The 72,089-nt window shown below is 36.2% G+C and overlaps 6 protein-coding genes and 2 long non-coding RNA genes across 8 annotated transcripts; 6 read left to right on the forward strand and 2 right to left on the reverse strand.

The window, feature by feature from the left end:
• Nucleotides 1-6,173: 6,173 nt before the first annotated feature.
• Nucleotides 6,174-6,680, forward strand: LOC149659345 (uncharacterized). Its single transcript, XM_089844080.1, has one exon. The coding sequence runs from the start codon at nt 6,174-6,176 to the stop codon at nt 6,678-6,680; it is 507 nt and encodes a 168-aa protein (XP_089700206.1).
• Nucleotides 6,681-22,235: 15,555 nt separating this feature from the next.
• On the forward strand, nt 22,236-23,867 carry LOC149659346 (uncharacterized). The gene is made up of 5 exons (XR_016369837.1): nt 22,236-22,379; nt 22,966-23,023; nt 23,114-23,186; nt 23,277-23,366; nt 23,429-23,867. It is a non-coding gene; the product is annotated as an uncharacterized LOC149659346 (long non-coding RNA).
• A 7,922-nt stretch (nt 23,868-31,789) lies between these two features.
• On the forward strand, nt 31,790-32,398 carry LOC149659347 (uncharacterized). Its single transcript, XM_089844081.1, has one exon. The coding sequence runs from the start codon at nt 31,790-31,792 to the stop codon at nt 32,396-32,398; it is 609 nt and encodes a 202-aa protein (XP_089700207.1).
• Nucleotides 32,399-32,565: 167 nt separating this feature from the next.
• On the reverse strand, nt 32,566-33,663 carry LOC149659348 (uncharacterized). Its single transcript, XM_089844082.1, has 4 exons — nt 33,636-33,663; nt 33,481-33,567; nt 33,119-33,417; nt 32,566-33,051 (listed from the first exon to the last, which is right to left on the reverse strand). The coding sequence occupies exons 1-4, from the start codon at nt 33,661-33,663 to the stop codon at nt 32,566-32,568; spliced, it is 900 nt and encodes a 299-aa protein (XP_089700208.1).
• Nucleotides 33,664-35,156: 1,493 nt separating this feature from the next.
• LOC149659349 (uncharacterized) lies at nt 35,157-38,160 on the forward strand. The gene is made up of 4 exons (XM_089844083.1): nt 35,157-35,283; nt 35,364-35,440; nt 35,657-36,871; nt 36,913-38,160. Exons 1-4 carry the CDS (start codon nt 35,157-35,159, stop codon nt 38,158-38,160), a joined length of 2,667 nt encoding a protein of 888 aa, XP_089700209.1.
• A 12-nt stretch (nt 38,161-38,172) lies between these two features.
• On the forward strand, nt 38,173-38,874 carry LOC149659350 (uncharacterized). Its single transcript, XM_089844084.1, has one exon. It carries the CDS (start codon nt 38,173-38,175, stop codon nt 38,872-38,874), a length of 702 nt encoding a protein of 233 aa, XP_089700210.1.
• A 134-nt stretch (nt 38,875-39,008) lies between these two features.
• LOC149659351 (uncharacterized) lies at nt 39,009-41,430 on the forward strand. The gene is made up of 4 exons (XM_089844085.1): nt 39,009-39,051; nt 39,099-40,588; nt 41,115-41,233; nt 41,394-41,430. Exons 1-4 carry the CDS (start codon nt 39,009-39,011, stop codon nt 41,428-41,430), a joined length of 1,689 nt encoding a protein of 562 aa, XP_089700211.1.
• Nucleotides 41,431-45,176: 3,746 nt separating this feature from the next.
• LOC149659352 (uncharacterized) lies at nt 45,177-51,439 on the reverse strand. Its single transcript, XR_016369838.1, has 3 exons — nt 51,143-51,439; nt 45,479-45,623; nt 45,177-45,236 (listed from the first exon to the last, which is right to left on the reverse strand). It is a non-coding gene; the product is annotated as an uncharacterized LOC149659352 (long non-coding RNA).
• Nucleotides 51,440-72,089: the final 20,650 nt, after the last annotated feature.

Raw genomic sequence — 72,089 nt, forward strand, 5'->3', positions numbered from 1 at the left:
TTATGAACGACTGTAGAGAGAGTACAAGTCAAATAACTAATAGACACATCGTATACGATGGGGTGTGGCTAAAAGGGCTAGAAAACGACCATCTTTACATGTAGGGTATGGAAGAGTAATACTAGCCACATCCCACCGTACTTAACAGGCGTACAAAAAATTTATGTAAATAGACATTCGATGCGCAACTTTAAACTGTGCTAAAATTATTACCCGTAATGGCAGAAGTGGTATGAGACTAGAAGTGAAGGGCTCTAGCATTGGTAATAGATCCTGGCACTAGTGAACAAATTTGAGGATTTTATGCCGCTTCCCACGCGCTAAAACTAGAGAGAGAAAAATTGGTCGAGTTCCAAAAACATTTCCCACCCCCTTCCCCTCAACCTAAAGCCGCAGAACACGGACCCGGCTCCTTGAATCTAGTTCGGCCGTCTACCACCGCGAGCGTCTCACGTTTTGGAGGGAAAATTCTGAAACCGCCACTAGAGGGCCAACCGTTTGTGTTTTATCAAGTCTTTTCACTAATGCCGAGTGAAGAATTTGGTTAGCTCAATACTTCTAGTATCATACCACTTCTGGTAATGGTTATTTCAATAAATTTATTTATATTATAATTACAATAGTGCGACATAAAGAGAAAATTTGAGTGAGTAGCCCTTAACATTGCTAAAATGATTACCCGTAAGACCAGTCTAAAAACGAGGCGTTAACTTTAACAATGCTAAAATGATCACACACTAGTAACCTTTAATAGAAGAACTAAAAGTTTTAGTGATTACCCCCTCGATGATCGAGTTACCTTTAATAGTGCTAAAATGATTACGTACTTAACGCTCGATTAATACACGAGTTTAAGTTTTAGTTTACGACGCATAATTTTCGCATCTTATAAATTTCCAACATGAACTTATGGCCAGAAGCGTTTGAAAGAGAAAGAATTCATTAAAACACCAAATAATTTTAATATCCCGGTACCTTAAGACCATTCTATAAATAACGTCAGCTTTTGCTTTCAAAATTTCCTTCGATTTCTTTGAATGTTGAAATAGGGGATAGGGAGCGTGATTGAAATCGTAAAATCCGTATTGACGACGGGTGAGGGGAATTTTAAAGGGAGAGTATATAGCTTAACCTTACTTTCATAATTCCCTTCCTTTTAAGTAGACTAACGAAAAATATCACCTTCTCCACAATTCTCTCCCTTTCGCTTTCCCTTCAATCACGAACGAATAATTTCATACTGCAAAAGGCTCTACTCTTGACACTACTACTTCGAGAATGACAACAGGGCAGGTCAAACTAAGAGCCTCATCGTAGATGTACAGTCCCGGACATAAGTTTCTGGACATTTTCATTTGGCTGCCATTTTTTTTCTATTTGAGCTAGAGAAACAAAAAAGGACTTTCTAAATAGGTTGACTTCTCAAGATTATTTCAAAGTTAAAAATGACACTATGGCACTAATAGGGCGTTAGCCAAAGCGGAAATAGTAAAGCCCCCCGATAATGACGTTACGAAATAATGCTTCAAATGGATCATCAATGCTATCGTTGCACGCGTCTTGTCACGTAGAATCCGAAACTGTTTTCAAATTGTAAATCGGTTCAGACAATCAAAAATTATGACAAAAAACATGACGATCAAAACATTGGCAAATAAGCCTAACGATTATTTATTTGTTCTATATCAACTTAGCTCAGTAGTAAAACATTACGATCAGAAAAACAGGATCTTCAAGCCATAGCATAGTTTTACTCTGAAATTATAGAGATGTTTTAAGAATTACGTTCAGTAATGTGGCGATTTATTAGTTAATTTCCAATAGTGTCTCGATTTTAAAAGGACAATAGGGTTCCAACTTAGAAATAAAAGTTTTGGATGGCGCTTTGGAAAGTAGAAATTTTGGATTTGTGTGCAGGGTAGTGTTAAGTCTGTGAATGTGGAATAATAAGCAAGTTGTGATTGCTAAAGTGGAAGGATTAAAAATTTTGCAAATATTCTATAATGCGCGAAGTTTGCGTTTTGGGTTGAATTCTTCTGTGGCTTTTCTGTAGTAAATGTTTTAAGTTCTTAAAGAAAAAATATTTTGATTAGCTTACGGGTGGGTGGGTTTTCGACGATTAATGTTTTTGTGTCTTTTCGGTAAATAATGATTGGGTGTCTTTTCGGTATAAAAATGTTTGGTTTGGATTTTGTTAAGAAATGTTTTGAGTGCTTCGAGAATAAATATCGTGGCAGAACTCCAGTTTGCAGAATAGGTGACGTGTCTACCATGGAAATGTAGCGGAGAATCGGGAATGAAGATTCACGATGACATGAATTAGAGAAGAATGTAACAATGACAAATTCTTGAAGAAGGATGCGAATATTAATTCTCATTTTGAAATGGATGGTAATCTCCGTAGATAATGGTTCGAATTATTATATTATTTAAATTAAAAAGACTCACTTGTCCTAATGACATGAAAAAATAGATATTCGAATACTTCTCCTTTTGTCTGGAAGTTTAATTTTTCCACCTCTTTTGAAATTAGACAACTATCTCTTTAACTTTTAGAATGCCATATATTTTTTGTTAAATCTAAGGTTAATTAGAGAACGTTGTATTTAAAAAATTAGTCTTCAAACAATGAATGAAATGGATTTTTAATGTGTATATAAAAAACTATATAAGTAGTTCACTGGAAATTACACAGTCATCAACATAATAATAATAATAATAATAATAATAGGGGCTGGGCTCCATGAAACGAGAAATAAATACCTTTTGTATTTTATTTCCGAGTAGGTAGGCTGCCTTGTTTTTTAAGCTTGCAGCATGGCAATCACTTAATTCATCAGCCACGCCAAAGTGTATAATCACGGTAAACAAGTGCCTGCCTACGTTGGAGATGATGTTACGATTTACGTTTATTCACTAATGAAAATATCCAGGAATTTTATCATGAATGTTTGCAAAAATTTAATCATGAATATTTTTGAAAATTTGATCATGAACATTTTTAAGACTCTCATCATGAATATTTTCAAGAATTTAATCATGAAAAATTAGAAAAATTAATCATGGAAATTTAGAAAAATCAATCATGATAACTAAGAAAAAATCTATCATGATAACTAAGAAAAAATCTATCATGATAACTAAGAAAAAATCTATCATGATAACTAAGAAAAAATCTATCATGAATATTTAGAAAAATCCATCTAGAATATTTGAAAAAAAATTCTCCATGAATATATTGAGAAAAAATGCATCATGAATATATAGAGAAAAAATGTATCATGAATATTTTCAAATTATAACGAATGGTTTTATAGATGTTAAGCCTAAAAGTGTCTGACCTTTCCTAGACGTGGTTAAGATTTAAATTGACATTCCCAATGTAAAAAAACTCGATGTCTTAGATTAGTGGTGCCTTTGAAATTTGAGTAACAAATGGTATAGAGGGCATTGTAGAACATGGGTTTGATTTATTGGTCTTCCAGTACTAATTTCTGTATTAGTATACTTACGACGGTTTATTAACTTATGCAAAAAACGCGATACAGGATTGATTGACGTATAAACAGCAGGAGTGTGTTCAAACCCTGTTCAATATCTCGATTTACATATTAGAACTGAAAAATTGCTTTTAGGTTATATCGATTCACACGGGTATACGGACTAAACACTTCCAAGACAAAGAACCCCAGGCTTAGTCTCCCATTACTGAAATTGTACAAAATCCGCCATCCCCAGACAAAATCCTCGGTTGTTAACCCTATCCGAGAAAAGTGAAAAATCCCCCGATAATTATCCCCATCATAGAAAAAATACTATATCAATATAATCCGAAACACTTCAGCAATCCGGTAGTGCAATAGATCAGGCGTTGGACTATTTCTAATTAATTCGTTGACTTTCATTCATTTCAAGGGAAAAAATAAGTTCAACCACTGAAAGAACACTTGTGGGAGTTTTAGAATGACTCATACCATTCACGGGGTCTCAGGAAACTCTTTGCCAAATTTCAACCTTCTGTTTTGGATAAAGAATGCGCGCGAGGAAATTTGTTTTCACGCTATAGGGTAGGCAACTCCCCTATCTCCGACAGCAGCTTATTCTGTATATACTCTATTTTCAGCTTCGGTTGTTAGCACGCGCAAAGCTAGGTCTCTATGTTATGTAGCTTTGTGCGTGCTGACAAGAGACGAAGAAAAAAAGGATTATAAATGTCCGCGAGATTTTTATCTCAAATGCACGGACCTGTAGGCTTTAGTTTCAAATACGTGCATAGTCGTATGTAATCAATTGGTGGGTCCTTCAAACCTTATCAAGGAACGTTGTGCTATTAAAAATAGCGAAAATTATTTTTTGAGATTCCCGAAAGATTTAGAAACGTAGTAAATATTTATAATACTTACTCTAACATCCTTCTGTAATAGTCTAAATTAGTATTACTTGAAATTTTAAAAGTCACTGGCTCGACTATGAAGTCGACACTCGACAGTCGAGGCACTTCAACTTTTTTCGAAGCCTACTAGAATTTCCGCCCATACATTTGAGCTAAAACTCGCGGATATTTTAAATCCAGAGAATCATTATTTTCTTCGTCTCTTGTCATCACGAACAAAGCTACGTTACATAGAGACCCAACTTTGCGCGTGCTGACAACCCAAGCTGAATCAGATTATACAGAATAAGCTGTCGTCAGAAATAGGGGAGTTGCCTATCCTATAGCGTGAAAACAAATTTCCTCACGCGAATTCTTTATCCATGCTCCTATGACACCCGGAAGTAGGATAAAAACCCTTGGAAAGAAAAAGAGACTGAGATCCGCCTTTTTACATAAATAGAAATTGATTTTTAACATTTTTAGCGGTAGAACTTTTGGTAAACATTATATTTTACAATATTATTACAACATTTACATACGAAAAGGTTTCCTCTAAAATAGCAATAATAGCGCTTAATAAAAATTATAATATTTGAAAAATGCTAAAACCATTCATAATTTGATATCGTAGCTTTTTGAAGATCATTTCATCACCTAATAGAGAAATTATGAAAGGCAACATATAAATTCTATTATTTGAGTGTTAAAAAATGGCATTCTTTAACTTCCGTTTAAGACTTTTACCCTACTAAACCACATTAAGCCTTTCGAGTGCTCGAGTGGATGGGCATAAATTGGTGCACATCCATCCTCCAAAAAATTACCTGTCCATCGTGTCCGACGACGAAACGTTTATCATTCGTAAAGACTACACATTCTAACTGCTCGAGTGTCTAATTTGTGTGCTCTGTTCCAGGGTTGTTTGATTTAAATCAAGCGATTTTTTTAAAAAAATCATTTGATTAAAATCAAGAATATACATTTGTTTTTAAAAATGTTTTCTAAGATTCCAAGAAGTAGGTTAAGAAACTCGAGAAGAAATTTAACTAGAAAAGACCTATAATTAAAAACAATCATAGTGTTGTTATATTTCAGTTTAAGTTTTTCCCAGAACTTCAGTTTGTCTTGCTGGATAGGCTAAGAAATGAAATAGCGGTCAAGCTAGTCTTTATATACAAGCATTTGAATAGGAACAATATCCAATAGCTGCTTAAATGACATGATTATTTTGCATGGGGTTAATTTTGACTCAAGACTTTTCATGTTGGTAATTTACTATCTAGTAGTTATATAAAAATCAAATAAATCAATTAAAATAAAAAAAAATCCGATTTTAATCAACAAATCCGATCTAAATAAAAAAAATCCGATTTAAATAAAAAAATCGATTTTTTTTGATTTTTTTGAAAAAAATCAAAAAAATCAACAACCCTGCTCTGTTCCAAATTGAAGCCTCTTTAGACTTTTAGAGGAAAGAAACTTCACGTTTCTTAAGTGCCAGGCGAAGCGTTCAAAAAGACCCTGTCTCACCAAAGTTCATCTTACGGTTTTAAACTTATTTGAAGTTTCTCACGGTTAAAAAACTTGTCGGTAGGTCCAATCTTTGTTCGTCCTATTCTTTGCCTATCACCTCCATCGTTAAATTAAGTTTTTAAGAATGTCTATTTTCAACCAAAAACTAATTTTTACCTTCCACTCGACGAAAAAATATTTTCACCTATTCCAAGGTTACTATATAAAAGAGACCGCAAACCACTCTTTTTTATCACTTAATTTTCATATTCTCCGAACAATTAAAATGGCTGATAGAGTATTAATTCGTCGTCAAATTGTTGAACTTCATGAGCAAGGTTTTCGTAATCGCGAAATCGCTCGGCAGTTAAATGTTTCACCTACGACAGTGGCTACTTGGATTGACCGTGACAGAAATAACGAGTTTAACGGTGGAGCTGATAGGCAAAGAGGAGGACGACCAAGGGCTTTAACCAATAGAGAAGTTCGACTAATTGGAAGGTCAAGCAGGGCACAGCCATTTCTAACAGCGCGGCTTGTTAGAACGGAACTTGAGCTGCAGACAAGTGTGTGGACCGTACGAAGAGCCTTGGCAAGTCAAGGCCTTCATGGAAGGATCGCATGTCCTAAAGAAAAGTTGAGCGCCATGAACCGACGAGGGAGGCTGGAATTTTCTCGTTTACATTTAAATTGGACACTAGAGCAGTGGGAAAGAGTAGTTTTCACGGACGAGAAAAGTTTTGTCGTCGGAAATAATGGGCAGGTAATTTCGTTTATTGAGAGGAAGCAATGAGATGAATGACAGAATAAGATCAACAAAGTTTATTAATATAATTATCAGTGAACTTGAGTATTCAAATATTTAAATTTCTTTAATGTTATAAAAATATGGGTGAGGAGACCTGCCTGCACGGGCTACAATGAGCCTTACATCGCCGAGGTCCAACGCAGCGGCCGTTTCTCAATCAACGTATGGGGCTGGCTATCGGCAACGAATTCCGGGTGTTTGGTTATTATCGAAGGACGGAAAAATGCCCAACGATATGTCCAACTCCTGGAGAACGATTGCTTTCCTAGCATATTGGAAAGGTTCCCAGACGGGAACTTCATCTTTATGCACGACCGAGCTCCGATCCACACGGCAAGAGTGACCACTCAAGCTCTAATAGAACAAAACTAGAGTTGCATAGAATTTCGAAGGCTTCTTGCACCATTCTTGAGTGCGACGTGCAATATTGCATATCCTCTTATTTTTTGTAGCATTTAAATATTATGCAAAAGTTCAATGTACATTGAAAACTGAAATAGTTTAAAATGTGTCCGAGTCGGGACCACCTCTGATAGAACAAAACTAGAGTTGCATAGAATTTCGAAGGCTTCTTGCACCATTCTTGAGTGCGACGTGCAATATTGCATATCCTCTTATTTTTTTGTAACATTTAAATATTATGCAAAAGTTCAATGTACATTGAAAACTGAAATAGTTTAAAATGTGTCCGAGTCGGGACCACCTCTGATAGAACAAAACTAGAGTTGCATAGATTTTCGAAGGCTTCTTATACCATTCTTGAGTGCGACGTGTCAATTGCATACCCTCTTAATTATATATAACATTCAAATATTTTCCAAAAGTTCAATGTTTAACGAAAACTGAAAGAGTTGAGAATGTGTCCGAGTCGGGACCACGTCTGATAGAACAAAACCAAAGTTGCATAGATTTTCAAGGGCTTCTTGCGCCATTCTTGAGTGCGACGTGTCAATTGCATACCCTCTTAATGTTATATAACATTCAAATATTTTCCAAACGTTCAATGTTTATTGAAAACTGAAAGAGTTGAGAATGTGTCCGAGTCGGGACCGCCTCTGATGGAACAAAACTAGAGTTGCATAGAATTTCGAAGGCTTCTTGCACCATTCTTGAGTGCGACGTGCAATATTGCATATCCTCTTATTTTTTGTAACATTTAAATATTTTGCAAAAGTTCAATGTACATTGAAAACTGAAATAGTTTAAAATGTGTCCGAGTCGGGACCACCTCTGATAGAACAAAACTAGAGTTGCATAGAATTTCGAAGGCTTCTTGCACCATTCTTGAGTGCGACGTGCAATATTGCATATCCTCTTATTTTTTGTAACATTTAAATATTATGCAAAAGTTCAATGTACATTGAAAACTGAAATAGTTTAAAATGTGTCCGAGTCGGGACCACCTCTGATAGAACAAAACTAGAGTTGCATAGATTTTCGAAGGCTTCTTGTACCATTCTTGAGTGCGACGTGTCAATTGCATACCCTCTTAATTTTATATAACATTCAAATATTTTCCAAAAGTTCAATGTTTAACGAAAACTGAAAGAGTTGAGAATGTGTCCGAGTCGGGACCACGTCTGATAGAACAAAACCAAAGTTGCATAGATTTTCAAGGGCTTCTTGTACCATTCTTGAGTGCGACGTGTCAATTGCATACCCTCTTAATGTTATATAACATTCAAATATTTTCCAAACGTTCAATGTTTATTGAAAACTGAAAGAGTTGAGAATGTGTCCGAGTCGGGACCGCCTCTGATGGAACAAAACTAGAGTTGCATAGAATTTCGAAGGCTTCTTGCACCATTCTTGAGTGCGACGTGCAATATTGCATATCCTCTTATTTTTTGTAACATTTAAATATTTTGCAAAAGTTCAATGTACATTGAAAACTGAAATAGTTTAAAATGTGTCCGAGTCGGGACCACCTCTGATAGAACAAAACTAGAGTTGCATAGAATTTCGAAGGCTTCTTGCATCATTCTTGAGTGCGACGTGCAATATTGCATATCCTCTTATTTTTTGTAGCATTTAAATATTATGCAAAAGTTCAATGTACATTGAAAACTGAAATAGTTTAAAATGTGTCCGAGTCGGGACCACCTCTGATAGAACAAAACTAGAGTTGCATAGATTTTCGAAGGCTTCTTGTACCATTCTAGAGTGCGACGTGTCAATTGCATACCCTCTTAATTTTATATAACATTCAAATATTTTCCAAAAGTTCAATGTTTAACGAAAACTGAAAGAGTTGAGAATGTGTCCGAGTCGGGACCACGTCTGATAGAACAAAACCAAAGTTGCATAGATTTTCAAGGGCTTCTTGTATCATTCTTGAGTGCGACGTGTCAATTGCATACCCTCTTAAATATATATAACATTCAAATATTTTCCAAATGTTCAATGTTTATTGAAAACTGAAATAGTTGAGAATGTGTCCGAGTCGGGACCGCCTCTGATAGAACAGAACCAAAGTTGCATATATTTTCGAACGCATCTTAGACCATTCTTTAGCGCGACGTGCAATATATGTATCTGTGACTGTATATCCTCTTAATTTTATGTAACATTTAAATATTTTACAAAAGTTCAATGTACATTGAAAACTGAAATAGTTTAAAATGTGTCCGAGTCGGGACCATCTCTGATAGAAGTGGATAATTAAAATATTAGAATTTTAATGTGTGGAGTCTGGTTACCCTTGAACTTTCTTAGTAGTCTCGTGGACCACTGACCCCCCCTCCGATTTAATTTTTGAACTGGACCAGGCAATTTTTAAACTGGTCATTTGCCTGTTGTCACCGCCTTATTTCCCACGCTGGTGCGAGCTGCTTTGCGTTGTCGAGTGAATGATGGAGTTGGCTATGCCTGGAGTCCCAATCTTGAAGGAGAGAGGATTGGAGTGGAAACCCCCATACCTCTAGCGTTGCCTGTGTACCCCAACCTACGGCACCATAGTCCTCCCAGCATCCTCAGCGGTTAGGTAGGGTCGTACTGGACGAAATTGTAAAAGGCGCTCCCTCTATCTTCAAATTAGAAGCTAGTTCTCATACAAATAAAATGGCGCTACGCGGCAGCACTTAGCATTCACCTACCGAAGGGTAGGGGCGTGCGCGAGGTACATTGGGAGAGATACGGTGCCGCAGGTCGCCCATCATCCTTTCCAATCTATCTCTACTCCCTTATCCCTGTCCCAACCCACGCGACTTCCAACCACTAGCATAGCCCACTCGATCACGCTGTCTTTTCCCCGTCTACATATTTTCAAGATGGCACTTTTTAGGCGTATGATCAATCTTGGATCATCTTTGTGAACTTTTAGGGTAACCCTGACTATATTTTGTTTAAGGTTTTAAGCTTAATATCAAACAGACGTTAGTTTATGCTACAAAAAGTTTGAAATTGACAATCTCGGATCGTCTTTGTGAAGTTTTAAGGATATACGAATTTCATATTGGGCTTATGACAATTTTGAGCTAAATGTTAAACGGACATAAATCAGCATTTTTATAAATTTTGTATAAATGTCAATTTGGTCCTATTTCTGGAATTTTTAGGGGGGCACCTCGCGTTTCAATAAATGATTGTAAAAAATTGTATTATGTTAATTACAATAAGAAAACAAACTTTTATTGATTTACGTTTTTTAAGTATCATTATAAATTAATGTCTGATTGAGCTAAGGTTATGGTCCCCTTTATAATTGCTTCTGCTTAGTGCAGATTTTGAAAATGTAAAACAGTTTCTTAGCATTCTTAATTAAAATGAAGACTGAAGGAACAGATATTAATCAAAAATGTCTTGATTAGAATCAAGACCTAAAAAGTATCGATAAGACTGAGGTTATCACTTGTCTGAAGGATCAGATATTAATTTTTCTTTTTAATTGAAACTTAAATGCATGCTTAAAAAAACGTTCCATTACCGTTTTCCGTTGAAATAAATTATTTTACTGGTAATCAATTTCAAAAGTTTACTTATCTCGGCTTTTCGACCACTATTCCATTCCCCGAAAACATTTTATCATTACATTAATTACTTTTGGGAGATAACGTGTCAAAATAACCTATAAAACAATAAAAAACTGTAATAGCGGTCTGTTTAGCCATGACAACAACCTTTTAAAAGTAACATTGACTATATAACCCTATAGCTTAACGTGCTACTAGCACGACCAGGGAGAATTGATGTAAACTGGAGTTGAAATTTCATCATGTGCGACCAGCGGCCCTGAAACTCCCATAGTCCCAGTGTGTGTAGAACATAGTTTTTTCGCTGTTATCTGCCAAAATCAATCTTTCTAGGTAGTGCCGCTCCTCACTTGAATATTTCATGATATATTAAGGTTTGAACGAACAAAATTCTAGATATCTATTTTCACTACCATGTCCCTCTGCTAACTTGAAGCAAACTTTCCTCTCTTTTTGCTGCTCATTACCGGTGCCATTCCCTTGAATTTCTGTTCGTTATAACTACTATCATGAGTTTATTTATTTCAAACCAAAATATAAAAAATGGATTCATTTTCTTTTTGTGCTACTTAGAATTTACAAATGTATATAACCTTGTGCCGTGACATATCAAATATTCTCTAACCATTGTTAGAAACTCGAGAGAGAAATTGAACAGTAACACTGATCATGCCCTGAACTTTGAGAAAGAACAATACGACGGTTGACTAAAGTGCACTTGATATTACATCATTTTTCAAAACCGCGAGTAAAAATCTTACTGTCCCTATTGAATTTGGCGCCATCGGTTTTAGAATAATTAAAATGTTCCAGTGCGAAGCGTGCTGGTCACGAATGGGGATGTAACGTCTTTAGGAACCTTTTAAAACGCAAAACCATACACGTACCCTCCCAAAAGTAATTAATGTAATGATAAAATGTTTTCGGGGAATGGAATTGTGGTCGAAAAGCCGAGGTAAGTAAATTTTTGAAATTGATTACCAGTAAAATAATTTATTTCAACGGAAAACGGTAATGGAACGTTGTTTTTTCTTAAGCATGCATTTTAAGTTTCAATTAAAAAGAAAAATTAATATCTGATCCTTCAGACAAATGATAACCTCAGTCTTATCGACACTTTTTAGGTCTTGATTCTAATCAAGACATTTTTGATTAATATTATAGGGTTTGATCACACTGTACCCTCTTAATACATTCGTTATGCAACATCATGAAGTATTATATACTTCTGCTTATATATAACATTTTGCGTACATGTGTTGCACGAAACGTAACAGGGTAAACTTCAAATAACAATGTGCTTTTTGAATTATGTCATTGACTGGATTGCCAATTCGTTCGGTTCGAGACCCTTCTTTGAAAACGGTAGGCTGAAGAATTACCAAACACAAAATCACCCTTTATTGCGTAAGGTTCAACGTAGGAGCTACCCGTAAATTAGTTTTTCCGAAATACGAAACTTTTAATTACTTTCGTTTGTAAGCGGTCGTAGCTCATGTAGAGTAACGCTTTTTCTAAGGTTATGCAAGCCAAAAGTAAATATACAAGGAGTACGTAACTCTGCCAACAATCTCTATGCGTGATGGGGTTTTTCAAACGCGTAAAAACACAGACAGCTGCGTGGAATGTAGGCAGTAAATAGACCCTGTTGAAAAGTCGGGGGTAATATATTAATATTGTGTGTGCCCATATTGTTTTCATAAGACGAAACATCCCCTAGATGGATCCAAAGACTTTGGATCATGTGGCTTCGAAAAAAATAGCTTTGATGGACTGGTACTTTGAAGCTCCATCTAGCGTCTTATAATCCACATACTGGATGTTCCTCCCTAACCTTATAACAAGCATTCGATATTGGGGTCTCCCTTTTGAAAGGGTATATTTTAGATATGGAAACCCTTTCATTATTTTCTTTTTATAACTTATCACAATGCAAAAGGATTTGGCTACTGTTTATAGATTAGCCTCCCTAGGTTTGAAATACGTAAATTGCATGTGAAGAAAAGTTATTACAGTACATTGTGGATACGCATTATGATTCTCAAATTAAATACTTAGCTTTAATTGTACTTTTTCTTTAGTTTCGAAACAATTACTTACTTTCTCCATGCTCTAGTAAATATATCTATTAGGAGCAATTTATAGCCAAGCCGAAACCCTTTATTATACCAGGTAAGCATACAGCTAATAAAAATCATTGCGTACACGTTTTCTCAACGTCTCTTTGCAGATTTTGCGAGATGAGCTTGACTAATCATTCTGTATACGAATTTTACCTCGCGAATATTCTATCTCGTTGCACCAGGCACCTTGCACGCGCCTTGGAACTCGTCACACTCGTATTCCAAACCAACCAATTAAAAGCTTCAGAGTTAAGAGGGGTGATAGACCGTCCGCAAAATCCTCATAAAAATTAACTTGGGAGTTATGGGCCACAATGATACCTCTTATGCTTATATACTTAGAATAGAGTGGCACTGAGAGGGAGGAGCTACGGGGACGTGGCGTCAATATTGGTAGTCAAAAATCGCTAAAATCAGAAGTAGGATGAGACTAGAAGTAAAGAGCTCTAGCATTGGTAATAGATCCTGGCATTAGTGAACAAATTTGAGGATCTTACGCCGCTTCAATCGCGCTTACGCTAGAGAGAAAAAAATTGGTCTAGTTCCAAAAATTTCCTATCTCCTTCCCTTCATCCTAAAGCCGCGGAACACGGACGAGGGTGCTTGAATCTCAGACCACCTACCTGGGTAGGAGGTCTGAGCTTCAATCTAGTTCGGCTGTCTACGCCGCGAGCGTCTCACGTTTAGGAGGGAAAACTCAGAAACCGATACCAGAGGGCCAACCGTTGGCGTGTTATCAAGAATATTCACTTTCGCCAAGTGAAGAATTTGGTTAACTCAATACTTCTAGTCGCCTTATATTACTTCTGACCGTACTTATAATGGTAGAAATAATATTATAGAAAATTGATATTATGGCTATCAATGATTTAACACTGTGTATTGATTTGGTAAAATTGAACGTAATTTGTGAAGTATATACTTGAAAAAAAAATGCATAACACTATGAAACTTCAAATATCCAGTCCAGATAGCTAAGCTAAGTTTTCAAACAAATATTTTATAGTGTGCTTTCGTATTAAGAAAAATTATTGCAAACATTTCCTTTTAATGCACAAACCGGAATTGATGACGTAATTCCATGTGGGAGACGCGGATCAAAATTCATGCCACGTTAATAATCAAAGTATTTAATTTAACTTTAAACGTACCTACGTACCAACCGTCGTCTCACTTAGGAATCAGCCTGTTCCGACTTGCCCTTAAAAATATCGACGTGACAATGAGAACAATGGCAAAAACGTGTTCGTTTCTTGTTTACTGACGCTTGTGTCTGGAATTGTTTGTTTCGTCATTAAGTCGGTATTGACAATTCGGCCATAAGTATATAATTTATTCTATAAGTCTCCGAAAAGTGAAAGTTATAGATTCTATTTTTTGGCCTAATTGGAAATATATAATACCACAATAAGTTGGTTAGTATCAGTTAGTATTTACTCATAATCATGGTGTAATATATTGATAGCAAGCGGAGAATGAGGACATCCTTATAATTATTTTCATGATGTCATTTTTAGTATACTATGAGACCTTTCTTAGAGGACACTAGTACATTGTGAGTAAAGGTTTCGTCTATAGATTAATCGATTTCTTAATAAGACTCCAGCAATATTATACTTTCAAGAACAAGTGGAAAAATAGGAATATTATCTGCAACAGGTGCTTTCATATTATCTACGTACGTACCTGAGCTTACGTTTTAGAAAATTACACGGCGTCGAGGAGCTATTCACTAATAATAATTTTCGTTCAGTGGGGATTTTCATTGGTTATTTTTAAGGAATTTAGATAAAGGGTGAGATAGAGGTTACGTGTCGTCATCTTAGTACCGTTAAAGGTAGCACGTGGAGGGGCTACTCACTAATTAACACATTGGTGATTTTAAAACGGATTGAGATTGTTGGTTATTTAGAGGGCAGTCTAATCATTTTAGAGCGTAGAGGGGCTACTCACAATTGAAAACTTTCGTTCATTGTTGACTTTCTTGGACGTTTTTAGAATAGAAGGGCATTATGGGTAATCATCGAGGGGCTACTCACTAAAACCTTGTTGTAGATTTTATACGGAATTAAAAATAACGACGGAAGGTGTTCTTTATATTTTAACAGTGTTAGCAGACGAACTTTTACTCAATGTGTGCTAGGATGGTACCAGAGGCTTAAGCCATGTGCCCGTATACAAAATATCGTCAATGAATTCTTGCCAGTAGCCGCTGTAGTTTTAGTTATACTTTTACAATGTAACTCGGGAATGCTAATAATTATACGCTCAGTCAAATATTTCGGCATCGCCAAAAAATGTAATGAAATTGTAGTCTATAATAATATTCTATTAACTACTACTAATTTACTAATAATAATAATAATAATAATAGACTTTTATTATGGATCAATCTTTAAGTCGAAACTTGTTTACAAAGTTGTCTAGAGGGACTTAAGTTAAAAATAAAGTTGTGTAGTATAACGAGAATAAATAGTAAATATATGAATATATAAATGTATAAAAGTGGTATAAAATCACTAGGTGTTAGAGTTCGATCAACCTTGGTTCGATGATGTATGTAGTTAAGATGGTCATTGGTTAAGATAGAGTCTCGTTTATGTATCCTTTGATTCTGTTTTTAAAGAGAGTTATTGACGTTAGTGATTTCATATTATTATCGAGGGAGTTCCATTGCGAGACTCCATTAAATTTGGTACTTTTGGTTCGGAATCTCGTTGTGAAAGATTCCACGAAAAAGTTATTCGTATTTCTGGTTCGATGATTGTGTTCTGGTTCAGAGAACCAGTTTAGGACACTCGGTGGAGCTTGGTTATGTTTTATGCGGTACATGAAGGCTAATAAATTCTGTAGGTACGTCTGTCTTGGAGAGTCTATCTTCGAGTTTTCTACGGCACGTGTAGCGGAAGAGTATTTAGCAGTCTTCGTAATCAATTTTGCACTAGATATGAATGGGGAGTGTAATTTGTTGAGGTTTCTTTTGGTAGTATGCGAGTAGAAGATGTTACCGTAGTCGAATATTGGCCTAATACATGCATTATATATCAATCTTAGCGTGTCTGAGTCAAGGTATGTTTGAAGAGGTCTTATCAGCCATAGTCTTGTTCGTACTTTTTATTTTGTCGCCATCTATGATGAGACAAAATATTACGGACATCCATTTATGAGACATAAAACGGAAAATTAGCTCCGCCTTCGTCGTCGCATTTTTTCGTCGTCAGCTCCGCCTTCGTCGTCGTCTCGCCTTCGCTCTCTTTAAACTACTCCAGAGCAATGAGATAGAATATATATATGAAACCTAGAGTCACAACGTGAGATCTCGAGATCGACGTTTCGCAATACACCTTTTATCGAGCATGAATCTTTATCAAATACGGGTGGCGCCACCCTAAGAACTTTTTTATTAACGTCTGCTGCTATAATCTGTGTAACAAGCTGTCAAGATAGTTTTTAAACGTGTTAAATAAAATAAGCATACGCGAGTATTTGAATTGTAACTCTATCTCTCTCATAGAGATCTATCTCATTGCTCCAGAGTCGCCGTAACAGGCTGAGAAATAAGGATTTTTTTTGCTGAGCGCGTGATCGAGTTGGCTTCGTTTGATTTTTGCACATAACGACTTCTAAAGCCTTCCGTTAACGGTAATCAAACTTAATTTTCAGTGATTTAAACTATTTTTCGTGTTATCGCCGTCTTTTGGTTTTACCTACTGGCAGCGTTTTGCCATAGGTCTTGGAAAAGCTCTTATTGTTTGTTCCTCGGGACTCATGACGGGGCTTTTCTATAACTGTGTTTGAGACCTTACTTAAAATACCTCCACTCTCATGTTTTCGCTGTTATTCTTTGAATTTCGGTAATTAAACGTGCGGACTCGACATTTTTTGTTGCTCACTGCATTCCGCTAACGGTGTTTAATTTTTTAATTCGGTTTCATCGTTATTTTTAATTCGGTTTCATCGTTATTTGGCTCATTTTCGCCGAAAGTGACGCTGTAACGCCGACGGGGATATTGCCTAGTCCTTGTCTCAGACCGTCCTAAAAAGTTTAAAATTCATTATTCCGTCTGCTAAACACTATGATCTCATTTAAATTGTGCGGAAACGTGTTTTAAACTAATATGGGTCATTCCAAGGACACGTGTCTATTGTGTGACCTCTTTATGTTCGGCTCCCTGTCATTGTAGCCGTAACAGGCTGAGAAATAAGGATTTTTTGGGGTTTGTTGTATCTCGGATTTTGTTGAGGAGATATTCTTTATACGATTTCAATATTAATTAGCAATGTTACTGTATATAAGTAAGGCATTAATTATACAGTGCCTTAATATAGTTTTTGTAATAATTATCCTTTGCTATTATATCAATATGGAGTTCATTATACATTGCTAAAATACATTAGAAAGCGCGACAAAATTGTAAGGGTTTCCTTGGAACTCTTGTTTCATAACGTATGTGATTTGTTCGTCCCAATTCAGTTGGTCGTCTATCCAGAGTCCCAGATATTTATATTGTCTTGTTCTTGATATTTTCGTGTTGTACATGTCGGTGATGGGTTCTGTGCTAAGTCTCATGCTTCTTGTTGGAGCAAAAATCATGTATTTAGTTTTGTCAAAGTTAATGACAAGCCCTCTTGATATTAGTGAGGTGTTTAAGTTTGTGATGTCCTCTTCAGCCTTCTTTATGAGGTGGTCAACGTTTGCATCTGCTCCTAGGATTACGGTATCATCAGCGTACTCGAGTGCTGTAGTATGTTTTAAGGACTTGTGAATTTGTGAAGTATAGGCGTTGAAAAGTAATGGTCCGAGCACACTGCCCTGGGGAACTCCATTTTTAACTGTTAGTTCTGCCGATGTATGTCCATTGTGGTATACTATTTGTTTTCGTTCTTGTAGATATGAGTGTAGCCATGCCAGGACAGAGCCGCTTAGTCCTGATCGTTGAAGGTCGTATAATAATTACTTGTGTTGTACGGTATCAAATGCTTTAGAGAAATCGAGGAAGACACATACAACAAATAGCCCATTGTTAAGTTTTTGCAGTATTGTTTCTAGCATATTGAAGATACAATGAGTTGTTGAGTGCTTAGCTCTAAAGCCAAATTGGAGGTCATAGAGTATGGCTTGGCTTTCCAGGTGGTTGTAAATTTCCTTGTGGGCTAGTTTTTCTGTGATTAATGAGAGGGCAGGCAGTACGGAGATGGGTCGATAGTTCTTTGGTTCGAATTCGTTACCAGACTTAAAGATTGGGGATACTTTAGCCATTTTCCACTGCTCGGGGAATGAACCAAGTTCAAACAAGAGGTTGATTATATTTGTAAGGGGTGCGGATATTATCGCAGCTAATGCTTTTAGCAGGGCGGGGGCCAGACCATCTGTACCAGTTGCCTTGTCCGGTTGGATTTTTTTCAGAGCGGCGAAAACTGTTGTCTCAGTCACGCAGTGGAATTTGTCGAAAGTGTTAGCGTGGCTTGCGTTAGATGGTTCAGTATGGTTGTCTGCCCTGCGTATGTCCTCTATGTTGAGTAGATTGTCAATTACGTTTATATAATAGCTATTCATTGCGTTGACTATTTCTAATGGGTCATCCACGGATTCGTTCTGGTAGTCGAGTCGTAATATTGGTTTATTAGTATAAGTATCTCTTGGTTATCCCGTTGGTAAATGGAGTCAATACAATTCGAAAGATCCAAAAAGGTGTTCTGCGCACTACTTTGGGGCGGTATGTAGACTATCCCAACGCATAGGCTGGTCGAGTTCTTATAGTTTATTGTGATCCACATTGATTCCAATTCTGAGTCCACGGGGGTGGGGGTATTCGAGTTAGGTTGAAGTTAAGTTAGAGGTAAATTATCTTTATAATATATACAAATTCCACCCCCTTTTCTCCCGATTCGGTCCTGGCGCCACAGTCTGTAGCCGATAATCTGGCATAATAGGTCAGGGATGTCATCATGGAGCCATGTCTCAGTGAGTCCGAGGATGTCGATGTCATTGGTAATTAGCAGGTGTTCAATTTCTAGTATTTTGTATTTAAGGCTTCTGATATTGAGGTGTCCAATTTTAAGTCCTTTTTTTACTTTTTTATCAATCAATCATACTTCTCCGGGATCTATGGCGTCTATTGATGCCAGGTTCGGGGTTATTTTCCTAAGGTTTATTCCAGATGGCCAGTTTCTTCTATTTTTCAGGAGTCTTTCTGCCTTTCGGGAGCACTCGATTCTGAAGGTTGATAGAAATCGGTTCTGCTCGGTTATCTGCACTGTGATTGGTTGTATTTGGAGTTCTATTAAGTGTTCTCGAATATCGCTGATTTCAGTGCGAGGAGAGAAGTTTGATAACAAGTAGCATACGGTACCATTTGCACCTTGTAACAGGTCACTCTCAATATTAGTACCCCAGACCTTGTTTTCTTTAGTAATACCGCTTCCCAGCTTAGCACAGGAAACGTCACATGGCCATATTTCTTGGGGACCGTCCATAAACTACGTCACGCGAAAAAAAGCATTTTCTGACCCCCCCGTCCCCCCAGATCACGCTTTTCTCAGACCCCTCCCCTAAAAACCACTTCACATTTCTTTAACCCCCCCCCTCCGCACTATGATTTGTCTTAATTTACAAATTTAATTTGATTAATTTCTTGAGTGATATGCCACCCTCTCAGAAATATTTTGCTCGGCTGAAAATTCAAGTTCTCTTCCGTTTTAAGCTTTTTCCCTCTGATTGACCTTTAGAATTTTAATGTCTGGATGTGCTTTTTATAAGATTCAAAAAAGTTCCATAAAGCTTAGTTAAAGGGGCACACTTTTTAGGTTTCGACACTGTCACCGAAAACAGACTAATCGAGCTTCAGATTTAGAAAATTTGCCAAAGAATCGAAACCATTTCAATCGGCAGGGGGATTTGATTCTTCCTCACAAATAATAGGGGCGAATAAACAGAGAGACATGAGAGAGTTTACGCTATTTTTTTTTAAATGCGCTATTTAAATTGGCTATATAAAGGTGTAAATAGTATATAATTGCTTAAATTTTCTACTATTTAAGCGATGATGGAATAACAATTTTGGTAAATTATTGTAATGGTGAGCTATGGAATGTTGTCTTTCTTCTTCTATAACATAAGAGAGCCAATCGGCCTCTTACTGACTTCGTAACAAAATCAATGCTAAATGTGACGTCACGCATCGAAGAACCCCTCCCTCCCCTTTGTCACGGACCGTCACAAATTTAGAAACCCCCTCCCCCCATAAAAGTGTGACGTAGTTTATGGACGGTCCCTTGTTGGAGTACGTGTTCCACCTTTGTTGTGGTATTTAGTATGAAGTATTTGATATTATCTTTATTCTCTTTTGACGAGGGCCTGAGATTGATTATAGTGATATTCATACTTTCTAGGTACGCTGTCAAGATGTCTATGGTGGTGTTGCTTGAGCAATTTCCAATGTAGTAGACATCGGCAGACTTGGCGGCTGTAATCTTAAACGACTTGCTAGGCTGCGAAACGACTTGCCAGGCTGGGGTTTTACTTATGGACGTGGGTTTTTGGGACGACTTTCCCTGGGTCCTTGATATATTGATTTTGTTTGGCTTTGGAGCTGTGGGTTTGAAGTTTTGAGAGTTTGTGGTAGGGCGTTGCTTGGTTAAGCCAGTGGCTGCTTCAGCAAAGCTCTTTTTCTTCTCAGGATTACCGATTATGGCCTCATGCTTGCTTTTATTGTTGTTTATGTAAGCTTGAGTGCGTTGTTCAATCATATTGATGCTTTCGGAGGTGACTTCTCTTAGGTCTTGAATTTTACTTTCACATGCCTCAAGATTAGCCTTCATTGTCGTCATTTCAGCTAAGTTTGATGATTGGTCTTTTTTCAGTTGGGCTGATAATTTCTCCAGAGTGTTAGAATGTTGCTGTAAGTCCTCAGTAATGTTAGTGATTTGAGTACTGAGGGTGGAGACATTGTCCGATAGGGTTTTGGTTACTTGGTCTTTTTTCTGTTTCGTCGATCCAATTTTTTTCAGTTCTGGTAGAAGGTCTTTTAGTTCAATTAAATGTTCCAGACACACAGGGCAAATCCAGAATGATCCCGGGGCTACTTGACTTAGGTTTAAGCATTTGTTGTGAAACCACGTACTACAGAAATCGCAGTATATCATATCATGTTTTTGGCTGCCTCCTTTATAGTTGCATTCTGGTATACAATGAAGTCCCATTTTTGTCGACAATGTTAATTATAAAGCGTTAAAATAACTGCTATTAATTATTAAGATAGTTGTTAAGTATTAAAGTAATACTGCGTTTGAATTCATTAGGCCTAGGCCTTTGTCGTGATTGTGGTTTAGGGCGAGCAGACGAAAACGGGAGCTCTAGAATTTCGCGACTTCCCTCGAGCGAATTCTAGATGGAGAAGCTCACTGCATCGATCAATTTTGAATTTCAGCTCGATGAAGTAGAATTTAGAAATGTGAACGTTAACGTCGTTATTAAAAACGATATTTACCGAGTAAATTACCGCCCTAAATTTGACCATAAATTAAATTACTGTTATCTCGATAATTTAAAATTAGTTTTATTGTAGCTGTTTAATTTTTCATACTATTCTAAGATGGCAGATCTTTAGCATCAACGACGTCATACTCAAGCAATTGTAATCGATGGAAGTGTTACAGACCATGTTAAGCCACAGAGTTGGTTCATTCGATGTGAGTCGAGCCGCCTCGAGCGATTTGAGGGCGACTTTCATAGGCACAACTAATGTTAAATGGAGACATTTAGAAAATGGATAAACAGACCAAAATAAAATTAACGCTCAACTAAACGTTAAAACCACCGATTAAAATCGGACTGCGTTTGCCATCTTTGAACTCAATAACTAAGAGGCGAGACACGTGGCTTGCTTCTGGATTTATTAGAATGCTAAAAAACAATTAGAGTAGTGTTTTTCGAGGGGTATCTTTGACAGCACACAACATCAATGGATTTTTTTATCATTTTCAATTTTAATAGACCATCTATAGACCAAGTTGTCTGAATAGACCAAAGAAAAAAATGTTTTGGGGGCGGGGGGGGGGTTGGTGAATGGCTAACTCATAATATTTTCGTTAATTGGCACCTGGATTATAAACAGCTAATCAGAATCATTGTGTGGCTATTTTCGCAACGTATTCTACAGGGCCGGTAGGCCCTTGTAGATATGACTTGACACCCTTTTGTAACGTTAAAGCAAAATTCACATGCTTTTACTTAATTTCCTATGGAGATTAACATGGCGTTTTTCGTGATTTACCCCCACCGCTAATAGAAAAACTACAGCGAAGTTACTTTTCGGAATACTCTTGAATTAACAATTAAGTATTCAAGGTGTGCTATCGGCTAGTTTAATTTAAATCAATTAACTCTAAGTATGTTAATTTTAGTTAATTCTGAAAGTACGTCAAAAATTACTTTTGGGTCAGACTATCTAGCAGTAGACGGTGACAAATTACTTTGGTATTTCATCCGAGCTTGAGCACCTTTATATGTATTTTCTAATTAACTGTAGCACCCTTAATAAGAAATACGTCGTTATCAGGTCGAATTTTCGTCTAGAAAAGTAATTCAGGTAAATAATTACAGTTAACAGAGGTTTTTATATCATTTAAAGTAAGTTTTTGAACGTTCTTTACGGCCAAGGCTTAAGTTGTATTTTAGTTTGTCTATGTAATATAGTCTTTATAGTGTCTTCAGGCTAGGAAATAAGACAGGTTTACAGGTCAAAAACCAGTTTATTAATAGCTTGGACCACTTTTTTATTCGAAACGTGAGGGTCACTGGTCCCAATGACTAGTTTATTAATTCCTACTTTTATTAAAAATTGATATGGGGACCTCTTTAATTATTTTCATTTTAACATAAATTTCGACTCCATGAGTCCAGTTGTGTATACAACCCTAAGCCCAGAGAGATTTTTTTAGAAGAGAGAACGACCACAACCCTAAGCCCAGAGAGATTTTTTTAGAAGAGAGAACGACCACAAGTCCTGGGACCAGTAGAAAAATAAATAGGGGAAGGGTCACTGGTCCCGGGACCAGTTTCATATTTAAGGCATCGGGGGTCACTGGTCCGGAGGACTAGTTCAGAAATAAACCTTATTTCCAAGCCTGAGTGTCTTTCCCTTTTAAAGATAAAAAAGCTAATTTCCACTCCAGCTCTGTATTATAAAAATACGCAGTCTGCTTCGTTTTCTGCTACCAACAAATATAGCAGGTATACAGGGTTTCATTATTTGTTAATCTCACTAAAATGCTACTAATTGTGAAGATGTGTGATATATTTTCTTAAACTAAACCAATGTAGAGGAATTTCCATGTTTACATCTGCACAGATTCTCTCAACGTAACCACGTTGGAAACGGAGGGTTACGTATGAGGTATACAGGGTTTCATTATTTGTTAATCTCACTAAAATGGTACTAATTGTGAAGGTGTGTAATATATTTCCTTAAACTGAACCAATGTAGAGGAATTTCCATGTTTACATCAGCACAGATTCTCTCAACGTAACCACGTTGGAAACGATTCGTTAAAACAATTTTTTTCCTGGTGAAACAGTCCGTATATGATTTTACGTTTTATAAATTATTTGTTACCAAGAGTGGATTGTTTAATTTAGAAATATAAGTAACAGTGGTGCTGATTAATCCAGGAGAACATTGTCTTTACGTAATTAGTCAAATAAATTCCATGTGCAGATTTTTTTCAACGTAACCACGTGGGAAACAGAGGGTTACGTTCGCTATTTCCACAGTCCTCATTGCCGTTTGTTTATATGTCAGAATTGCTATGAATTGTTTAGTTATTTGATTTAATTACTGGTATTTAAGCGAAACTATGGAATCATATCATTCATTAACATTGTAACCTTTGTAGTGATCCGTTGTAACGGGCTCCCCGGTACACGTTACCGCAAATTTAGCACTGGGCATGATAAAAATTGAACGCAATGTGTTGGAACTAATCAAAAACTCATCTAAACATTAAAATTAAGGTTAATAATTTTTTGAAGCTCAATTTATAAGCTAAATCAATACTGCCAAACCACAATCCTTCATTAATTTGTAACCGTAAAGTTTTAAAAGTAGGAAAGGGGCCTCACTTCACGATTCCACAAAGATAATTATATAAAAACTAGAAAACTAGAAGTTCCCAGGTTACCCGCTTAAAGATCTTATTGATCAAGACTAAGTAATTACCAGATAGTCCATTCTTGTAAATAAAGCGCAGTAGTAGAATAATAACTTTTACTATTTATTAGACACGTCTGAACTTGTCCGTGAATACAAATTAACTGCCCTTTAGCAGGCGGCGGCGGGGGTTTTCATCCCCGCCAAATTATATTTTTTAACAGAAAGGAGCTAGTGGCGCTTAAGGTGCCACTTGTGAGCAAAATTGTAATTAAGAATTTAGATGTAGCAGACGACTTCGGAGGAATGTGGAGGCCGTCGTTACAAATTTCAGAATAATTAAGTATAATTAGGGTGAATTTAAACATACAATATACATATTTTGGATAAAAACTCGAATAAATTTTAAATGGACTACTTAATTAATATTTAAACTGTATAGCTGTTGATAAAGCCTCGTATTTCTATTTCACACTTAATCAAGATAAACCTTTAATTAAACTATATCAGGATAAACCTTTAAATTTAACTTAATCGAGATACACCTTTAAATTAAACTTAATCGAGATAAACCTTTAAACCAAACTTAATCGAGATAAGCCTTTAAACCAAACTTGATCGACATAAGCCTTTGAACTAAACTTGATCAAGATAAGCCTTTGAACTAAACTTAATCGAGATAAACCTTTGAACTAAACTTAATCGAGATAAACCTTTAAACTAAGCTTAATCGAGATAAACCTTTAAACTAAGCTTAATCGAGATAAGCCTTTAAACCAAACTTAATCGAGATAAGCCTTTAAACCAAACTTAATCGAGATAAGCCTTTAAACCAAACTTAATCGAGATAAGCCTTTAAACCAAACTTGATCGAGATAAGCCTTTGAACTAAACTTGATCGAGATAAGCCTTTGAACTAAACTTAATCGAGATAAACCTTTGAACTAAACTTAATCGAGATAAACCTTTGAACTAAACTTAATCGAGATAAACCTTTAAACTAAGCTTAATCGAGATAAGCCTTTAAACCAAACTTAATCGAGATAAGCCTTTAAACCAAACTTAATCGAGATAAGCCTTTAAACCAAACTTAATCGAGATAAACCTTTAAACCAAACTTAATCGAGATAAACCTTTAAACCAAACTTAATCGAGATAAACCTTTGAACTAAACTTAATCGAGATAAACCTTTAAACTAAGCTTAATCGAGATAAACCTTTAAACTAAGCTTAATCGAGATAAGCCTCTAAACCAAACTTAATCGAGATAAGCCATTGAACCAAACTTAATCGAGATAAGCCTTTAAACCAAACTTAATCGAGATAAGCCTTTAAACCAAACTTAATCGAGATAAACCTTTAAACCAAACTTATTCGAGATAAGCCTTTAAACCAAACTTAATCGAGATAAGCCTTTAAACCAAACTTGATCGAGATAAGCCTTTGAACTAAACTTGATCGAGATAAGCCTTTGAACTAAACTTAATCGAGATAAACCTTTGAACTAAACTTAATCGAGATAAACTATTGAACTAAACTTAATCGAGATAAACCTTTAAACTAAGCTTAATCGAGATAAACATTTAAACCAAGCTTAATCGAGATAAGCCTTTAAACCAAACTTAATCGAGATAAGCCTTTAAACCAAACTTAATCGAGGTGAAATTAACGCAAAACACGATTTTTTTGGTTAAATTCATGGATACCTTATTTAATTAAAATTAAAACTACACTTATCTTTCACCCAGTCTCAATTTTCCTATTTAATCTTAACAATTAAATGAGCACTTAAGTCCATATTTAGACCCATTTCAAGTCCATATTTAGACCCATTTCAAGTCCATATTTAGACCCATTTCAAGTCCATATTTAGACCCATTTTCAAGTCCATATTTAGACCCATTTCAAGTCCTTATTTAGACCCATTTCAAGTCCATATTTAGCTATTTCAAGTCCATATTTAGACCCATTTCAAGTCCATATTTAGACCCATTTCAAGTCCATATTTAGACCCATTTCAAGTCCATATTTAGACCCATTTCAAGTCCATATTTAGACCCATTTCAAGTCCTTATTTAGACCCATTTCAAGTCCATATTTAGACCCATTTCAAGTCCTTATTTAGACCCATTTCAAGTCCATATTTAGACCCATTTCAAGTCGATATTTAGACCCATTTCAAGTCGATATTTAGACCCATTTCAAGTCCTTATTTAGACCCATTTCAAGTCCATATTTAGCTATTTCAAGTCCATATTTAGACCCATTTCAAGTCCATATTTAGACCCATTTCAAGTCGATATTTAGACCCATTTCAAGTCGATATTTAGACCCATTTCAAGTCGATATTTAGACCCATTTCAAGTCGATATTTAGACCCATTTCAAGTTTATATTTACCCCCATTTCAAGTCCATATTTACCCCCATTTCAAGTCCACATTTACCTCCATTTCATGTCCATATTTACCCCCATTTCATGTCCATATTTACCCCCATTTCAAGTCCATATTTACCCCCATTTCATGTCCCAATTTACACACCCATTTCATGTCCCAATTTACACCCATTTCATGTCCCAATTTACCCCCATTTCATGTCCCAATTTAAAACCCCTATTAATCCCATATGAAACCCCTGTTCACCCCATTTCAGGACCATGCGCCTGATTTACAGGAATATTTATAGTCTTGTTCAGTGGGACTTCACTGCCTTTCCTATTGTGTTTGTACACGTTGAAGGCTCTCTTATTATATCAATCCTGACTGAACACGATTATAAGTAAAAATGTTAATGCCGTTAAAATTATCCAAATGAACTCTTTTGGGCAACAACTAATGTAATTGTTTTAATAATGAGCATGTTTTACTTTTTAAAACATCACTTAAAAACCTTTCTGAGGTCTGTATGCACAATTTTTTAAAAATACATGCTTATTGGAAAATATTTCATGGCATAAGAATTTTATTTTTATTTTACAAACTGAGTTTAATATTAGGTCATTACTAATCAACTCGGGCCTTTTCCAAAAAATCGTTTATTTTTCAAGGTCCCTCAACAAAAAACGTTGAAAATATGGCTTGTTTTATAGGTCGGGTTAGGTAAGGCATATGTTAGTTAGGTTACGTGTCATTGAGACACAAATTTCAAGCATTGTACCTCTTAATAGTAGACGTATTGATCCTATAAATGTTATAAATTTAATAAAAAAATAGTTCAATAATAACAAACGTTTTATCGTTGACAGCGTTTAAAAATAAAAATATTTTCTTTTAATAATATGTGGTTTTTAATAGGCACTATATTACGTTAGAAAATTATTTTTGGGAACTCATTCTATGTTCAAACTTCGTTTAAGTTCGTTACAGTGTTATGTAATTTGACTTAAAAATTAAAATAAGCGAATCGCTTTATAACGGTGCATTTCTGCGATTTAAAAACATTTCATTCTTCAAAACTATAAATTTTGCTTAATGTTTTACAAAATAGATGGGATTATTGCTCATTTTACATAACCACTCAAGTTAATCAGATGTTAACGGGCGTATATAGAATTTTAATTTAAGCCAAGATGTTTGTCCCATTAGACCAAATCCAAAACCGCCAAATTGATGTAGTTTTCAGCCGAATTGGAATTCCGTCGTAAGGCAGGCAAGCGGTTAATTACCATAGTACAATTAACTTGAAATGGGTCAATAGGGCCTTAAAAGTTAAAACGGGGGAAATAAGATCTTTAAATGGGTAAACAGGTCTTTAAATGGGTAAACAGGGACTTGAAATGGTGTATTGACCGATTTGTTTTACACCATAAACGTGGTGCTAAATATGAAAAAAATAAATATTTTACAACTATTTCACTTCACTTGGTTTAATAATGTGACAGAGGTAGCGTACTTTTTACATACTTTTAACACCATTAAACTAAGTAATATTAGAAGTTCAACAGATTGCCTAACAAAGATGTTAAAAACCCCTGCAAATGGTGCATTAATGCCTAATATTTCCTTAATACTTGCAAATAATATTAGCAAATGGCGTGAATTGATCATAAAAATGGGGTTAAAGTACACCCTAAATGATGTCTTTTTTGGCACCGGAAAAAACAGCATATATGGTGTTTGAAAGCAACGTTATATTTTAGAGTGCAAATGTATGACGGTGAAGCAAACATGATTATTCAAAATTTAATTACATTAAGACTGAAGTGACAGATATTATAAAAAACCGTCTTGGTTTGGACCAAGGCCGAAAAAACAAACGATATGTTTGAGGTTTATCAATTGACTGAAGTTCAGATATTGAAATTTTTTTCTAGTTATTTTTATCCACTCAATCCTTAATCAATATTTAATTCAATCAACTGATTTTACTGTTAATCGATCTAGTCCCTCTAAATTAATTGAAAAAATTACATATCTACGCTTTTTCAAGAACAATTACATTTTCCGAAAACATTTTATCATGAAATTAATTATTTTGAAGGGATTTCGTGTCGATGCTCACTAACTTGTAAGCACCTTGACCAACATAGTTTTAATTGTTGCTGGCTTGACAAATTTTCAAGTTTGCACCAAAAGAAGTTTAAATCTGTTTTAAGTTGTTGATAAGACTGTCGTTTACAGTGAATGTCGTCTACTTAAGACAAAGCAATAAAGTTTATCCTGCGTGGTTAAGGGTAAAGATCACATAAACAGAAATACTTCTCAGTATCAATGACTTGTTATATTCATTTCCCGCGGAGATAATATGGTTAAACTCATCATTCATTACTAGTTATGCCAAGAAGGTCACATTTAACTCCGACACCCCATCCCTTCCTCTATTTTCCCAATATATTGCATTTTATAATCACCAATGGTTCCAGTGTATGGGTCATCTGAGCCGTCGCAACACACTATATTATATTACCATATAGATCGAAACCTTTTCACATTAGTAAACGGCACACGACACTCCGGACTTGCCCGCCAACCTTATTAACCTAACACAATAAAACATTCGTGTACATGAATGGTTATGGTTATGGCTTGACACTCGCTAGCGCCCGAACGACCGATCACTCAGTGTAATCGGTGTACAGTACATTTGTAAGTGAGTTCGGAAATTACATACAGAGAAACTGAAACACAGGTGTGATCCCGCCATTGGGGTGTTTCTCTCTTTCATTTTCTCGCTCGCTTAGAAGCACCGCTATAGGCAGTGCTAGTTGACTAGCCTCCTGCCCGTAGTGAACTCTGGCACCGTCTGGCGATGACCCTTGGTGCGAGGGAGAATACACCCCAATGGTGGCCTCGCCCCTGTGTTTTCCGAAATGATCTTTACGCTTGCTAAAATGATTACGCGTAATACGTAACCGGTGTAAAGTAGGGGGTGACGTTTCAAATGAAGACTGAGTTATGACCAAGAAATTCTAAAGTATGGAAATGGAGGTTCCAGTGCAACTTTACCTTCATAGAGGCGACAATAGAAATGTAGCATTTCGATATACGAAATTTAATGTATAAATTCGCGCAACACCCCTGGTTTGGTATCAATTAAATATTTACATTTTCCATTCGAGTTATGCCAAAGTTCGCTTGCTCTTTTTAGACATCCAGTAGAACATTTCAAATATTCAATACTAATGCCTCAACACGTACTCCCTTCAAAATAATTAATTTCATGATAAAATGTTTTCGGAAAATGTAATTGTTCTTGAAAAAGCGTAGATATGTAATTTTTTCAATTAATTTAGAGGGAATAGATCGATTAACAGTAAAATCAGTTGATTGAATTAAATATTGATTAAGGATTGAGTGGATAAAAATAACTAGAAAAAAATTTCAATATCTGAAACTTCAGTCAATTGATAAACCTCAAACATATCGTTTGTTTTTTCGGCCTTGGTCCAAACCAAGACGGTTTTTTATAATTTAATCTGATTTTGAGGGAAGAGCCAGACTTATCATAATGTCTGCGAAAAATCTGTTTCGTTGCGCCATGCGAGCAACTAGGAACTCGCATTCATCTTTAGCAAATTAACCCATGACTTGGCCTTGAATCAGGTGCAAACACATGTGAGGAAGCTTGAGATAGTATTTTATTCGTCAATAACATAAACAAACTACATAGGAAATACATGGAACACCGATGAAAAAATTGCAATACCACCGGAATTTATTTATGCAAATGAAACAGGCATAAATAACAGCTTATCTATACTTCAGACCGACACATTCAAACCTTCGTGGGACCATCTATACCTGGTTTTTGGCATTTTCCCAGACTGGAGAAGATAGATTTATTCCAACTCCCAAAATTCTCGGTTAACTTTTGCTGTGACTGTCTAAATGCAGGTTGTGGGTCGGCAGCAAATAGATTTCAAAAATAAAGCTTGGTTTCTTCGGTGCCACAATAGGGCGAAAGCAGAAAGACATATGGTGACGTAACGCATTTTGAATTTTGCTTTCGCGCCACAGTTAGCAGCGCCGCGGCTAGTCTTTAAATGTCAGTTTTCTCGGCCACCATCTTTGTGAAGTTTTTAACTGGGTTGTTTTAAGGCGGTTTGTTCATAAAATGGTTAGGACCTGTTGTTTAAAGAGCTGTAAAAGTATTAGTACCAAGGAAAAGTTAAGTTTATTTAGTATACCCGGTATTATAACAAACCAAGATCAGGCAACGCGAGAATTATTCTCTAAACGTCGTAAACTTTGGTTGAAAAGGTTAAAGCCTTGGCCCTGATGTCGTAACAAAAAATACTAGAGTTTGTTCTAAGCATTTTTTCTCTGGTAAGTGATAAGAATTTAATTCAAATTGCTCCTGTTATTAAGTATATAATCTATGTTTTATTTAAGCAAAACCTTCTGCGCTATTCGATAAAACTAACCCCGATTGGGTTCCAAATAAGAGTCTAAACCCACTAAGTGTTTCAAGTGATGCTTTTCTTCAAAAGTCGGTCGCAAGATATCAACGCAAAATGAGACGTTCTGCACTAGGGTATATTACAAACAAGATACATGTATGTATTCATTTCAATTTGTTTTTAATAAGCCTATCTCATAATGATTTGTATAAATCTTTATCAGAGCACAAACATTAAAAATAAATCTAGTGCTTGTATTAGGGAAACGGAAGAGAGTCAAGCTTCAAGTACTTTCCTTGGTCATGAAAGTGAGACAATTTTAAGAAGTTTCAACGAGACAAACATAGAACTTTGTACAGCAGAAAATACAATAAATGAAGACGATATTTTCACTGATGAACTCTCTGCCATTATTTATAGAACAAGAAGAAACACAACTCGTAGAAAATTCGCCGAAGATTGAGGATGACCAAAGTGCTCTTGTCTCTTCCAGCCCAGGGCCTTTAAAATTATTTGTTGATGGTAGTATGCAAACTTCAATTAGGGTTTACGCTGATAAGGAGGTTCAAACTTATTCTGAATTTGATTTAATATCTGATTCAAAACCCAATGTAAAGGAAAGTGAAATGCAAACATTTCTAGAAAAAGTTGATTGTGAAACGCAAACTTATTTAGAAAGTTTGATGGCGAAACTCGAACTTTATTTAGAGTGGTGGAACAGTTTGAATTAGAATATGTTGAGTATGAATTGGAAAAATCCCAAAAGTTGTTTGAGGGTCTAAATGAGAAATATGAACGTTTCTTTTTAATAATTCGAAGCTTGATCATTTTCAACAACTAATATTAACCCTAATGAAAATGAGACTAGCGGTAACAAACTTGGCTTTGGCCTATAGGTTTAACATCTCAGACCGAACCGTTGGTCGACTTTTTCACAACACTTTAAACATTTTGTATAAACTTTTTTAAAAAAGCATTATATGGCCTGAGAGGGATATCCTTCAGGCCACTATGCCGATGTGTTTCCAGGTGAATTTTGGGAAAAGGGTGGCTACAATCATTGACTGTTTCGAAATCTTTACTGAAAAGCCATCAAATGTATTAAGTAAGGCAGAAACCTGGTCAAGCTATAAACACAGTAACACTGTAAAATATTTAATTGCAATTACACCCCAAAGGACTATAAGTTTTGTGTCCAAAGGATGGGGAGGCCGCGTAAGCGATAAACACCTGACTGAAAATTGCGGATTTTTGAACATTCTCTTGCCTGGAGATGTTGTCTTAGCTGATAGGGGTTTTAATATTGCTGATTCTGTTAGCATGTTCTATGCGTCAGTAAAATTAACGGCTTTCACAAAAGGAAAGGCACAGTTAAATCCGGAAGAAATTGAAGATACCCGTAAAATAGCTAATGTTAGAATTCATGTTGAGAGGGTTATTGATTTATGGCGCCAGAAGTATCAAATTCTACACACAAAAATACCAATTGAACTCTTGCATGAAGCTCCTGAAGATGAAACTATAGCTACAATCGATAAGATTTTTGTTTCCGCATGTGGATTAACAAATCTGACATCCCCCGTTATCCCAAAAAAAGAGAGTTTTTTATTTGTTCATTAAAATTATCACAATTTTTATATGTTCATTAAAATTATCACAATTTTTATTTGATCATTAAAATTATCACAAAACCTTTATTTGGATTAAGCGCAATTTGACAGTTTGACTAGGGTAAAATATTTTGAACTTTTTTTAATGCTTTCTTATTAACCTTATTTAAAATTTTGTCAGCACGAATGATCTTTTTTGCAGTCGGGGCAAAACCATTTTCTTTTAGGAATCTCCCTCATTTTTAGACATTTTATGTGGAACATTTTGATGTTACAGTTTTCTTGTTCACAAAAAATAATTTTCCCTTTTTCTCCCTCTTTACAGTAGCACCATTTTTCACCATCATTCACTAGATTTAAATCTTCATTACTTTCATTGCTGTTTTTACTTGGCGATAGAATTTTAGAGACCACAATGGAATCATTTGTATCTAGTGTACCTGCTTTTGAACTGTACGAAACTTTGGGTCGTTTGCTTTCAGAAGTTACTTCTCTTGTGAAATATTTGGCAAATAATGCTGTTCTAAAAAACTCATTAGCTCTAGAATTGGCTGTATCCCACAGGGCTTCATCTTTCTCTATTCGTTCAATGTGGTGGTCTACAGGTGTCCGCACACAGAAATCTGCGTAGCTCCTCTCAGACAAGAACATCTGCGCTTGGACCTGGTAGTAATATTCATGTTCTTTTTTCAATTTAAGGTGTGCTTTCTAGACAAAAAGTCTTGTTCACCTCCTTAACTGATTTGGTTCTCATTGAATAGGGACACTTTATTTCAATTACCCCTTTTCCACAGCATTGACATTCTACTAATCCATCTGGCGATGCCCCAAGGTGTGGATATTTAGGATTTAAGAAATGGCCTGACTCTTCGAACTTCAAATTCTGATGTTTTTCTTTCATTACAGTTAGATAAACCTTTTTCATTGAACGTTCATGATTTATTCCCCAGTCAGTAGCCTCAGAACTGAATGACTTTTTTCCGGGGTAACATATTGTTTCAATTAAAGAAACCGAGGGCATTGAGGGATCTGTTTGACATGCTTTTCGTAAATTTGATTCAGTAATTCTGCCAGCTCTAAATCTATGCCAACCTTTAGATTTAGCTTGAGATTTTGTTTCCATCTGAACTCTTTTGGCTTGTTCTTCGGTGAATGATACTTCTACTACTTCCGAATGGACTAACAGTCCCCCAAATGATAATTTTGATAAATGTTTTATAAAGTTCCGTTAAAACTAATGGATATACTTCCTTGTTGATGTAAGTTGGAATACATTTTTCATGATACTTGGGAAGAACCCTAAAAATAGCCAAGTTCGGGGATTCGCTATAAATTCAATCCCAAAATTCACTCATTCCTTGCGCGCTGAAATCAGGAACCTCTTTTAGTGGCTTGCGAACAAGCGATTTGGGTTTTGACGGAGTAAGGCCCTCTACATTCGTATCTAATGCTTTTTTCTTTGCTTTCGCTGAACTCAAATCCATTTGGCAAACAGGCGAATACGATGGCTCTTTGGATATACGAACCATCCAGTAAGCTTTCTGTCCAGTAACAGTTACTTTTTCTCGGAATCTTACTGCATATTCAACATAGAAAAGTACCGCTGCAATGCGTGTACAGCATTCATCTAAGCCGGCCATGCATGTGCAATGTCCACACAGAATCGTACCTGTACTTCCTGCAATCACCCATGGTTCTAGCACTTTCTCTCTAAGTCTTTGCGAATGCATAACCCAAATTTAGATATTCATAAACTACTGCTCGAGCAGAGTATCAAAGTAATATGTGAACTTACTTGGCATTTGATGAGCACTTTGTCGTCATTATCATCCCTAGGAAAGGTTTTGAGCCCTACGTTTCTTACGAAACCACAAACAAACTAATCGTAAGCCTCAAGTGCTTTATAATTTTTCAGTTGCATATGAGTGAAAGGGGACTGTCCAGAAATTAAATAAACATGCATATCAGGAAAACTAACAGGTGGTAGCAAGTCAAACGAGTTGCTTGTTTCACCACCGGTGTCTTGGGCATTCAAAAACTTCAAATCTTTTTTTTAGTAAATAAGGGTCTGTATCACCTATTATTAAACTAGTTTTTTCTCTATACCTTTTCTTAATATGTTCATTAAGAGATTCAAAATATGTTAATTTAGGCTCATTACTAGTTATTTTAGACGTATTCATTATTGAAGCCTTTGATCCCGCTTCCCAAATATGGCGTCTGCATAAAATTTTGAATCTTGTCAATAAAACGATCTTTCTTTATACTGAGCCTTACTAGATGGCGCGACTGTATTCTGAAACTGTGACGTATGCCATTTTTTTAATGCCCTTTCTGCTGTCGCCCTATAGCACGTACGTGGAAAGGTATTTTTCTTTGGTTATAAGAGTGGAATAAAAAGCGAAAAGTAATACGCATAAAGAAACTTTGTAATTATAGTTAGGGAAATATAGAGGTGTAAGTTCTATCACATCCTTAATTAGTTTAAATATATACAGACTTTGAGAAAACAAACCCGCTATAGCAGACATTAATATTATGTCGCTATTGGGATTTTGTTTAATTGATTTATGGTACGATAAACAATTTAAAGACCATGGCTTAATTTCAACGTTTAGAAAGCTGGTCGAAGAAAATCTCGGTAATAACAACGGCTACTGATGCTGACATCAGAATGAAAAACAAGTAGAAAGGAACGGTGACGCTACTGAGGTCCAAGTTCGAAGAGCTTTTCAATGGTCTCTTCCAGTGATATATTCCATAGGGTGATGGTAGACGAACTCCAGATAGTTGAAAACTTGCGTTTCGAACATTGGTCCCAGACTGCAATAAAGAGTGGTCAGTCCTTATCAATTTACTATAAAATTCATACTGACCCCAATTGTCGGAACTCGTGTACTATTGGACTGCTTCTCATCCAAGATGTATTGTGAACAATGTGTAAGAATTCGAAACCCATTTCTTCCTGCGAAAAGTAAAGTCCTCCTTGGTTCGCAAAGATCTCTTTAGCCTCAGCTTCAGCGGCCAAGACTTCTCCCAAGAACCAAGTCAGGTATCATTCTGATATGATCAGAGCTTCTTTCCCAGAAATTATCGGAATGTATCCGTCAATCATTATTTAGTCCACAATACTTTTGAAAATGTGTTCCATATCGAGTGCGTCTAGCCATTCCTGAACAACTGGATCCTTGGCAGCCTAAATACGAATCAATGACGTCGAGTAAATAGAGAACATAATATTTAAAAGAATATTCACCAAAACTCGCAGATATTCGAAAGTTCCAGTGCCTTCGATCATAACAGGTGGAATTCCCGATTTGATCAAGTCCTTGAGGGTGTCGATGCTATTGTAACTCCTACCGTTAGACTTCCCAAATTGGAAATTCGCCGCTATTCGGGATTAATAGAGGAATGGCAAGACTTCTGGGCACATTACCAAAGCGCCATTCACAACAACCCGACCCTGTCAAAAACTGACAAATTCACCTACGTACGATCATATCTAGAAGGCGAAGCTTTACTCTCATTGAAAGGTTTAAGCCTTTCCGACGCTAATTACGACTCCGCTATAATTAACCTTCAAAACCGGTTTGGCCGACAAGAAGTTATTGTAAATGAACACATGTTCGTTCTACTTCATCTTCCCGCGGTAAAGAAATCTAACGACGTTCAAGGCTTAAGGGGACTGTATGACACCTGCATGACTCACATTAGAAGCTTGGAAGATCTGCAAGTCGTTGTTCAAACGTACGGAAGTTTAATCACTCAATGTCTCCCTGAAGATATTACCCTCGCTTTTAGCCGGCAATACGCTAATTCCCTACAAATCCACGAGCTAATGGATTTTTTACTACGAGAAATATCCAGCCGGGAACGTGCTTCAGTTCTCACAAGATCAGCCGCGCCAGAATCTGATCGAAAACACGCAGTTCAAGAACGAAGACCGCCAGAGAGATTTTATTCGCAACGAGATAATCGCAAGCCAAAACCGCTACACGGAGCAGCCGCCCTCTCTGTTAACGCCTATCAGAGGGTTTGCCTTTACTGCTCCCAAAGCGAGCATACAACCACGCAATGTACTAAACTAACAGTACCAGAAAAGAAAGATGTTCTACTCAAACGGAACCGATGTTTCGTCTGTTTACGGGAAAATCACCCGTCGAGAAATTGCATGTCCCGCTTTCAAACATGCAAAAAATGCCAAGGACGCCATCACTCTAGCATTTGCGACCAACTCGAGGACCAACGCATCGCCCCTAATCCAGCGAGCTCAGAAGCAGTTAATCAAGTAGCACAAATGACCGCTGGTGTCTCCAAACAAGATTCGACATACGTTTTCCTTCAGACGGCTGTAGCCACTGCTAAACGTCCAAATAACGAAGAAAGAAAAAATGTCCGATGTCTCCTTGATACTGGGAGTCACGTAACCTTTATAAAGGAAAGCGTTTCGCGAGCGCTAAATCTACCAATTATCAGTGAAGACGTACTGGAGACAAATAATTTTGGAAACTCAACGCCGCAAAGAGTACTGAGACGAAGAGTACAAATAGAACTCGTGAGCCGTCACAACTCCGAGACAAGGTTCTCTTAGAAGCCTACGAAACGACCACTATCTGCGGAGCGGTTTTCTCAGTGCCTGGAATGGAGATCGCGAAAAAGTTTCACAAAAGAAATCAGCTGATGGCTGACACGGCTACCGTAGAAGTTGGAACTCAAGAACCTTACGCTATCGAGGTTCTAATAGGAGCAAACTACCTTTGGGCCGTTGTGAGCGGCAAAGTCGAGAGGTTAAGCCCCACGCTCATCGCTATGGATACAGTTTTTGGTTGGACTCTTCAGGGACCCGCTTCCGTCGCTTCGCTTGGTGTTGGGCTTAATGCCATCACTATCATGCACGTAAACACAACCGTTATCCCTGAAGAAGAAGACGTTTCCGACCAGCTCCGCAAGTTCTGGGAACTTGAATCCTTTGAAATCAAAGACTCCGACGAGGATGAAGAAAGGGGAAAACAAATACTCGGAAAGTTCTCAAAAACAACAAGTTTCAATAACGGCCGCTATACCGTTGCGTTACCATTCAAGTCAGGAGATCATCAGCTAGGAGAAAATTTTTCCGTCGCGAAAAAACGCACCCTAAATCTACTTAACAAACTTCGAGGAGATCCCGTTAGGTTCCAAAAATACAACGCAATCATCAAAGAACAACTCGACACCGGAGTCGCTGAACGAGTAGATCCTTCAAAGAAAACTGGCTACCCGCTTTATTACTTCCCCCACCGCTCCGTCACGCGAGAAGCTAGCACCTCGACCCGAACACGCATAGTTAACGACGCGTCATCACACGCTCTCGGAGTATCAAGCCTCAACTCCTGCCTAGAAGCACGACCCAATCTGAACCCCGAGTTATTGGACATTTTACTGCGCTTCCGCGAAAAGAAAGTAGCCTTTACTGCCGACATTACTAAAGCCTTCCTGCAAATAGAGATTCAACCAGAGGATCGAGACACGCTACGGTTTTTGTGGGTAAATGTCGATGACCCGTACGTACCTCAAGATCTCAGCATCTATCGAATGACACGAGTACCCTTCGGGGCAACTTCAAGTCCCTTTTTATTGGCCGCAACCATCCGCTTACATGCCCAGAAGTACAAAGAAACCTACCCTGAAGCAAGTCAACTACTAAACGATTCTATGTACGTAGACGACCTGGTTTCTAATGCAGACTCAGAAAAGGAGGCTCTTGATCTAATCACCGAAACGATAACATTATAAAAAGAAGCTAGCATGACGCTGACAAAATGGCAGACTAATTCGCCCCAGCTAAAAGAACTTTTGACCGCTAAAAACTTAACAACGAAGCCACCCGCTCTTAAAACTTCATTTGCACCCACCAAAGTTCTTGGACTCGCTTGGAACAATGTAAATGACGTATTTACTTTTGTCATTGACGATCTGCTTGATTTCATTAAGGATCGGAAGAACACAAAAAGATGGGTCCTGAAATCAGTAGCAAAAGTTTTTGACCCGCTTGGCTTCATTTCGCCCTTCACGGTACGAGCCAAGATACTTTTACAACAACTTTGGGAAAAGGGGCTCTCCTGGGACGAGGAGCTCCCAGATGAAGAAAAAGGAATTTTTGAAGACTGGTGCTGCAAGTTAAGAAATATTCAGGAAATTGCCATTCCTCGTCACTACTTTAAAGAAGCCGTCGATCTCGATCCAGAAAGCCTGGAACTACATTGCTTTTCGGACGCTAGCCCGAAGGCCTACGCTGCCGTAGTGTATTTCAAATACCGTAACAAGGAGGGACACTACGCTTCTACACTCGTAACGTCAAAATCACGAGTAGCTCCCTTAAAAAAGCTGACGCTCCCTCGCCTCGAATTAATGGGAGCCCTTCTTGCGGCGCAGCTGGTCAAACATCTGATGATTCAATTGAAAATCAAACCCAAGAAGACCTTGATGTGGAGCGACTGGGGTGGATAAAAGGAAGAGCCGACCGCTAGAAGCCATTCGTCTCTAATCGCGTAAGAGAAATCCAATCAGTTTCTGACCCCATACTTTGGCATCATTGCAAAGGATCGGAAAATCCCGCTGACCATCCAACGCGTGGAAGCAACATGGCTGAACTAGCCAAGGATTCCTTCTGGTGGCATGGGCCACGCTGGCTTACAGAAACTGAAATCTGCTCAAAGACCGATCCCCCTCAGAACCTGATTTCGAACCCGTCCTAGACGAGTTACGAACCACCACACTCACATTGTCTGTGACGAGCCCGCCAAGAGAATCGCCGATAAACCTCAACGCTTTCAACTCTTTGACAAAGCTCTATCGTCTCACGGCCTGGATTCTACGCTACCAGCAGAACTTGAGATTCAAAGACCAAAGACGCAGCGGAGAACTAACCGCTAATGAGATTCTCCAAGCCGAAATCTACTGGATTCGCCATACCCAGAAAGATCAGTTTCAACAGGAAGTAGAGCTCCTCGCTAAGGAACAGAAGATTCAAAATGATTCTAAAATCTTAACTCTACATCCGTACTTCGACTCGGACGGACTTTTACGGGTAAACGGACGCTTGAAAGGAAGCGGTCTGACGTACGCGGAACGTCACCCCTGGGTTATCGCGCCGAAACACCCTTTCACAAAGCTTCTCGTAATCAACGCGCATGAAAAGGTTAAGCACGCCGGAGTAATAATAACAACCGCCGCTTTGCGGGAAAGGTTCTGGGTGACCAAGTCACGTGCATACGTTAGTTCAGTAATTAAAAATTGCAACATTTGCCATTACTTTAAAGTACGAGCATCGGACAAGGTAATGGCCCCTCTGCCGGAGTTTCAGTCTACCGAAACACCCGCTTTCGAAAGTTGCAGGCTGGATTTCGCCGGTCCACTCTTCACGCGAGAAGAGAAAAAATGTTACTTCGCGCTCTTCACCTGCGCCGTCACGCGAGCTGTGCATCTGGAGCTCGTGCCCGATATGACTACAGATACTTTCCTACTTGCCTTTCGAAGATTCGTTTCGTGTCGTGGTATGATAAAACACCTCTACTCAGAAAACGCTAAGACTTTTAAACGCGCTAATACGGAACTTAATGACTTATGGAAAAACTTAGGTAGCCCTCAAATTTCGCGGTACTTCGCTAATCAAAAAATTCACTGGACATTCATCGCTGATCGCGCCGCATGGTGGGGCGGATTTTGGGAGAGGTTAGTCGGATCAGTCAAAAGCGCCTTACGCAAAACCATCGGACGAGCTAAACTATCCTTTGACGAAATTGGCACAACTCTAACGGAAGCGGAAGCCTGCATTAACTCCCGTCCAATCACGTTCACCTATGAGGATGTCCACGAGCCAGCACCGATTACCCCAAACCATTTCCTCCTAGGCGCAAAGATGACCAGTCTACCGTCCCGAACGTTTCCTAAGATCAACGAACTACCCGCAAGTAGAAAGGAACTGACACGACGCCTACGTTATCGCCAAACCATAATCGATGGATTATGGAAACGCTGGAGAGCAGAACACCTTCTGCAACTCAGATCAGCCCATCATAGAACAAAAAACAACCCTTCAAAGCCAATTAAACCCGGAGACGTAGTCCTCATCGGGGAAGAAAAGAAGCCTCGTCTCACCTGGGATCTAGGTGTAATAGACGAAGTATTTCCGGGACGCGACGGAAATGTTCGATCATGTATGGTAAGACTATCTGGTGGAACCAAGCTTAGAAGACGTATTCAGCTTCTTTATCGTTTAGAAATTTGACACAGAAAACTTTAAAACATTAAGTGACGTTTTTTGAATTGAACAAAAGTTCAATCGCGGGGGAGCCTGTGAAATCGCAACTTCACATTATGAACCTTTTTTAGTTTAAACCTTTAGTTATGGCCTTCTGCCACCTTTAGTTATGGCCTTCTGCCAATTTCATTTTCTTTATACTAAAATTTTGGTAAGACTACGTTGTTTACGCCAAAGAGCCCAAGACGTCACTGAAACGTGTAGAAAGACGTCACCAAACCCCCCCCCCCCGAAACAGCACTGTAAGCTTACCTATGCCCCTTTCTACCTAAGCCTTTTAGACCACCCTGAAAAAAGAAGAGAGCTAGGACTCGAGGAGAAAAAAAAAGAGTGTCCTTTTTTGGTATCTCGCTAAGGATACACGCTTTCGCTTTCGGACCCCCTAGTCTGATTTTTCGCTAGTAACCTCTTCGGCCCCTCGCTTTAGCCGATGGCTAACCCTAAACCCCCCGGTACCACCGCAATACGTTCGCTAACCCTAAAACGCTCGCTATCACCGCAATATCCTAATAATAAGTTTAACCCCCCTTTGGCGTTTATAACTTAGTAAAGTGTTTTTTAAGTATTTCCGTTTATCAATAAATAAGTCTTTTCGTTTCATCAATAAATAAGTCTTTTCGTTTCATCAATAAATAAGTCTTTTCGTTTCATCAATAAATAAGTCTTTTCGTTTCATCAATAAATAAGTCTGTTTATTCGCTTATAGCAACTACGCGGCTACTGATTACAAACCAGCTACATGAGACCTTTAGATATTCAGTAAAACCCCCACAAGGGAGTAGTATAGAGCCGCACTTCCTACCTCCGTAGGTGTAGAATGTAGGTGTAGAGTGTAGGTGTAGAATTTCAAGGTCACCCTCTCGCCACGCCCACCTGGGAAACAGCGCCCCCTGGAAAACTCCGCCCCCTGGCGCGCCCCCTCGCGGGAAAACTCGCGCGCGCCCCCTGGCGGCTGCGCCCCCTCGCGGGAAAACTCGCGCGCCCCCTGGCGGCTGCGCCCCCTCGCGGGAAAACTTGCGCGCGCCCCCTCGCGGGAAAACTCGCGCGCCCCCTCGCGGGGAAACCCTGCGCGGGAATCTGGCAGACCTGTCTCTTCTACAACTGTCTCTGTGACGTCATTAGCGGGAAAATCTACAACTGTATCTATGACGTCATTGGCGGGAAAACACCGTGCGCCGCCTATTGGGAAACTCCTCCCTTCTACAACTGTATCTGTGACGTCATTTGAAGAATTGTATTTGTGACGTCATTGATAAGAGACGAGAATGGATAGCTTTAAACGTACATTGCCAAGGGTTAATGTCTGTTGGAAGTTGCGCAATCCATTGTAATTTTTAGTTTGACTCAAAATTTCAACCTTTTTTCAAGGAGTTTATTTTGATTATGGTATTGTTTTAATGGTAATTAAAAGGTACACGTAAAAGCGTAATTAATATATAAGAAAATCATCTTAGACGTAATAGTAGAAAGCGTAATTAACCTCTGAAAATCAAAGTGTTACTGGTGTGTTAGCGTCTATTTGTAAGCCTTGGTTAAATTCTGCCTATAATAATCCAACAATTGTGACGTCATTCGAAGAGTTGTTGTATCGCGTAACGTATATTAAGGGGTGGCGGTAGTATAGACGAGAATGGATAGCTTTAAACGTACATTGCCAAGGGTTAATGTCTGTTGGAAGTTGCGCAATCCATTGTAATTTTTAGTTTGACTCAAAATTTCAACCTTTTTTCAAGGAGTTTATTTTGATTATGGTATTGTTTTAATTAAAAGGTACACGTAAAAGCGTAATTAATATATAAGAAAATCATCTTAGACGTAATAGTAGAAAGCGTAATTAACCTCTGAAAATCAAAGTGTTACTGGTGTGTTAGCGTCTATTTGTAAGCCTTGGTTAAATTTTGCCTATAATAATCCAACAATTGTGACGTCATTCGAAGAGTTGTTGTATCGCGTAACGTATATTAAGGGGTGGCGGTAAAGTTTTAACATTGCTAAATGAAAATGTGTCAGGTTCATAACGATACAGTAGAGGTTTGGGTCGGTAATGGCTTACTGGAAAAGGACTGATACGGGTGTAGAGTTATACTTACAAAAGGAACAAAGATTTGACAGCTCAAACGGAATCAAATACCAGTACTTAGTTTCAAAATACAATCACAGAAAAGTAAGCGTGTGTAAATACTCTCCTTTCAAATCATTCGTATTCAAAACAATTCGCATCTAATTTTTCTATTAGTATCGTACTAAAGTCAACGTTAGAGGCAGAGACTACCCCGTTTACAGGCCAACACCAAACGCCAGGACTCGTCCTAACGTGTCTAAACCTAACCTACCTCCAAGTTATAACGTTATTACGTAAGGTGGCGAGAAGAAATTCCACCACAGAATTTGCATTAGTCTTAGACGTCGATATGATGCCCAAGTATAACCTCCACGAAATGTTCCTGGAGTATGCCTGAGAAAATAGGCTCTTTCTCGAATCTCGAAAAGATGATAAAACTGTTTACGTTGTACCCGCATTCGAAATGAAAGAAATAGCCCAAATACCCAAGGATAAAACTGACAACGTTTGGAAATGATGGGCGCCCACCTCTTTTACATTGAGCTTTGTTGGAAATGTCAGAAACATATTGACTACGAAGCCTGGTATAGAGAACCAATGACTAATAAGTTAGCTGTCATTTTTGAAGTCTTGTGGAGAGATCCTTGGGAACCTTCTTCTTCAGCAGAAATTCAGCGCCTTATCATGATGAAAGGTTTAGACAATGACTTTAATTTAAAAGTCAAGTAAGACCAAGATACCACCGTGTGTAGAAAGAAGAAACCATCGATAACTAACCCATTGATTGATATCTTTGTAGGTTTGCGAATTACACGTTGTAAGATACTAATTTTCAGTTTTAAATAACGCTTTTTGTCATCCATTATGGCCTGAAAATGGCCAACTCATTCCATAAAGAAAAGGATACCGATCAAGAAAAGAGCCGTATCTTATTTCGACAGTTCAAAACTGAACTAAAGGAAAAATATCCAGACTCCTCCAGGAAGTGCTACTGATCTCGAAGCTTCCATTTACATGAAAAAAAGAAGTAATTTATCAGGTTAGTTTTAAAGAGTAAGTAAAAAGAAAATCAAATCTACCTTCCATTGTGTATAAAAACACTGGTCCCGGAAGCTTTGGAACAGATTTTGGCTGTTATGAAAAAACTGTCTTCATTGAGGAACTCTATTTAGATAATATAGGAGTTAAATGGTGTATATTCGTACAAGTTATTCTTATAATGACGTTATTTAATGTAAAGATTTGTATTTTAAAATAGGGATTTTGCTCATAAACTTGCATTGGTTTTGATAAGTAATCCAAATGTACCTTTTCATACTTTGGACCTATCAAATAACCTAAAAGAAGATAAAGGTAATATATTTACTAACGAAAAAAGAAATATCAAAGACAGATTAATAACAACAATAGCTCTTCATTGTATTTCTTAATGAAATATCTCTTGTTTGTAAAGAAAAACAGAAAATAAATGTTACCAATAAACATTGTGGTGAACTTTTTATGAGGATATTATTTCTGCATTTTTCATAATAGCGCTGAACTGCCTATCTGTACGAGGTTGAATTCAGGGTTCGTACAAACCTGGGAAACTGGGAAAACTTTCAAAAATTCAGTGTTTTTTCTTCTTGGCGGTCTAGTGTAAACATGTTTTACTTTGCTTTGGTGTGTTTTATTGTAGTTTTGTTGTGGTATAGTGTAGTTTTAGAGTGTTTTATTGTACTTTTATTGTGTTTTATTATAGTTTTATTGTACCTTTGTGTAGTTTTAGTGTTTTATTTTACTTTTAGTGTATTTTATTGTGTTTTACTGTATTTTATTGTAGTTTTATTGTACTTTTAGTGTATTTTATTGTGTTTTACTGTATTTTATTGTAGTTTTATTGTACCTTAGTGTATTTTATTGTACTTTTATTGTATTTTATTATGGTATAGTGTATTTTATTGTGTTTTACTGTATTTTATTGTACTTTTATTGTACTTTTAGTGTATTTTATTATGGTATAGTGTACTTTTAGTGTGTTTTATTGTACTTTTTGTGTATTTTATTGTGTTTTACTGTATTTTATTGTAGTTTTATTGCAATTTTAGTGTATTCTATTGTGTTTTACTGTGTTTTGTTGAAGTTTTATTGTACCTTAATGTATTTTATTATGGTATAGTGTACTTTTAGTGTATTTTATTGTACTTTTATTGTATTTTATTATGGTATAGTGTATTTTATTGTGTTTTACTGTATTTTATTGTAGTTTTATTGTAATTTTAGTGTATTCTATTGTGTTTTACTGTGTTTTGTTGTAGTTTTATTGTACCTTAATGTATTTTATTGTAATTTTAGTGTATTTTATTATGGTCTAGTTTAGTTTTAGAGTGTTTTATTGTACTTTTAGTGTATTTTATTGTATTTTACTGTGTGAAATAAACGTATGACGTCAAGGTTATCCGTGATAAAAATATATTTTTATCACGGTATAGGCGCTATATTATTCACCTTCAGGTACAACGAAGCCTCGGATCCTAGCTAGCTTAATAGTATTTTATGGAACGAAGTCTATAACCAGCAACTGTTAAAGGAGCAAAATATAACACGGTATAGGCGCTATATTATTCACCTTCAGGTACAACGAAGCCTCGGATCCTAGCTAGCTTAATAGTATTTTATGGAACGAAGTCTATAACCAGCAACTGTTAAAGGAGCAAAATATAACACGGTATAGGCGCTATATTATTCACCTTGAGGTATAGAGAACCAACCTATTCGTTATACGTATATTTCAAATTATCTTTGACGCCAACTAACCTTGTTTTCGCTTTATAAAAACACCTGTTAGTTATAACGGAGCAAAATATAACACGGTATAGGCGCTATATTATTCACCTTCAGGTATAACGAAGCCTCGGATCCTAGCTAGCTTAATAGTATTTTATTGAACGAAGTCTATAACCAGCAACTGTTGGAAGAATCACTCGCTGCAACCGGTGAGTGTCTCGATTCAAACATTTTAAACTATCTTTCGGCACAAGAGGTTTTCGAGTTAAAGCACATTATAAACTTTCATTTCTACAGTACAATTATGTTATGACGCGCCCCTCACAATTACCGCACAATATTCCCGATTGGTGTCACGGTAATCACGTTGTAAAAGACTATTTTAAATTAGAAAATGTTTTTGCATGCCCCAACAAAAACCATATTGCTTAAGGTGTCACGAAAACCTAAAACTACACTAAGGTACAATAAAACTACAGTAAAACACAGTAAAACACAATAAAATACAATAAAAGTACAATTAAACACTCTAAAAGTACACTATACCATAATAAAATACACTAAAAGTACAATAAAACTACAATAAAACACAGTAAAATACAATAAAATACACTAAAAGTACAATAAAACACTCTAAAACTAAACTATACCATAATAAAATACACTAAAATTACAATAAAATACATTAAGGTACAATAAAACTACAACAAAACACAGTAAAACACAATAGAATACACTAAAATTACAATAAAACTACAATAAAATACAGTAAAACACAATAAAATACACTATACCATAATAAAATACAATAAAAGTACAATAAAATACACTAAAAGTACACTATACCATAATAAAATACATTAAGGTACAATAAAACTACAACAAAACACAGTAAAACACAATAGAATACACTAAAATTGCAATAAAACTACAATAAAATACAGTAAAATACAATAAAATACAGTAAAATACAATAAAATACACTATACCATAATAAAATACAATAAAAGTACAATAAAATACACTAAGGTACAAAAAAACTACAATAAAACTACAATAAAATACAGTAAAACACAATAAAATACACTATACCATAATAAAATACAATAAAAGTACAATAAAATACACTAAGGTACAATAAAACTACAATAAAATACAGTAAAACACAATAAAATACACTAAAAGTACAATAAAACTACAATAAAATACAGTAAAACACAATAAAATACACTAAAAGTAAAATAAAACACTAAAACTACACAAAGGTACAATAAAACTATAATAAAACACAGTAAAACACAATAAAATACACTAAAAGTACAATAAAACTACATTAAAATACAGTAAAACACAATAAAATACACTAAAAGTACAATAAAACACACTAAAAGTACACTATACCATAATAAAATACACGAAAAGGACAATAAAATACACTTTCTAGTTGAAGAGATTTATACTGAACTGGTATTGGGAGAAAAGCGTTCAAAAATGGTACACCTACTGTTTCCGTTTTGTCGTGACAGATGTTCGTGGAATGGTTAGTTGATTCAAACGAAAAATATCATAATAATTTTGGAGTTATATTGGGGATGTAGGTAAGGAAATTTATTTCGTTTTACTTTAATGTTATAAATGCATAATATATATAAATAATAATAATAAACTAAATAAACTAATAATAATAAACTAATAATGAACTAAATAAACTAATAATAATAATAAACTAAATAATAATAATAAACTAAATAAACTAATAATAATAATAAACTAATAGGTTTGGGTCGGTAATGGCTTACTGGAAAAGGACTGATACGGGTGTAGAGTTATACTTACAAAAGGAACAAAGATTTGACAGCTCAAACGGAATCAAATACCAGTACTTAGTTTCAAAATACAATCACAGAAAAGTAAGCGTGTGTAAATACTCTCCTTTCAAATCATTCGTATTCAAAACAATTCGCATCTAATTTTTCTATTAGTATCGTACTAAAGTCAACGTTAGAGGCAGAGACTACCCCGTTTACAGGCCAACACCAAACGCCAGGACTCGTCCTAACGTGTCTAAACCTAACCTACCTCCAAGTTATAACGTTATTACGTAAGGTGGCGAGAAGAAATTCCACCACAGAATTTGTATTAGTCTTAGACGTCGATATGATGCCCAACTATAACCTCCACGAAATGTTCCTGGAGTATGCCTGAGAAAATAGGCTCTTTCTCGAATCTCGAAAAGATGATAAAACTGTTTACGTTGTACCCGCATTCGAAATGAAAGAAATAGCCCAAATACCCAAGGATAAAACTGACAACGTTTGGAAATGATGGGCGCCCACCTCTTTTACATTGAGCTTTGTTGGAAATGTCAGAAACATATTGACTACGAAGCCTGGCATAGAGAACCAATGACTAATAAGTTAGCTGTCATTTTTGAAGTCTTGTGGAGAGATCCTTGGGAACCTTCTTCTTCAGCAGAAATTCAGCGCCTTATCATGATGAAAGGTTTAGACAATGACTTTAATTTAAAAGTCAAGTAAGACCAAGATACCACCGTGTGTAGAAAGAAGAAACCATCGATAACTAACCCATTGATTGATATCTTTGTAGGTTTGCGAATTACACGTTGTAAGATACTAATTTTCAGTTTTAAATAACGCTTTTTGTCATCCATTATGGCCTGAAAATGGCCAACTCATTCCATAAAGAAAAGGATACCGATCAAGAAAAGAGCCGTATCTTATTTCGACAGTTCAAAACTGAACTAAAGGAAAAATATCCAGACTCCTCCAGGAAGTGCTACTGATCTCGAAGCTTCCATTTACATGAAAAAAAGAAGTAATTTATCAGGTTAGTTTTAAAGAGTAAGTAAAAAGAAAATCAAATCTACCTTCCATTGTGTATAAAAACACTGGTCCCGGAAGCTTTGGAACAGATTTTGGCTGTTATGAAAAAACTGTCTCCATTGAGGAACTCTATTTAGATAATATAGGAGTTAAATGGTGTATATTCGTACAAGTTATTCTTATAATGACGTTATTTAATGTAAAGATTTGTATTTTAAAATAGGGATTTTGCTCATAAACTTGCATTGGTTTTGATAAGTAATCCAAATGTACCTTTTCATACTTTGGACCTATCAAATAACCTAAAAGAAGATAAAGGTAATATATTTACTAACGAAAAAAGAAATATCAAAGACAGATTAATAACAACAATAGCTCTTCATTGTATTTCTTAATGAAATATCTCTTGTTTGTAAAGAAAAACAGAAAATAAATGTTACCAATAAACATTGTGGTGAACTTTTTATGAGGATATTATTTCTGCATTTTTCATAATAGCGCTGAACTGCCTATCTGTACGAGGTTGAATTCAGGGTTCGTACAAACCTGGGAAACTGGGAAAACTTTCAAAAATTCAGTGTTTTTTCTTCTTGGCGGTCTAGTGTAAACATGTTTTACTGTGCTTTGGTGTGTTTTATTGTAGTTTTGTTGTGGTATAGTGTAGTTTTAGAGTGTTTTATTGTACTTTTATTGTGTTTTATTGTAGTTTTATTGTACCTTAGTGTATTTTTTTGTGTTTTACTGTGTTTTATTGTAGTTTTTTTGTATTTTATTGTAGTTTTATTGTACTTTTAGTGTATTTTATTGTGTTTTATTGTACCTTAGTGTATTTTATTATGATATAGTGTAGTTTTAGAGAGTTTTATTGTACTTTTATTGTACTTTTAGTGTGTTTTACTGTGTTTTGATTTGGTTTTATTGCGTTTTACTGTGTTATGGTGTGTTTTTATTGTAGTTTTAGTGTATTTCAGTGTATTTTGTTGTAATTTAAGTTATTTGTCATAAATTCACAAAGTTTCTGTAAGACTCAATATCATATTGAACATAATAATACGTGGAACAAAGTATTTAGTTTATTATTAGTTTATTTAGTTTATTATTATTATTAGTTTATTATTATTATTAGTTTATTTAGTTTATTATTATTATTTAGTTTATTATTATTATTAGTTTATTTAGTTCATTATTAGTTTATTATTATTAGTTTATTTAGTTTATTATTATTATTTATATATATTATGCATTTATAACATTAAAGTAAAACGAAATAAATTTCCTTACCTACATCCCCAATATAACTCCAAAATTATTATGATATTTTTCGTTTGAATCAACTAACCATTCCACGAACATCTGTCACGACAAAACGGAAACAGTAGGTGTACCATTTTTGAACGCTTTTCTCCCAATACCAGTTCAGTATAAATCTCTTCAACTAGAAAGTGTATTTTATTGTCCTTTTCGTGTATTTTATTATGGTATAGTGTACTTTTAGTGTGTTTTATTGTACTTTTAGTGTATTTTATTGTGTTTTACTGTATTTTATTGTAGTTTTATTGTACCTTAGTGTATTTTATTGTACTTTTAATGTATTTTATTATGGTATAGTGTATTTTATTGTGTTTTACTGTATTTTATTGTAGTTTTATTGTAGTTTTTTTGTACCTTAGTGTATTTTATTGTACTTTTATTGTATTTTATTATGGTATAGTGTATTTTATTGTATTTTACTGTATTTTATTGTATTTTACTGTATTTTATTGTAGTTTTATTGCAATTTTAGTGTATTCTATTGTGTTTTACTGTGTTTTGTTGTAGTTTTATTGTACCTTAATGTATTTTATTATGGTATAGTGTACTTTTAGTGTATTTTATTGTACTTTTATTGTATTTTATTATGGTATAGTGTATTTTATTGTGTTTTACTGTATTTTATTGTAGTTTTATTGTAATTTTAGTGTATTCTATTGTGTTTTACTGTGTTTTGTTGTAGTTTTATTGTACCTTAATGTATTTTATTGTAATTTTAGTGTATTTTATTATGGTATAGTTTAGTTTTAGAGTGTTTTATTGTACTTTTAGTGTATTTTATTGTATTTTACTGTGTTTTATTGTAGTTTTATTGTACTTTTAGTGTATTTTATTATGGTATAGTGTACTTTTAGAGTGTTTAATTGTACTTTTAGTGTATTTTATTGTGTTTTACTGTGTTTTACTGTAGTTTTATTGTACCTTAGTGTAGTTTTAGGTTTTCGTGACACCTTAAGCAATATGGTTTTTGTTGGGGCATGCAAAAACATTTTCTAATTTAAAATAGTCTTTTACAACGTGATTACCGTGACACCAATCGGGAATATTGTGCGGTAATTGTGAGGGGCGCGTCATAACATAATTGTACTGTAGAAATGAAAGTTTATAATGTGCTTTAACTCGAAAACCTCTTGTGCCGAAAGATAGTTTAAAATGTTTGAATCGAGACACTCACCGGTTGCAGCGAGTGATTCTTCCAGTTCAGTAGCGATATGAGTTGGTAAACAACCCGAATAAAGATCATGCCGAGAAGCGAGTTCATACTCGTATAGTATATTAAAAGTTTCGCGCGACGCTACTTTAGCCAAGGTATACAGAGAAGGTATGTTCGATAAAGACATGACTAACAGTTGTTTTTATAAAGCAAAGGCAAGGTTGGTTGATGTCAAAGATAATTTGAAATAAACGTATGACGTCAAGGTTATCCGTGATAAAAATATATTTTTATCACGGTATAGGCGCTATATTATTCACCTTCAGGTACAACGAAGCCTCGGATCCTAGCTAGCTTAATAGTATTTTATGGAACGAAGTCTATAACCAGCAACTGTTAAAGGAGCAAAATATAACACGGTATAGGCGCTATATTATTCACCTTCAGGTACAACGAAGCCTCGGATCCTAGCTAGCTTAATAGTATTTTATGGAACGAAGTCTATAACCAGCAACTGTTAAAGGAGCAAAATATAACACGGTATAGGCGCTATATTATTCACCTTGAGGTATAGAGAACCAACCTATTCGTTATACGTATATTTCAAATTATCTTTGACGCCAACTAACCTTGTTTTCGCTTTATAAAAACACCTGTTAGTTATAACGGAGCAAAATATAACACGGTATAGGCGCTATATTATTCACCTTCAGGTATAACGAAGCCTCGGATCCTAGCTAGCTTAATAGTATTTTATTGAACGAAGTCTATAACCAGCAACTGTTGGAAGAATCACTCGCTGCAACCGGTGAGTGTCTCGATTCAAACATTTTAAACTATCTTTCGGCACAAGAGGTTTTCGAGTTAAAGCACATTATAAACTTTCATTTCTACAGTACAATTATGTTATGACGCGCCCCTCACAATTACCGCACAATATTCCCGATTGGTGTCACGGTAATCACGTTGTAAAAGACTATTTTAAATTAGAAAATGTTTTTGCATGCCCCAACAAAAACCATATTGCTTAAGGTGTCACGAAAACCTAAAACTACACTAAGGTACAATAAAACTACAGTAAAACACAGTAAAACACAATAAAATACACTAAAAGTACAATTAAACACTCTAAAAGTACACTATACCATAATAAAATACACTAAAAGTACAATAAAACTACAATAAAACACAGTAAAATACAATAAAATACACTAAAAGTACAATAAAACACTCTAAAACTAAACTATACCATAATAAAATACACTAAAATTACAATAAAATACATTAAGGTACAATAAAACTACAACAAAACACAGTAAAACACAATAGAATACACTAAAATTACAATAAAACTACAATAAAATACAGTAAAACACAATAAAATACACTATACCATAATAAAATACAATAAAAGTACAATAAAATACACTAAAAGTACACTATACCATAATAAAATACATTAAGGTACAATAAAACTACAACAAAACACAGTAAAACACAATAGAATACACTAAAATTGCAATAAAACTACAATAAAATACAGTAAAATACAAAAAAATACAGTAAAATACAATAAAATACACTATACCATAATAAAATACAATAAAAGTACAATAAAATACACTAAGGTACAAAAAAACTACAATAAAACTACAATAAAATACAGTAAAACACAATAAAATACACTATACCATAATAAAATACAATAAAAGTACAATAAAATACACTAAGGTACAATAAAACTACAATAAAATACAGTAAAACACAATAAAATACACTAAAAGTACAATAAAACTACAATAAAATACAGTAAAACACAATAAAATACACTAAAAGTAAAATAAAACACTAAAACTACACAAAGGTACAATAAAACTATAATAAAACACAGTAAAACACAATAAAATACACTAAAAGTACAATAAAACTACATTAAAATACAGTAAAACACAATAAAATACACTAAAAGTACAATAAAACACACTAAAAGTACACTATACCATAATAAAATACACGAAAAGGACAATAAAATACACTTTCTAGTTGAAGAGATTTATACTGAACTGGTATTGGGAGAAAAGCGTTCAAAAATGGTACACCTACTGTTTCCGTTTTGTCGTGACAGATGTTCGTGGAATGGTTAGTTGATTCAAACGAAAAATATCATAATAATTTTGGAGTTATATTGGGGATGTAGGTAAGGAAATTTATTTCGTTTTACTTTAATGTTATAAATGCATAATATATATAAATAATAATAATAAACTAAATAAACTAATAATAATAAACTAATAATGAACTAAATAAACTAATAATAATAATAAACTAAATAATAATAATAAACTAAATAAACTAATAATAATAATAAACTAATAATAATAATAAACTAAATAAACTAATAATAAACTAAATACTTTGTTCCACGTATTATTATGTTCAATATGATATTGAGTCTTACAGAAACTTTGTGAATTTATGACAAATAACTTAAATTACAACAAAATACACTGAAATACACTAAAACTACAATAAAAACACACCATAACACAGTAAAACGCAATAAAACCAAATCAAAACACAGTAAAACACACTAAAAGTACAATAAAAGTACAATAAAACTCTCTAAAACTACACTATACCATAATAAAATACACTAAGGTACAATAAAACACAATAAAATACACTAAAAGTACAATAAAACTACAATAAAATACAAAAAAACTACAATAAAACACAGTAAAACACAAAAAAATACACTAAGGTACAATAAAACTACAATAAAACACAATAAAAGTACAATAAAACACTCTAAAACTACACTATACCACAACAAAACTACAATAAAACACACCAAAGCACAGTAAAACATGTTTACACTAGACCGCCAAGAAGAAAAAACACTGAATTTTTGAAAGTTTTCCCAGTTTCCCAGGTTTGTACGAACCCTGAATTCAACCTCGTACAGATAGGCAGTTCAGCGCTATTATGAAAAATGCAGAAATAATATCCTCATAAAAAGTTCACCACAATGTTTATTGGTAACATTTATTTTCTGTTTTTCTTTACAAACAAGAGATATTTCATTAAGAAATACAATGAAGAGCTATTGTTGTTATTAATCTGTCTTTGATATTTCTTTTTTCGTTAGTAAATATATTACCTTTATCTTCTTTTAGGTTATTTGATAGGTCCAAAGTATGAAAAGGTACATTTGGATTACTTATCAAAACCAATGCAAGTTTATGAGCAAAATCCCTATTTTAAAATACAAATCTTTACATTAAATAACGTCATTATAAGAATAACTTGTACGAATATACACCATTTAACTCCTATATTATCTAAATAGAGTTCCTCAATGGAGACAGTTTTTTCATAACAGCCAAAATCTGTTCCAAAGCTTCCGGGACCAGTGTTTTTATACACAATGGAAGGTAGATTTGATTTTCTTTTTACTTACTCTTTAAAACTAACCTGATAAATTACTTCTTTTTTTCATGTAAATGGAAGCTTCGAGATCAGTAGCACTTCCTGGAGGAGTCTGGATATTTTTCCTTTAGTTCAGTTTTGAACTGTCGAAATAAGATACGGCTCTTTTCTTGATCGGTATCCTTTTCTTTATGGAATGAGTTGGCCATTTTCAGGCCATAATGGATGACAAAAAGCGTTATTTAAAACTGAAAATTAGTATCTTACAACGTGTAATTCGCAAACCTACAAAGATATCAATCAATGGGTTAGTTATCGATGGTTTCTTCTTTCTACACACGGTGGTATCTTGGTCTTACTTGCCTTTTAAATTAAAGTCATTGTCTAAACCTTTCATCATGATAAGGCGCTGAATTTCTGCTGAAGAAGAAGGTTCCCAAGGATCTCTCCACAAGACTTCAAAAATGACAGCTAACTTATTAGTCATTGGTTCTCTATACCAGGCTTCGTAGTCAATATGTTTCTGACATTTCCAACAAAGCTCAATGTAAAAGAGGTGGGCGCCCATCATTTCCAAACGTTGTCAGTTTTATCCTTGGGTATTTGGGCTATTTCTTTCATTTCGAATGCGGGTACAACGTAAACAGTTTTATCATCTTTTCGAGATTCGAGAAAGAGCCTATTTTCTCAGGCATACTCCAGGAACATTTCGTGGAGGTTATAGTTGGGCATCATATCGACGTCTAAGACTAATACAAATTCTGTGGTGGAATTTCTTCTCGCCACCTTACGTAATAACGTTATAACTTGGAGGTAGGTTAGGTTTAGACACGTTAGGACGAGTCCTGGCGTTTGGTGTTGGCCTGTAAACGGGGTAGTCTCTGCCTCTAACGTTGACTTTAGTACGATACTAATAGAAAAATTAGATGCGAATTGTTTTGAATACGAATGATTTGAAAGGAGAGTATTTACACACGCTTACTTTTCTGTGATTGTATTTTGAAACTAAGTACTGGTATTTGATTCCGTTTGAGCTGTCAAATCTTTGTTCCTTTTGTAAGTATAACTCTACACCCGTATCAGTCCTTTTCCAGTAAGCCATTACCGACCCAAACCTCTACTGTATCGTTATGAACCTGACACATTTTCATTTAGCAATGATAAAACTTTACCGCCACCCCTTAATATACGTTACGCGATACAACAACTCTTCGAATGACGTCACAATTGTTGGATTATTATAGGCAGAATTTAACCAAGGCTTACAAATAGACGCTAACACACCAGTAACACTTTGATTTTCAGAGGTTAATTACGCTTTCTACTATTACGTCTAAGATGATTTTCTTATATATTAATTACGCTTTTACGTGTACCTTTTAATTAAAACAATACCATAATCAAAATAAACTCCTTGAAAAAAGGTTGAAATTTTGAGTCAAACTAAAAATTACAATGGATTGCGCAACTTCCAACAGGCATTAACCCTTGGCAATGTACGTTTAAAGCTATCCATTCTCGTCTATACTACCGCCACCCCTTAATATACGTTACGCGATACAACAACTCTTCGAATGACGTCACAATTGTTGGATTATTATAGGCAGAATTTAACCAAGGCTTACAAATAGACGCTAACACACCAGTAACACTTTGATTTTCAGAGGTTAATTACGCTTTCTACTATTACGTCTAAGATGATTTTCTTATATATTAATTACGCTTTTACGTGTACCTTTTAATTACCATTAAAACAATACCATAATCAAAATAAACTCCTTGAAAAAAGGTTGAAATTTTGAGTCAAACTAAAAATTACAATGGATTGCGCAACTTCCAACAGACATTAACCCTTGGCAATGTACGTTTAAAGCTATCCATTCTCGTCTCTTATCAATGACGTCACAAATACAATTCTTCAAATGACGTCACAGATACAGTTGTAGAAGGGAGGAGTTTCCCAATAGGCGGCGCACGGTGTTTTCCCGCCAATGACGTCATAGATACAGTTGTAGATTTTCCCGCCAATGACGTCACAGAGACAGTTGTAGACAGGACTGCCAGATTCCCGCGCAATGTTTTCCCGCGAGGGGGCGCGCGAGTTTTCCCGCGAGGGGGCGCAGCCGCCAGGGGGCGCGCGCGAGTTTTCCCGCGAGGGGGCGCGCCAGGGGGCGGAGTTTTCCAGGGGGCGCGCGCGAGTTTCCCAGGTGGGCGTGGCAGAGGGTGACCTTGAAATTCTACACCTACACTCTACACCTACATTCTACACCTACGGAGGTAGGAAGTGCGGCTCTATACTACTACTCAAGGGACGTAACAATCGTAGAGCGAAAACCTTTTTGGGAGCCCACCAGTCTCGTCCCAAAGGTGTTATGCCCCCAACCACGATCAGAATTATTTTTCCTCCAAAACCAGTGGCACCAAAAGATAAAAAACTTTCTTACGTTCAGCACACAAGGGCCACGCGTTATCCCAGACATTTTCCAGCGTTTCTCGGACCAATTTCTTAACAATTTTCGTTTTATTTATTATGTAGATTTGGATCGCTCTTTTTTGATAAACAATTGCAGAAGTTAAAACAAGTTGGAAAAACCAAAATATTACCTCTCCGAGTCAAGAGGTCTACTACTACAAACTTATTTATTCTCTTTTTTGAAGTAAAAATTTACGAACTTTGAAAGCAGTATTTCAAGCATTACAGTAAAGCAGACGAGATTTTACATCCAATAAGGATAAATCTTGGACACATGGAAATCAGTCAATGGGGAAAACAACAGGAAATAAAGTGTATAAATTTTGGAGAGAAAACCTTTATGCGTTTGTAAAGGCCCAATTGTCTACGCTTCAGCTGTTTACCCGATATACTCATAGCTACACTCACAACTGGTTTGCAGTGTATACACTATCGTCTTGTCTCAACTCAACAATGTTCTTATTTTACCAACATGCGTGTTAAGGTTAAATAACACCAAAGCTGTTTTGTGGCTAGACGCACTGAAAGTCTTGCGCATCATAAAAAGAATGAAAACTCCGTAGCTAATACCTGTTTACCATTAGCCCTTTCACTGGTCTAATTGCCACCATGATCTTTTCTTCTATTATAATATCTACACCTGATTATTTAAACGTCTATTAAACTTTCGGTTCACTCTGAATCGTTAATGTCTCTTCAATACAGACACGAAAATCAACACCCATAGTTTACTACACCTTGGGCCTCAATTATTTACTCGTTAGTTCACTAGACCTATTACGGATAATACTTTATTTAACCGACAGAGTGAAAGCCTTAGCGTTTTTCTTGATATAACTAAAGCAAGGATTATTATATATACAGATGTAGTATAGCTTAAATAGTATATAAACAGCTATTTCAAATAATAATATTGTAAAATGTCCTTGGAATATCAAAATGAAACAGAGCTTTCAAGTTACAAAACTACTAAAAGCATCGTAATTACGAAAAATACTTCCACATATTCACTTTGTATTATTGAAAAAGGGAATATCAAGGTTCTGTATGATTTCTTAACTCATCAACACAAGGACGCACTAGTGTAACAATGGACGGACACACACAGACAAAAACATAGACTGCTTTTTAACTCTTTTCGTTTTGATTTTGAGTTGAGAATCAAGATTATCTTAAATATTAAAATAAATATAATTAATATTAAACATTTTCTTCTTTAGTTGTTCGCCTTATTGAGCGTTACATGGTTTTGATAAAGAACAATTAAACGTTCTTGAGAGACTTGACTAATATTGGCGTTTGAAATGAAGCATACGCCGGTTGCTTCGCCTTACTCAAATAGGTAGTATATAAGGGTGTCGAACTACAGTTAAAAGCAAGAACAACCGCAATTGCGAAAACCTTTGGTGGACAACCCACCCTAGGGAAGCTAGACGTTTCTCGTAACCCTAGCCTATCGCCACTAATGTCTTAAACCGAACGATGACGATGGAGTTTGAAGCCAATGAGACAGATTGGTGTCTATGTGGAATAGACGGAAGACCAGTAGATGGTGGTGTTTAGAAGCCAGTATGTACAGACTGGTGTCTAAGTGGAACGGACGAAAACCAGAAGACGGTGGTGATTAGTAGCCAGTATGTACAGACTGGTGTCCATGTGGGATGGACGAAGATCAAAAGATGGTGGTGATTAGAAGCCAGTAAGTACAGATTGGAGTCCAAGTGGAAAGGACGAAGACCAAAATATGGTAGTGATTTTTACCTGAAATGATTTATAAGCGCCTGATTAGATCAAATACTATTGCTATAGTGAGAACGTTTGAAGCGGTGGCATGTCTTCTTGGTAAAGCATTTTGTGTATTAATAAACCCTTTGGATGAAAAAAGTTTAGTAAACCCACAGTATCAGTACATACAAGGGGTGGATCCCCCGCCATCTCTGCGTACTCTCTTGATCCCCAAGCCTACAGCGCAGGCGCTTAAAAGCTGGATGGAAGGCATAGTTTTTCCCCAGGGTCTTCCCCTCTCGGTTGGAGAAATAAGTTTAAGCGCGTTAAAAGATTTAATGAGGCATGTCACAATTTCCTTGGAAAACTGAATTTTTTTCAATGCTTTTTCAATGCGACGCTAACCCTATAAGGTGTGAATTTTCCTTTAACATTACGGAAGGGTATCAAGTCATATCTACAAGGGCCTACCGACCCTTTAGAATTCTCTCCCCAAGCAGGGTTCATTCAAACCTGGAAAAATCTGGGAAATAATTAGTTGACAAAAACCCCAGGGAAAATTAGGGGAAATTTAGAATTTTTAGTAAAATTCAAAAAATCAGGGAAATTTGCATCAAACAAAGACCGAGTAATTAAGCAAAATTTTCGTAAACAAACAACCCCCTCTATCGGAATAGCATTACACTAAACTTTGGAGGCTCGTAACTCTGGTTGTACTAAAGATATGGGGATGTCTTTTGATTACGTTATAGTCCAATTTAACCCCCATCCAACAATACTAAAGACTTAGGGCTACGACAAACAGGGGTCGAGTAATTAAGCAAAATAATAATTTATCAATTTATTTTGCAGTTAAAAATCAAAAAATGGCCCTGACCCATGTAATTTTACTTATTTCCACAAGTTGTTATTAATTTATAAACCCCTTGGGAAACTGAACGCCAGGTGAAAAGCGTTAAGTGCTAATTGGTGTAGACTTAATTTGGTAGCTGGTACCATTGGGAAAGAGAATAATTTGGCCTATTATACACCCTGAAGGCATTTGACCTTAGCTTTGATATTTTCAAAGCTCTGACCTTCCAAACGTCACTCATATTCTGACGTCAACATAATCCTATTCTTGTGTTGATATTTCATTTTAGTTTCCCTTTAATTTCAGTAAAAAAATGGCGACAAACCTAAACGGTAAGTAAAACTGGCTTTCTTGTTCCTCGATTCATTTACAACTCTAAACCAATTTTTTATTTCGGAAAACAGAAAATCTTCAAAAGCCATTGGGTGTTAACTGTAATTTAAAGGACGCGTTCCGGCGAAAAGCGGCTATTTTGGGTTTGGTTCGAAATATACAAGATCTGATGATCGCCATTCAGCGGGTATGGGGTGTTAATTTTCTCTTCCCAAAAACTAAGTGTCATTAAATAATAAAATAATAATTAAACCCATTAGATAATAAGGGCAGAAAATCCTATAGCCAGACGTCCATTAAATTAGCCTAGGAAGTAACCAAATCGGGGTTTCGGATTCCTCTCTCTTGTGTAGCAATATTGAAGAAGGGCGACACATTCGCCAGCTCGCGATAATTTTTCTCAGATCTCCGGTTTAGGTGCAACTCGTACGCCAAAATCTACCCTATTGGGAGAGAAAAAGCTATTGGCTAAAATTGAACGCTGTATCTCTAAAGGGAAGGGAAAATGCAGCCCCTTCCACTTCAAAACCGACCCATCTCTAGCATAGAATCAGGAGAAGGGATGGGGGGTGAATTTTGGAACAGCCAAGGCCATTCGGTTTTTTATGACCCTTCATAATCCTATTGAAAAAATAACTATTTAACGACCGTGGCAGTTCCTTCTTTTTATATATAAATCAAACAATGTACCCCGTTATCCGGTCCCTTTCGAGATCCAGCGTTCACGGGCTGAAGAAGTCACGCCCCGCTCACGTCAAGAAAGACTTCCAAGAGAGAAGCTCGTGATTTCTAACAGTGATAGAAAAGGGGAAAATATTTAGCCCCCTATCCATGGAGTTAGAAGTAGTTCTTATTCCATCAGAGACGTACGCTATACCAGCTATTGTAATTGTTTACTTCCTAGGCTAATTAAGTGGACTTCTGCTATAGCTGATTCTGACTTGGAACTAAATGAACAAGTTATTGAAGTTAAAGGGGCTCACCGGCGCTGTTAATTGGGGGGGGGGAAGACCGCCCTTAGTTCAGGGGAAAACACCCGGCTCTTTAGCCATAAGGAATGGCGCCACCGTCGCGGTGGGCGGGTAAGCAATACGCTAACCAACAGTTTCACTCCCCCGTCACCCCAACAGCTCCGGCTTTAATTAAACGAGCCATTATCTTCAAATACCTTTTAAACTTGGTAAGAATCTAACTTCTTAACGTTAACTAAAAACCGCCGTTTCGTTATCGTTATATCAAGGGTATAGACGCAAACTGGTTGAACGTTCCGCTGCAGGAAAAAATAAGTTCCATCTATTTTACTATACACCCGGTGCCGGTGGTGTAACACTGGTGAGTTCTTGTGAGTTCAACTGTAATTTATAAGCAGAGTTCCAGCGAAAAAAGTTGTAGCTAACCTAGCATCGAAACGAACAATGAAGCTGACTGAAAGCCAGTTGGTACTCGGCCCTGAAGAATTTTACTGTGTCAATAAAAGAATGATTAAGTTTTGTGGGTTTTTTTATTATAGCGGTCCATGCCCGACGTCGAAAGACATCGTGAGTTTATATTTAAAACTAGGATTTAATTAATCGAAATTTCTAATAATTGATCTTTGTTTTGCAGTGGAACGAGCCACAAACGGACTCGGGGAAAAACTTCACTTTCAGTGGTTTTAAAATTTCTAACCACCCCCTGGAGATTGAGCGCCAAGCAACCCTCGGGGGGTAGAAAAAGAACGTAAGTGCTAATTGGTATAGACTTAAATAGGTAGCTGGTACCATTTGGAAAGTGGATAATTTGGGGTACGATACACCCTGAAGTCATAGGTTTGATATTTCCAAACCTGATTCTGACCTTCCAAAGGTCATTCATATTCTGACGTCAACATAATCCTATTCTTGCGTTGATATTTCATTTTAGTTTCCCTTCAATTTCAGAAAACAATGGCATCTTGGAGGAGCTAATGATGGTAGGGAACAAATAACAGCGCGTTGTCGTCAACTTGATACGCAAGTCGAAATTCTCCAGGAGGAAAAGAATGCTTTGATGCTTGAGAAAATGAGAAACTTCGTGACAACCATATTAAATGCCTAGAAGACACCTGCAGGTCTGTTAGAAACACTTTAGCATTTTATTTCTCATAGACAATTAATTCTTGGATAAAACGGCAAATTTATTTAGCACCGTGGTTGGAAGATGATTTTAACAGATGGCAGCGTAAAATTAACATTTTACAAGAAGACAAAGTCTTTGGCCTCGAAACAGCTGGAGATGAGAGTAAAAAGGCCAAAGACAGGTGGTTGAATTAATTGGAATTACATCTCAATTAGCACTAATGTAATTAAAATTAAATTAAAATTTTCAATTAGTAAATGATGCTAATTAACTAGAATTTTAATTGCTTAACTAATTAGCACAGCTCTGATATTCATTTTGTACAAAACCATTAAGAATAGAATCTGAGGATTCCGAAGACGAGAAAAACAGCGATGTTAATTCCATTCACGAGGATTCTGATGCAGTGCGCTTTGTTTGTTTGTTTTTAGCAAAATACTAATGTTTGTTGCCTTTTAAAAAATTCATAACTTTTTAAAGTGGTTTTTTACTATATTTTGATATTTACAATTAAATGAATAAATTTTAAAAGTTGTCCATTTTTAACGTAACAGTCGCGACTCAAAAACAGGGAAGAATCAGAGAAATAAATAGTTGACAAAAACCTCAGGGAAATTTCGAATTTTTTGTAAAATTCAGGGAAATTTTAACTAATTGAAATTAATCCAAAGAGGGTTGAACAACATTGCATGTATTCCAGTTAACTCGAACCCGTCCAGCGTTTGCCCAGAGGGGATTTAAAAATCTCAATTGTTAGTCTCGATGCTCGGTTTTCAGTTGTTTTAGAGCCCTTTTTCCTGAAACTTGGCCATTAAAATTTCTTCTGTTATTTTTGGTCAAGTGAGAACCTAATAATAAATATCCCTACATGCATAATATAAGCAAAATTAAAATTATAGTTGACTTCAAATGTATAGTATAATATTAGAGAGAAACTTTACATTGAGACCTATTTAATATTTTAAATACCCTTATGGCTCAACTTTAACCGCAAAACGTTTCTAATATAAACGAATGTTATATAATGGGTATAAGTACGTAAAAATAACTTTCGAAATACAATTGTTACCAAGTGATAGAGTTATAAATTGTTATTTATTCGTGGTTGCGATATCAGCGGAAATGTATAACATATATTTACATTTTTAAGTAATGGTTACAGATACTGAATAACAACGCAAAGGGAGAAAAATAATTACTTCTGTTAATATTTTTTTTCTGGAGTTCTCGCCTTTTCTTAAAGGGAGCATGATATTATTTGACAAGCATTTTCAATCGATTTAGACATTAAGAAACAAAAACCGGTGGTTGTAGGGCTCGGACTCCTTTATACATTAGGGTCAGTCCACGAGACTTCACCGAGTGATGTCACCATGGGTTAACCAATTTTTACAGATACTTTAAGTAGCCCCTAAAAGTACGTCTGGCGGGTTTTTAGAAATAAATACCCAATAGTTTTTGAAATATGACTCTTTAACCATTACCCTTGGTTTTTGCCTCGTGCGGTTGACAAATTTGGGTCCCTTCACATAAGGTGGTATAACTTTGCAAATATTCAATATACTATCATGACAATTTATTTTCTAAGGTAGTTTTACACGGGAAATCGACTGGTGCTGCTCAAATATTTCTGAAAATTCGAGTTTAGGCGTTATTAGCGCCTAAACCGAGAAAATATATTTTCGGGGGGTCCCTTTCGCGGCCCAAAATGGCGATGTCAGAATGTGACATTCCCAATTCTAGGAGCTGTTTTCACTAGCCAATGGGCAGGCCTTTCTATTGGTACCAAAATATTTCAATATATTTGGTTTTCTCTACGATTTCCTGGCGAAATGCTGATTTCATGATTACTCCTAAAATTCAGAATATTTAAAGCAATTAAAACTTTTTGTCAAAGTTTCCAATTCTAAAGCGTCATTTTCAGCAAAGTCCTTTACGTACAGTATTTGATTTAAAATTTAAACGTGTTTGGATGCCAGTGTCTTAATCATTTCAAGTTCGTCTCCCGTTAGTTTCAATGTCCTAGCTCTTGAACCAGTGGCTGTTGGATCTGATACAATGCACAAAATTGAGTTAAGGGGAACATGGCAATTATCATAGATCAAAGGCCAAGAGAGATGATTAGAATTAATATCTCTTTTCATAAACTTGAGGAGAAAGTCATTTTCTTCCCTGAAGGTTTCGAGTACTAAAGCAATGTACCAATCTTCATCGTACATGGCAGCGACATAATGTCCAATCGATATAAGGTCAGTATGCATAACTGTGGACACTTTTTGCATAACCTTCAATAACTTCCGTTGCTTATATGTTAGACTCAAAATTAAAAAAGCAATGGAGAGAAGCATTCTTAAGACACATTCTCACAAGTTTTCAACTTTTTAAATGGAATACATTTTTCACAAAGTAGAGTTCCCCAATGGCCGAATTCGTGCTCAACTTTGGACACTTCTATGTAACTTTGGACGCCCCCTTCCTAACTTTGGTCAGCGAAAAAAGGGTGACTTGGGGACGCATTAGGCGAATCACAATTTCAAAAGTAAAAATATAGTCTTAGGCCGACCTAGACGTATGCCTAAAATATATAAAAAATCAGAAATTTCTTTAAAACAAACTTTATTAAATATGGGGCTACTTATGTAGGTTTTCAGGTATAGAGGGCCTAGGCCTATTTAGGCCTATCTATACTTCATTCCTTTTAGGCCTATAGGGTGGAATAAAACGTTTCTTTTTAAGCCCAGTCCTACATCTACTAGGCCCATTGTTAGCAACCGGTAGTGGCTGAGCAGCTAAGCTTTCATCAGTTGTTTTCGCCTTTTTCTTGCCAACTTGCTTAGAATCTTTTCCCTTCTTAGTTTCAGCTTCAGACTCAAGTTTTTTCTTCTGTTTTTCAAGCCTGATTAGCCTTCTGCTTTCCTTTTCAATTTCATTGTTTCGTTTCTCAAGTTCCTTTTCTTCCAAATACGCCATAAATTGTGGGTGCGTCAAGTGTTGGGGATGTTTTGGGGTATTCCTTCCTTTTGTCAATTTTAAGGCGCTCTTTCTTGGGTAAATTAAAATATCTCTAAACCCCGATGACTTTGATGGTTGGTTTAAATCGTCTTGTGAACCAGTTTCAATTACCTCCAGTACTGATCCGTTGACTTCTAAAACATCAGCAATTTTCGCTTTATCCATATTTGTCGATTCATCTTGGACATCCATTAAGGTATCTTGGGAGTCATTGTGGTTTTCCATTAAGGTATCTTGTGCCTCATTGTGGTTTTCCAATAAAGTGTCTTGGGCCTCATTGTGGTTTTCCAATGGGGTGTCTTGGGCCTCATTGTGGTTTTCCGACAGATTATCTTGAGGATCGTTTGTGAAGTTTTGAAACACATCAGGTCGTTGCTCATCACGAAAAGCTCTTTTGACATTTTGACCTGTGAGACATTGTCTTCCTCTTCTCAGAGCTTTCCAGGAGTCATATAAAGTATCTGGTATATCATACTCTTCTTTGTACATAACGTCAAATTCTTTCAATCTTTCGGCACTGAGACGAGCTTCCATAGCGCTTAGAGCCGCTACAAGAGGTGCTTCTGAATTGTCATGCTGTGGTTCTTTGTGGCAAGCCAATGCTAACGGTTCTGGTGGTTCTATCGCAAAATAATGGACATTCACATTATTTGAGAGGACTCCGGGCTCTTCCAGTAATGTTCCGTTTTCATCTTTCTCAAACCAAGTAGATGGATTTAATTTCGCCTCGTCAATGGCGTATCTGTTTAAAGGATAAATTCCACTGGAACGGAAACCATTAATGATTGTCCTTGGGGATATCGTGTTTACGAAACACTTTCTGAAAACCAACGAAAAGTTTTTCTTGTCCACAACTTCTCCACTATTTTCCGTCAAAAGTTCATGAACGACTTTTTTCCAGTTGCATTTCATCGACCTGAAAACGGAAACGTCCAAGGGTTGAAGAATATGAGAAGCGAGTGGTGGAAGGCAAAACAGTTCGATTTGATTCCTTTCGCAGAGGCGGCTTATTTCTATGTCAATATGACTAGTGTGGCCGTCCAGAAGTAAAACAACCGGCCTCGCTGGTGAAAGACACGGGATAAAATGGTTCGCCAACCAACCATAAAAAATCTCCGTGGTCATCCAGTCCGATTTGCTTAAGGCAAATCGTGCTCCTTCAACTCCATTTTCCAGAGGGTTGAACGTCAATCGTGTGCCGCTATATAACTGGAACGGTGGAATGAAGTTGCCGCTGGCTGATACACCGCAGAGGACTGTTATTTGCATTTTAATATTGCCGGTGACTTGTAAAACATTCTTCTGTGTGGAAGACGCCATAGCTTTACCCGTTCTGGGGCAAAGGGAAAACCCAGACTCGTCGCAGTTCCATACTCGATCGGCGCAACCGTAAAGCATATTAAGATCGGTCAAAAATAGGTGGTAGCTCTTAAACCATTCGTTCATGGCTGATGGTGTGCAGGCTTTGGCGCGAGCTATCTGTAATGATTCAGGCGTTTTCATTTTAACATCGGGATTTCGCTTCAAAAATCCACTCCACCATCTCTGGCCCAGTACTCCGTTTTTGAATGGATTTGGTCTTTTTTCTCTGGATACCATCATCTTCACTTTGTGTAAAATTTGATATTTCGATTGCCCATAACCAATTTTGCTCATTTTCTCCGTCCATTTGGCCAACTCTTTCTCTTCGTCAACGCTTAAAACAGTTTTACGTCCTGGTACTGCAAAGGTATGGCACTTCCCCTGGAGCTTAAAATGTAGCGTTGAGACGGGAACATTGTACATTTTGGCAGCTGCTCTTATACTTTTTCCATTATTTTTAACGTCTTGTAAAGCTTTAATAAGATCGACGTTTCTCCATTCCTTGTAAGGCCTTTTAGCAACATTTTCAACCGTATCAGAATCAGAATCTAAAATATTAATTCTGATATTTGCAAATTTTCTCAACTATTGAACTATCCTTGGCCTAATTATAATCTTTTAATATAATAATAAAAGCATTATGGTTCCTTACCTGTAATCTCAAAGGAATCCCTGTTAAAAACTTCCTCATCTGTGGCCATATTGTTAAATAAAACTTCGCAGTCTTCGAATTGAAACTGGCGCCAATTTGTAGTTCTATTGTAGCGCTACGTAACGGTTTTGAGAGATCCGATCCGAATCGAACCGAAACGCGGGGTCGGCGCGCGAGGTATAGTATTCCAAGAGTCAAATATCGACCACAATGATCATTTTCATAATGCACTGCCAAAGGCTGGCTGTTCTTTAGGCGGGTTATACTCCCCAATTTCCTGTTTAAATAAATAAAAAAGATGGCTGCCTTCGAATCGTAGGAGCTCGTAGAACTAATTTCAATGCAGTTCGAAGATTTTATACTTAATTCTAAAGAACTAATGTTTTTCAGAACTATATGTTTCAACCTTTAATAGTTTAATTTATTCGTTTCTACATCACCGAAGCGAGACAAACGTAAGTATTTTGAATAACAATTCTTTTTCACGATAATCGACCAAGGCTTAGGATTGTTTTCCTTACTGTTTCGGAAATTCACGTTATTAAATACATATTTTGCATTTTTAATTAAGGGGAATCATTCTTAAATGCATAGTTCCATTGTTAATTTAATTAAAATTGAAAAAAACTACATAATTTCAGATTTTTCTTAACTACGGAGCATTGAAAGCCGTTGCTTATTGCAGTTTCAACGAACATCAATAATATTACGAGTTAGTCATTACACCCCCCCTTAAAAAAGTCAAATTAACTCAAATAACGGTAAATAAACGTCATAGTAATTGAAATTAATCTCATTTTACCCGAAACTCCCGTCAGAACCTACTAACCTTGCATGTTTTAAAAGACCTTCATCCCCGTTCCGTTCCCACTGAAATTTTGTAAATAATTGTTATTATTATTGAAGCATATCGGTAGCGGCAATATTTAACCTGATTGATAGCCACCATTGTCATTATGACTTGATGATAGGGGGTGGGGCGCAAGCCTTTCGCCTCAAAATCGTGTCTCAATGGAGTAGGGTGTCTATTTAACGCAAAGAGACACGGAAGCTTCCTATTTGATGATAGACAAAGCCCCGCCCATACCTTACCTTTTGTAGTTGTAAATAGACCAAGCCCCGCCCATACCTTACCTTTTGTAGTTGTAAATAGACCAATCCCCGCCCATACCTTACCTTTTCTAGTTGTAAATAGACCAAGTCCCGCCCATGCCTTCTGTAGTTTTAAATGCACCACGCCCCCAGGATTACAACCCTCTTTAATTGGAAATGATGGAGCGCAATTAGTACTATGGTGGGCTTTAGCTATTTAGTTCAAGGACGCATGGGAGGTTCTTGTTTTCTGTTACACGATGAAGCCCCGCTCATAGCTTCTGTAGTTAGTACTAGACCACGCCTCTAGATTGCCAGCCACTTTAATTGGAAACGATGAAGCGTTGTTAACGATTATGGTTTAAAAATTCCCTTTTTCCCTCTTAAAGGGACACGAAATTTGAGTATGACACAGTCAATTAGAATAACGTCACAGACTTTATTGAAATCATTATACTAATTTAATTTCAATTCTTGCTCTATGGACTAAAATTGCAACCTCAAATTTTCAGAAAAGTGGCCAACTTATTGCGTTTCTCATCATTGGTATATTGCAAAAGAGACCCGAGCGTAGTTGAAGGAACACTCTAGACGAAGCTGAGAACTCTTTGAAAGGATGTAACGCGGTCGAAAAGGTTGGTATTTAAAGGGACACGAAATAGCGGTGACAAATATTTTAAGAGTTATTATTTTTAGTTGTTTGTAATTATAGCCGAATTTCAAGTTAAGAATTAATGTTCAAATGTTAGAAATTAATCGAAATGAAAAAAGAAAATCATATTTTATTACACGCAGTTTTTTTTTTGTAAAGAAGGCTTCTCCGGTGAATAAGAATTATTTGAAATATGTCACAGGCGCCTGACTCCAAGATACAACGACTACCCAAGGAGTGAGATGAACAACATAGTCCTTGTTATTCACGAGATTGCAACGCCGATTCTCCGAAGTATTAGTTTTTCTAAATAAAACTAACCAAGCTTCTTTGAACCAAGACTTTCTTTGGTCACGTCCTCCTTATCACTATTTTCAACTCGCTGATGCCTTCTTTTCAGACCGACGGTTTTCCGACTGTTATGAGGCGACTATAAAACGACTGTTGGCCGACTATATGTCGGCGTCATTATGCCTACCTAAAGCCGCACTCAATCCGACGATTTCGCGGCTTTTTAGTATAGGAACGGTAAATCGTCGGTAAAGGGCTGGTAGAGTAAGGGTTTGAGAGTCGAAATGTCCGCCCGGCGGGACGACGGCCCGCCGGTTTTCCGACTGTTATGAGGCGACTATAAAAGGATTGTTGGCCGATTATATGTCGGCGTCATTATGCCTACCTAAAGCCGCGCTCAATCCGACGATTTCGCGGCTTTTTAGTATAGGAACGATAATCGTCGGTAAAGTGCAGGTAGAGTAAGGGTTTGAGAATCGAAATTTCCGCCCGGTGGGACGACGGCCCACTGGTTCACCGACTGTTACGAGACGAATGAAATACGGCCCTCATCCAACACGTTTGAGAGTCGACTTAACCGCCTGTCAGCAAGAGGTCCGACGCTTTTGCCACGATCAAGCCTTAACTCGAGGCTTCATTCGCTTATAGTAAAGATACTGATACCAAGTATTGAAATTTCTTTAATACATTTTCAATGAACAACACTTAAGAATTTGTACTTTGAATATTTCAAGTAACATGCAGGTCAATTATAACAATCTCAAATATTAAACAATGTATTCGATATTACACGACTAGTCGAATGGAAGTATTAGCTGCCTAGCTAATTGGTTTTAACAAAAACGTAAAATTTTTCAGGGTGAGTATAATATTTACATCAATTAAAGCATTTATTAATATTCATTGTTAATATCTTCGATGTGGCCAGTTACTATCTCTTATATTACAAAAATCTTAATGAAAAATATACACTTACAGATTTTTTAAGGAAAAAGAAAAACATAGAATTCTAAAGGGTATTACTTGACACATTTTTTTCTTAAAATGTTTGAAACCGCATAAAAATTCTCTAACTAAAACAAATTGAGATCTATTTTGGAATTCAGTATTATTTGTCACAACCAAAAATCTTTAAAATACTTTATATATAGGGTTTTTGAACTCCAAGCGCCCCAAAACACTTGCTTCTTTTATAATCAAACAAAGAAACTGAAGGTATACATAAACGATTAAGTTTTGGTTTCATTTTATAGGGGTGTGGTTCCCAGCAGATGAGAAGTTAGTTAAAAAAGCAAAGGCTTATGCATAAAACTGGCTCTAAGAGGTAATTAAATTGATAATTCAATAACAAAATTCAAACCTTACGTGACAAACGAAGACGTTTCTAGTTTATATAGTGTGACAAAGAACCTTAGCGATGAAATTAAAAGTTAGCAAGCCTAGAACTAATCATTTTCGACCACAAAAATCTCGTTTAAACATTCTAACGACCCAGCCGCGTCAGAGATACTGGAAAGGCTAACTTGCTTTCGCACTAGCAGCGCCCTCTTCGATGATGACGTGCATGGCGTTACCTTAGTTACACCAATAGAACAGAGGCGTGTCACCTGACCCGAGAAATTACAGGAGGGAAAAGTCAAACTAGAAAATCAGATGTGTTTTCTTGCTTTGCCGTTTTTTGTAACGTTATGTTTCTAGTGTTGCCAAAAATATAGTATTATCAACTTCTGCTTGTGGGTCGAAATATAGTATAAGTTAAATATATAGCAAAAAAATGGTGGCATATGCGGAATAGTAAAAGTCCAAAAAAACCGTCCCACGGAAAAAGAAGGCCTATGAAACAACTTCGTTTTTCATTATACTCTTTTAAAACGTGACCATACCAACTAGCGGGAAGAAGTTGGTAATCAATTGGCAAAAATGGGTTACATGTTTAGGAAGGTAGGCAAGCCTACTTCAAACCACCACAGTTCCGACTGTCGGATAAATGTCGGTTACTAAACGGCCTAAGAATAACTTTGCTTTTAATTTTACTCTTCTTAAACGTCACAATAACGACTAGCGCGAGGGAGTTGGTAATCAATTGGCAAAAAATGTGTTGGAATTTTCTAGACGGTAGGCAAGCCTAGTTTAAACCATCTCAGTTCCAACTGTCGGATAAATGTTAGGGCTGTGCGAGCCTTGAATTTTTGGTTTCGAGTCGAGTCTCGAGTATTGAAATTTTCCCTTACCGAGTATCGAGCCGAGTCTCGAGTACTCGAATCGAGTATCAAGTACTTGGAAAATTTGTTTCGAGTATTTATCGAGTAATTGGGAATTAATTTTCTAGTATTTTCCACACTTTCTGTTAATTTATCGCTGTCATAATTGACATTTAGTGTAATTTTGGTTATCGAAAACTACTTCAAACAATTCCTCGACAGTATTGGTCTTCTTCCCTTTAAATTTAACAAAATAATTCCTCATCAATATCTTCTTCGGAATCTCATTCCTCACCGAAGTCCCTAGCCATTATTATACTTCGCGCAAAGTCCCAAACGAAAATTACTAAGCTAAATTAAAAAAAATTAATAAAATAAAAATATAATTATAATAGTCAACGCTATTATTAACTGTATTTTATTACTTTTACTTCCACTATTGAACCAACCAGCTAGGAGCTACTACCCTACTACATTACACTGGTATTATGCTCTAAACTACCCAATAAGCACTAACTTGCGTCTGTTGACCTATAAACGTGACTTCCTAGTGGATTTTTAACTACTACATCCAATTTTCAGAGTTAAAGGCCTTCCAAAAGCTGGTTCGAGTATTTATCGAGCCTTGGTTTAATACTCGAAACGTTTTCGAGTCTCGGAAAATCTCTTATCGAGTATCGAGTCGAGTACTCGGCTCGATACTCGATCGAGTACTCGAGTCTTATCGAGTACTCGCACAGCACTAATAAATGTCGGTTACTAAACGGCCTAAGCATAACTTTGCTTTTAATTTAACTCTTCTTAAACGTCACAATACCGACTAGCGCGAGAGAGTCGGTAATCAATTGGCAAAAAATAAGTTGGAATTTTCTAGACGGTAGGCAAGCCTACTTTAAACCATCTCATTTCCAACTGTCAGATTGATGTCGGCATTGCCAACTAAAAGAAGTAGTCGGCTTCATGATTCGGAAAAGTGTCGGAATAAGCATGGTACAGCCGACTGGACCGTAAACCGACTATTCGACCTTTAACCGACTGTTATGCGGAAGGCTTGTGCTACTGGGGTCGAAAATCATTTTGATTTATTTACAGCAC

Source organism: Phalangium opilio, unplaced genomic scaffold, assembly GCF_054372755.1.
Source record: "Phalangium opilio isolate 3A_F unplaced genomic scaffold, DU_Popi_V2 ptg000073l_1, whole genome shotgun sequence".
NCBI lineage: Eukaryota > Metazoa > Arthropoda > Arachnida > Opiliones > Phalangiidae > Phalangium > Phalangium opilio.

Bases quoted from the DNA above. Each gene is read 5' to 3' on its own strand.
- LOC149659348 (XM_089844082.1), bottom strand. From the start codon at position 33,663: ATGTATTCCAACTTACATCAACAAGGAA. The intron at 33,568-33,635 runs GTATATCCATTA...GGGGACTGTTAG, and splicing joins CAACTTACATCAACAAGGAA to TCCATTCGGAAGTAGTAGAA. The intron at 33,418-33,480 runs GTTGGCATAGAT...CATGTCAAACAG, and splicing joins ATCTCAAGCTAAATCTAAAG to ATCCCTCAATGCCCTCGGTT.
- LOC149659347 (XM_089844081.1), top strand. From the start codon at position 31,790: ATGCCGATGTGTTTCCAGGTGAATTTTGGGAAAAGGGTGGCTACAATC.
- LOC149659345 (XM_089844080.1), top strand. From the start codon at position 6,174: ATGGCTGATAGAGTATTAATTCGTCGTCAAATTGTTGAACTTCATGAG.
- LOC149659351 (XM_089844085.1), top strand. From the start codon at position 39,009: ATGGCTGAACTAGCCAAGGATTCCTTCTGGTGGCATGGGCCAC. The intron at 39,052-39,098 runs GCTGGCTTACAG...GATCCCCCTCAG, and splicing joins CTTCTGGTGGCATGGGCCAC to AACCTGATTTCGAACCCGTC. The intron at 40,589-41,114 runs GTAAGACTATCT...CCCTCGCTTTAG, and splicing joins GAAATGTTCGATCATGTATG to CCGATGGCTAACCCTAAACC.
- LOC149659349 (XM_089844083.1), top strand. From the start codon at position 35,157: ATGGTAGACGAACTCCAGATAGTTGAAAACTTGCGTTTCGAACATTGG. The intron at 35,284-35,363 runs GTACTATTGGAC...TCCTGCGAAAAG, and splicing joins CCCCAATTGTCGGAACTCGT to TAAAGTCCTCCTTGGTTCGC. The intron at 36,872-36,912 runs GTACTGGAGACA...AACGCCGCAAAG, and splicing joins TACCAATTATCAGTGAAGAC to AGTACTGAGACGAAGAGTAC.
- LOC149659350 (XM_089844084.1), top strand. From the start codon at position 38,173: ATGACGCTGACAAAATGGCAGACTAATTCGCCCCAGCTAAAAGAACTT.